General features: G+C 38.6%; 1 long non-coding RNA gene across 2 annotated transcripts; it reads right to left on the bottom strand.

Annotated features, from left to right (window-relative positions):
- Positions 1 to 5216: 5216 nt before the first annotated feature.
- LOC148055859 (uncharacterized) lies at positions 5217 to 19189 on the bottom strand. Of its 2 annotated transcripts, XR_015705019.1 has the most exons (5): positions 19119 to 19170; positions 18711 to 18799; positions 16371 to 16509; positions 12545 to 12682; positions 5217 to 5470 (listed from the first exon to the last, which is right to left on the bottom strand). It is a non-coding gene; the product is annotated as an uncharacterized LOC148055859 (long non-coding RNA). The 2 variants fall into 2 exon arrangements; XR_015705018.1 differs by having other exon boundaries at positions 18711 to 19189.
- Between the last annotated feature and the right edge of the window lie 52900 nt (positions 19190 to 72089).

Raw genomic sequence — 72089 nt, forward strand, 5'->3', positions numbered from 1 at the left:
GCTGCATAGTTATAAAAATCTATTAAAAAGGACAATGCCATTTTTGTATTGTTTGCTTTCTTTAACATATAATTGTTTTACTCTAATGCTAAATTCATAATTTTTTATTTTTATATTCCAAATGTTTTATAGGCATGAGTTAATATATTTTCTCTTCACCTTTTTAAGTAGGATGATTTTTAATACTCTGGTTATAACTGGATTCTTTCTTTAATGCAATTTGGTTTTCCCAATCTTTCCTTCTTTACAAAAACAATGAAGAGTATTTTTATGTTTTTTTCCTCCTCAAGAATGTATTAGTTTAAAATTTTCTAAATTAAACCAATTTTATAATAAAACATGTTCATAGAAAGGATTGAGTTCTAACCCTAGCCTTTGAAAAAGGCACACAGATGGAGGCAGGAAGTGGAAAATCCTATCATCTACTGGCACAGCCTAGCAAGATGCTATTTGTCTGTTCACTGCAGAAAGTGTAGAGAAGATTTGGGAAAAGATTAGCAGTCAAGAGTAACAGGATTCATCTTGAATAACTTCAGCCATCTATAATGTAAGTTTCCACTTCTCAGTGGTCACTTTAGATATCCTTTGTGGTTTAAAGAGGAAAGAAATGTGTCTTCTGGGCTAAGATTCAATTAATCTATTTTAAACATATACTTTTAGATAAGAAGAAGCCTTAAAGTACCTATTTCTTTTCATTGTCTCTGAAGAGCACCTAGAATGACTAATTCAGCTGTACATGTCCCCACTCTAAAAATCTACATGAGAGGATTTTCTTACTGATTCTTTTACACGTTGTTCCCTGACACCTCACCAATCTGTACACTGGATATCTGAGCTTATAGAGTGACTAAACTTGCTTAAATAGGAGCTCCTTAGAGAATCCAAGTACCCCGTTAGGATATGAATACGCCAGTAAATTTAGTGCTCAGAGACTATTTAGTGCACGTATTTAGGCTAAAAAAAAAAAAAAAAAAGGCTTCTCTCTATACTTGCAAACTGTTAAGTCTTCAAAATAAGACATTACATGCAAACTGCCACTGGCTCTCTGTCAGGATACAACGTTTCTGACCGTTATTCCTTGAACATGTCCACAGCACACATAGACTGGTTAAGAGTCATCTCTCATAATTGTAAATGTCTGCAATGCAGAAATGTGTTTCTTTTGATACAATTTCCATTAATGAACAGTAGGCAATTTTCAGGTACAATTCAATTGACTTATTTAAGACATGATATGGATCACAGTTTAGATGTGTCTGTTTCTTGCTATCGACTCTAAAAAGAGTTCCGATGAAAATCAGATGTAAGTATCTACACTGAAGATACAGCAGGGGGAAAATGCCTAAGAGTTTATGAAGTTCTTCCTAGTTACTCTGAGGGCACAGGGTAGAACTCAAAGCTAAAGATGACCAGTAGATTTTCTAATCCAAATATTTTTGTTTGTTGGTTATTGTCGAGGACTGTTATGGAACCAGAATTGTCTCGACATTGCTGTTCTACCGCCATCTTCTGGTTTCGACATCCAGCCCCTGACGAAACCACCACAGGATGCCCATGCAGAGGCCAGGACGCGAAAGGCGGAGGCCAGGACGTGAATGGCGGGGCCATGGACTGCACATACGCCTGCGCAGACACCACGGCGCGAAAAGCAGAAGCGCAAACTGCGTGTACGCAGACCCATTCTGCGCATGTGCATGGCCTTATAAAAGGTCCGCGTGCACCTTTTGAGGTGCTCTTCCCCTGCTCTCTTCTCTCTCTCTTCTCGTCCTACCCAGCACACCTCCTTGGAAGCTGCTCCTGCGGACACAGAGACTGGACCGACTGGACCTTTGATCGACGGGACAACGCCAGACTCGGAGTGGCGGTAGCTAGTTCCCCTACCTGGCTCGCTTCTCACGGCATTTGACCTTGTTTGCGTCTTAATCTCGTCCTTGGGATCGTATCGAAACCTCCCCTGACATTGGATCAGGACATTTATATAGAGCTTTGGAAGGCTATTCATTTCTTTTAAGTCTGTGGTTCAGCAAAAATAGAATATTCTGTGGAAATGGAAAAGACAGTTTGGTAATGGATGGAATTCCTGATCAATATGGGAAAAATTGTATGTAGCCTCTTTTCTGCTTTTATGCTCACCCTTTCAGTGCCCCTCCAGTTTCAGTGCATCTAAAACTGACGGTGGTACTTTTCCTCAAAAAGAAGGGAAGGAAGGTTATGGTGAGTCATCAGCTTTTGGAGATCTTCACCAGGAGGAATATGATGGTGATGGTTTCTTCCTCATCATCCTATGATCCTCTTGTGATAATCTTTCACATTTTACAGCATGCGCTACACCTTGATTTTTATTCACTGGTCTGCAGTTCCGTGTTATACTTGAATTTACATGATGTGTTTTATGTGTGTGTTGCCTGTTTGTTTTCCCTTTGTCCTTCATAAAATCAATTTTACCCAGCTCCCAAAGTTGTATTCCTTTAAAAAACAGTAATTGAGCATTGGTGATTAGTTTATAGCCCTGAAGCCTCTGTTTTCATCCTACTGCCATGGTTTGAAAGCCTCTGCAGTCATTCTGTGACCTCTCTACACTGCATCATTATCCTGGGGTCACTATTTGCACTACACAGAAAAGTACTGTTTCACTATCAATTAATTACAGAACTATATCAAAAGTAATATAACAATGTGTTGCACTATATAGTCATTCAAAGCTAACCAAAACTAAAATGAATTAGGCAAAAATCATCAGTCTGGTTGTTAGACAGTTGCTGTTACTACTAAAAAAGGTAAAAAGATCTCCAGGCTCTTTCACAAATTAGGCAAATCACAGCTGATAAGTCCTTCTGAGAACCTGCAGCTGAATACAGACCTGTGGCCTGCTACTAGTAATGGTAATCCAGATTTACCAGTCTGCAGAGATACAGCTTCTTATTGTTTTGTTTTATGTTGTTTTTCTTAGGAGACTGGAATACAATAGAAACCTCTCATTTTGTTTCTTTCTCCACCCTTCTCCCCCCTGGCCACAACATCAGTGCTGAAGTAATGTGACATATATTTTTCTGCTGTAGACAAGACAGATAGGACCTAAAAATTATTTATACATTTTATGCCTTTATTTCTGCTTTGCTTTTTTCACCTCTTTATATTATTTCCCTTTGGAAGCTTCAGCAGGTAGGACTGCTGAGGATCTCTTCTCTGTTTTGCTGCTATAAACCCACTCTTCACAATACAATACCCTACAATATTATTGTTATTACCCTACAGTTCTTCACCCTACAATATTATTGTACACTCTCTGAGTATACAAAGATGACTTTCAAAAGGGTGTTTGGAAGTCAGATACCTTGCTTCCTTCATCCTTACATACAGGGTCAATGATTTCAGGATATTTTCTTGTTGTGCTAGATTGAATACTGAAACCAGAAGCGGTTATAAGAGCTCAAAGTTTTTTATGCCTTTCCTAGTCCAGAAAAAAAAAAAAGCCTTGAAATAATTTTGTATATATACATTTGGGAAATAAAGCAAAAAAAGGAAGAAAAACTCTGGGACTTTGAAAGTGTTATCTGGGATTTAGGAATTGTTTTGGAAGTTAATGGAAACTTACAAAGTAAGCTGTTTTCCTTTGATTTTCTGACAGATTTAACCTTCTGAAACAGCTGCTGTGATTATTTAAAAATGTCTCCTCTAGTTTAGTATTCCAAACCAGACCAACATGTAGCACTGGATTAAACATAACACCATTCTGTGACTTTCAGGACCCAGAAACCAGCTAATACATACATAATGCCAGGCATAGTCCAAGTTGCGTTAGAAGTTTCAGCACCCTGATGAAAGTCAGTGGAGTGCAACTGCCAAAATTCAAGACACCACTGTGCAAATAACTTCTGTTTCACAACATATGCTTTCCTGGGTAAGAAGGGCCTGCTGAAGAGGCTGATCCTTTTGGCTTTCTTCATTTTAGATCACCTCTAGGCAATCTGGAGAGTAACAGGAAAAAAAGTAGTTTGCAAAAGTGCCACATAATCTGACTTTTGCTTTGGACCCTCATTATGCATCCTCACATGTCACTGAACTGCTGAAAGACAGTGATGAAAACACTGCATGAATTTCTTTTGCATTTCAGACATTGCACTAGTATACTCAAGGCTAAAATTTCCATGTCCACCTGAACTGGATTTACAGCTTTTCTGCACACAATGATATTGTAGCTCAATAAAACATAAAGCAAATAAAATAAAAGTTTAATCTTGATCTACTATTCATCCCAATAGTTCCATGGAAATCAACAGTGGTGCTTGTGTGAACAAAGCAAGGAAACAGCTCCTCATACATTAAAATTTTCTCCATGACTATCACTATTTAAGAATATTTTATCCACACTGAAGTTTTGATAAGTACAAGATATTTGTAGTGATTAGAGGTTTATGTATAAATTTCTTGGTAACATAAAGAAAAAGTTACATAAAGAAAAAGTTCATGATCTCAACTTCAAAGAAAAAATAGTCAATTAAATTTAGTCTATAATATTAATTTAGATGTGTCTTTAGGCAGACAGCCTAATTTTGTTGCCAGGAGCTGCTAAAATATTATATATCAAAAAACAGATATTTTACAATTTGACTTCTGTACTGCTCAAAGGTTATTCACAGGGAATCTTGTATGTTCAAATGTGCCACATAATCGGTATATATATGAAATAGACAAGTGTGTGCTTCTGTTAAGAGTGACAAACAATATTCCACTATTGCTGAAAGCACAGCTGAAAAATATTAATTTTACCCAAGAATTAGTGGATCTAATTTTTATGAGTACAGTTTACTTCAGTCAAGGACTAGATTAGTCTTGGTTTTATTTCTTGAACCAAGACAAGCATAAAACATTCTTTTCTGAATGGACATTTCTACAACTTGTAGCCATTGCTATAATATTTAAGAATAGAAATAAAATTATAATTTTATAATTGTGCATTTTTACATTTTTGATTTCCATGCAACTTAAAATAGGGCTACTTTTTCTACTACAATATTTCAAAGCTTGCTGCTTAGCACAAATAAATGGAATATAGACTTTATCTAGTTAGTGTGTGACATGTAGGTATTCAGACTTGAGCAAACATCCAGGAGACAAGAGAAGATTTGAGTGTTTGAAGAACACAGTTTATTGATCTTAAAAGTCCACTGAAACCTCAAAGAAAATAAAAACCTTAATTGTTTTGTGGTTTCTATGTTGAAAAGTCTGAACAACCAGTCTTTAGGAACACTCAGAAAGAAACCAAGACATATCTAGGTTTTCATTAAATATCAGGAGTTGGACTCGATGATCCTTGTGGGTCCCTTCCAACTCAGAACATTCTATGATTCTATGATCTTTTTCTTTCTGCAAAATCCTTTTGATATTTCCTTGTTCACTTGTGGTATCCCAGAATGTGCCATTCAGTTAGTGCTGCAGATACCGCAGGTTGCAATGAGACTTCTGTTCCCTGCAAAGACAAAATATCGGATATTATAAGTGAACCAAAAATATATGTATTTCACATATACTGCTAAAAGCTTCCTCCCATATTGAATAATGTTATCTAATTAACAGCTAGTTGAATTTGATCAGTGCATAAATCTCTGCTTAGTGCAGTTTTATTTCTCATTGGTTTGTCTTCTTTTGTGCTTGTTTAGCAATATTTTACAATGCATTGGCAAATTTTAATGCTTGTGAATTTCACTATATCTGAATGCTACATTTTCTGACCTTTTTATGTCCTAAAATAAGTGTGCATTCACAGTCCCTGTTTGCCAATAACAGACCTAAACTCCTACTTGTGTGTCAGTTTTCATTCAGAATCAACTATAGGGCTTTTTGTTTGGTTGGTTGTTTTTTTTTTCAAATTGCATTTTTTGTAGGAGAGGTTATTGTTTGTTTCTTGAGGATTGGGGATGTTTTTCATCAGGATTTTTTTGTCATTCTGTAGTTCTTAATAGCTCCCTAAAACACACTGCAAAGTGAAGGCAGAAATAACAATTCTTTTGTTTAGCAGAAAAAGTAAATTGAAGAATTTCCAAATCTTTCCTGACAATAAGCTACAGCAGTAACTCTTTTTGTCAGTTAGAATATACCAAAAAGGACAACTACATGCAAAAATTCTTTAAAGTGAATAAAAAACTCTGAGAATTCAGAAAAGTATTTCAATTACCTTACCTATGCTCATCACAGACACACAGACAGACAGACACACACACACACAATATGCAGATGTAAACCAGGAGACAATTAAATTACTTCACAATCTAACCCTAAAATTATTAGAAAAATAAAATAAACTATATTATATCTCTTGTTCCTTGTACTCTGTCTTGTCACAAACATATTTGACCTTGTCTTTTCTTAGCTTGCTAAAGTGTTTGCATTTTCCCTGAATTCTAATGTTACTGTAAAACTTCCATTTAGCATCATCTAAATGTTTATGTCTTCATTCTTGCACCTCTCTGTGATCTAACTTATTCAGTCTCTACTTTTAGTTGTAATATAGTCTCTTTTTTGTCTTGCAGAGTTGATTGCCATTTTATTCTTTTACTCATGTATTTTCTATTTTGCATTCCATTACTGATGAAAACAAGATTTTTCTGTTGTTTTTCCAGACACTTGCCTATGTCAAGGAGACATGCATGGAGCCCTTCAATTCCTTTTGCTCTTTGTAGCACAAGCAGATATGATTTCTATTTCTAGAAAAAAATGTTTACAAGTTCAAGCTATTTCAGGACAGCATTCCTAAGCAAGATGTAGAAGGGTTCTCGATGGAAGAATTCCACATAAACTACAAAATTCTTGAATCTCATGGTAGCCTCAGACTTGCCTTAAAAGATATTTTGAGCGCTATGTGCTCTTTCAATAGCTGGTGAAGAAAGATTCAGGTTCCAGCTGAAGCTGGAAGATTTTTAAGTCTAGTCAGTGATGGTCACCTAGGTTTTTTAAATACCAGGATATGCCATGCAAACATGATTTCTTTCTTTAAAGAGATTACAGCTATGTTAGATTGAAAAAACTGTGCAGGTCCAGTAAACATAAAGTTTTTTAAGATCTGCAATTTTATACTGCACGTAATGCAGATTAAAATGTGAAATACTGTACAGCATTGATAAATTTTACATTAACTATGCACATTTAATGGCAGATCTCATTAGAAAGATGTCAGGAAATTATGCAGCTACAGAGAGTATCATAATGAATATGCACAGCAAGACTCAATTTCAGCATTTCCAATCTTTTTAGTCTTTGATTTTGCAAACTATATAACACTCTTCTAACTAGGAGGAATTGAATAGCATGGTGAAGGGGAGACAAGGGCAAGACCAAGTTTGTACTCTGAATCCCTTCTTCAGTGGTACTATTTTTATGCTTCTTCCAAAACTGTGGCATTCAAAATATGAGTATATAAACATTCTTAGGAAGAGCTGGTTAGAACTTACCCAGTATAACAAAAAGTGCATCTATTCTGTAGTCATGTCTTTGCCAAAATACTAGGTTAAGTAGATATGCCAACTAGGATGGGAGCAACTGCTAAACCTGCTAGTATAAAATTCACATACATACAGAGACTAGCTAGTTAGCTTAAAACTATCTGAATACAAAGATTCAACTCTCAAGAAGCCAAATATGGAGGAGGCTGGTGAGGTATCCCGAGCTTCAGGACCTATGATCATCAAGAACTTGAAGCCCAAGGGTCTGGGAGACCTGTCTCTGCCCTGGGCTTAATTAAGGTGGGTTATGGAAGATTTCATGCTCTCTGCTATAAACTGTAGCCTGGGAAGTCTGAAACAGACTTACAAGATCTGGGAGATCATGACAGGCAGTATAGCTGAACTACCTTGTAAACCCCTTGTAACTGTCTGGGAAAAAGGGCTTTTTTATACATTTTAGCACAGGATGCACAATTTTAGCATCATCTAGTTCATTGTGACATCAAAAAAAATTTGTTTGGATTTAACTGAGAACGAAGTCAAATATTGAAAGAATTCTATTTCCATGAACATGAAATCCTTCTGTAAGCAGATTCTCTGGTTAAATCTCCTTTAAAATACTGCTTCGAGTTATTTTCCTTTTTAATATTAATAGTTGCATGTTTTGTGTAAGCAGTTACAGGATAAAATAAGTCTTCCTTCCTGATTAATTAATCCTATTTGAAAGCTTTAGTTTTGCAGAAGTTCTAGATGTCTGTTTCAGTTAGGAACTAGTAGTAATGTATTGTTAATTTGCATGACACTTTTGATATTTACTGTCTAAATAAATAGATAATCCCATTAATAACACAAAAGAATCATAGTTTGAAATATTTTATCAAGTGCTACTCTACAAAACATCACATTTAAAGTAAAAAAATAAAGAAGTTGATTTAAATGTAACTGCAAAAACTTAGTCCTTTTCCCCTTCTCCTATATGATAGTTTTATGCCACTAATTTGAGAGGAGTTAGTCTCAAATTACACCAGTATGTAAGAAGAACTAGGAGATGTGTGCAGAATATGACAGGAACCCCACATCCTGCAGGGGAAGCAGAGCAAGGCTTTTTGGTCTAGTAACAAGGAAATTAACACCTTTCCACAGTCTTCTCAGTCCACAAGGTACAAGTAGAGAAAATAAAACGAGGAATGACAGATGCCTAAAAGGAGCTTGGTTCAATCTATAAAAGACAATTCCAATGTCTAACACCCTACAAAATTACTTTTCATCTTAGGTTATTCAGTGATACACAGGGAGCAATCCATTGTGTGAAAAGTATTTTGTGTTATGGTGTGTCAATCTAGTAGCATAAATAGGATGATTTGCAAGGGAAAGAAAACCAAAACACAACCTCTCTCTGTGTTGCTGCCCCCTCTCACCCTGCTTTTTCTCCCTTCCTTTTCACTAGAAAGAAGGTTAGGTGGAGAATTTACCCTACTCAACGTCATGTTGAATCTTACAAAGCCTCTGAATTGTTTTCTGTTGTTAAAGAATTGGAAGAAAATAGCCTATCATTGCTTATACTCTGAGTGTTTCCTCCATAACTGAGGAACCAATTGAGAAGTAGATGAAGTGGAAGTAGCCTTTAAAGGTATCCAAAGAAAGATCTCATTTACCTAAGACCAGTTCTTAAGACATTGATATTCAATGTCAGGTGCTAAAAATGTATTTGAAAAGACTCTCTAAAAATCTATAAATAGATCAACTGGTCTGTATTTTTTCAGTGAACAGGATATATATATAGTTATTGCACAGTACACATAAAATATAATACACCAGCCTGCACATAATTTTGTATTTGTCATTCAAAGGCAGAAAGATTTTATTTTAAATGGAGGAAAATATCTTTGCACAGAATAAATAATCCACTGATCACAGTTTTCCTTTGTAATAAGTTCATAGTTCTCCTTTGTAATAAGTTCAGAATGTCAGTGTTCAAAACCTTTTTGCTGACAACAAACTCTCTTCTTTTTCTAAGGATAAAGTTGAATTTGGTTTGCATTCAGATTTCATGCTTAAGCTTTCAAAGGGTTAGTAGCTAAGACAAGAAAAAAACATGGGCTGCTGGATATTTTAATCTTCAAAGTATCCTTATGTCTTCCTATAATTCTGTCATAATTTCTACTGTAAATGCTATCTTTCAAGGTTTACTACATCAGCTATTTTCGAAACAAAGACTTGGCCTGAAGATTGTCAGTTCTGAAAGAACTAATTGGACACTAATTAAAAACAAAAAGCAAACAGTTTGTATGAGCATAACTATACTATCAAAGCATTTGAAACAGAAACAAAGTGCAGCGATAATCACTGTTTTGTCCAGAAATGTTATGGGCAATTGACCTCCTGGATATTTAAACTGACTTTTTTTTCTTTTTTTCTTTTCCCCTTTGTCAATGGTCCAGATCTTATGCAAGTGTATTTTTAATGGAAATCATAAATCATAATCATAATCATAAATCATATTTTCATGCCTTACAATTTAAATATATAGCAGTGTGGACAAAGGGGAAAAATAAATCTGGCCTCAGCTCCACAGCAAGCCGTATCAATATTAGCTTCCCTCTGTGTCTTTTGTAGTTTTACAGAGCTTACTTACAGGAAGCGTATTTGCACAATCAAGGGGACAATTGCAGATGCTTTATTTAGAGGATTATTTGGGTTTTATTACACTCTCACTCCCTCATTGGCTCATCACCTGGAGCAAATAGTGTCCTGGGGAGATAATGGGAGAGATGGAGACATTATTGTCCTATTCTAGTCTGCAAAGTGAGATCAGAACACGGGGCATAGCTGCCTATGCTCCATCTCAGAATGTCTGCTGTTGCTGGATAGCTGCTTCATGCACAACTCTTGGTCACAAATGAAGCGTAACAATTTATGATTTCAGCAAAGCAGATAAGACGTATTCTCAAATGCAAATAATTAATAACTGCATTGACATAATAAGTGATGCATAGACATCCAGAACCAGATTAATAACAATGTATTTCATGGTCTATGTCTGCAAGCACTTAATCTAGGATGTGATGGTAACTTTTTAGAGTTACATGTTAGCATGCAAATTGTTGCTCAGTACTGGTAACTATAGGACCAAGACTTCCTAAAAGCATAATTTAATCAAAAGAAATTCCTGCAACTTATCCACTACCTACTTACTATGATGCTGGCAACTAACAGAAATATTTTTTTTAGTTTATACTTCAGCCAACTGCTTTTTAAACTCCAGAAATTAATTTTCCATTTGTGCAAAAACATGTAAATCCAGCTATATCATCAAGAATGGGAACAGAGCATATGTGTATACATTCTGAAAATGGAGAAAATAAGTGAGTTTTGTATTTCCATTTACATATTGTTTTCACAGGAAGTGGGAGCCAATTTAAGTTATACTGAAGAGAAGTTACTTGTCTACATCTTTTAACGTACAGAAATGATAATTCCAATAAATTTTTTAAACAATCATTAAGGCATTTAAATACATTGCAAAAAAAAATTAAAAAAAAAATGAAAAAGTTTTAGGCACATATCCAAAAAAAGCTAACTAAGGAATAGAGCCACTCTAGACTTATTTTTTACAGAAAGTGATTTAAATTTAAAATCTGAATTGTTCTCTAGAGATACCTAACTCTCTTTTGTGAGCACAGGGAAGTGTAAATGAGCTACACTCTTAAATGAAGTACATCAACTGGTGGTCAATTAAGGCAGGATGAATGTAAATTAAGCTGCCTGGTTTATTTCTTTTTGCTTTCTTTTCACTGAACAGTCTGTCTGGGTTTCAAAAAGGACATTTTCTCTTTGATTCACTGAAGACTGTCATGATCTTGATTCACTGTGTACTCTCCAGCTCAAACAGTTCTCACATTACATTAGCTGTTCATTGTTGTACAAGGGTTTGAGTGAAAAGACAGGAGAAAGTGAAACTGTAGAGGACTTCCACCTGATGACCTTTCACTTCTTGAGGACTGATCCAAAATTGCAACATTACATATTGTTCTCTATTGCATGTTATTTTATAGATTTCAGCTGACTTTGCAAATTATTTTCTTTTTCTCTTCCTAGTGATCTTGCTAAATATGGTCTCACTATACCTGTCTTTCAAAATATTTATTGTTAGAACTAAATGGGTATTAAGTAGTTTTGATTCAATAATAACTTCTGAAATAGTCTACACTCCCAAAACTCTTTGACCAGGAGGAACAGCCAGCATTTAATTTTATATTTGAAACTGCTTGTCATTTACCTAGAGTAAACTCAATCACAGAGTTTACTATATAAATCCTTCTGCTTATAACAAGAATTCACTGAGACCATAGTATATTCATTTTGTACAACATCCAGACTGGTAAGCAGCAATGAAAATAAATAAATAAATAGATAGATAAGTAAGTAAATAAATAAATAAAAAAATAAGTTCAGTCAGAATTTCCTACTTCTTAGACAATAATTTGTCTGGGAATATATTTGACAGACTGAGTACCTTTTTATAATAAAGGTCTATGATTGATTGACCTTGGCCAGCTGCTCTCTCGGTCCCCCTCCTCAACAGGACAAAGGAGAGAAAAGACAATGAAAACATTTATGGGTCAAGACAGACAGGGAGATTGCTTAGCACTTACCACCACCAGCAAAACAGACTCAACTCAGGGAAAATTTATTTAATTCATAGCCAATTGAAATAGAGTAGGATGGTGAGGAACAAAGACCCTCCTTCTCCCTCCCAAAGCATCTTCTCCCCTACCCCAACCCGTCTTTTCCAAGGCTGAACTTCATACTTTCATTCCTGAGTCCTCTACCTTCCCTACCCGAGGGGGGATGGGGAATAGGGGTTGTGGTCAGTCCATAACATCTCCTCTCTGCTGTTCCTTCCTCCTCGCACTTTTGCCCTGTTCTAGCATGGGTCCTCTCCACGGGCTGCGGTCCTTCAGGATAAAGCTGCTCCAGCATGGGCTTTCCACAGGCTGCAGTTCCTTCAGGGCATATCCACCTGCTCCAGCGTGGGATTCTCAATTGGCTGTAATGTGGATATCTGCCCCAGCATGGTGTCTTCATGGGCAGCAGGGACATACCTGGTCTGTGGTCTTCTGCATGGGTTGCAGGGGAATCTCTGCTCCAGCACCTGAAGCAATGCCTCCTCCTCTTTATTCTCTGAGCTTGGTCTGCAGAACTTTCACATCATGTACAGTATCTTTTGGATAACCTGTTAACTAAACATCAGTTTAAATTTTACAAATAACTTGCTAGGAACCTTCTGCCCTCCCCTCTCTGCCAACAACCACAAAAACCCACACTGAACATTTTATCTGTATAATCATGTTGTATCTTTACTAACTGGGATAGAAAGTGGGGTCTTGAGAATCAACTTTACCTAAACGTAAGAATCCTAAAGTCCAAAAAAGGTACTTAAATATCACCCTGCAATTGGGATTGTTGTATATATAAAGGAGGTATTCATAGCATACTATTTTTGGGGAGTTCTTCTCCTTTCCTAAAGATGTTCCTAAATGTTTCCTATTAATTAAAAAGATTCATTTAGAGTTTGAAGTAAAGTACCTGTCTTGATTATCACTTCTCTTAAAAATGTTCTGCATGAACACTGAACGCAGTTTTGAACCTTTTGGGTATCCATAAAGAGCCGTGAATTGTAAAGCATCACTGCTTTTTAACAGGAGTTAGGTTGAGACTGATTGTAACCTAAAGGAACTTATGCTTCAAACTACAGTAAGACTGGTCCAAGAACTAGGTGCTAGCTTGACTAGGAAAATATAATCAGTAAGGGTTCAATACAGCCTACATACTTGTCACAGATGTTCTCTTCCATCAGAAAAAATGGTGATGTAATCACCATCTCATCTTGGGGCAAGGAAACCTCCCTTCCCAAACTTTCTTTGTTACCTTAATGATAAGTTAAGACTCCTTCAAAAGTATCCTGTGGATTTTAACCTTAGAAGTAAAATTTTTACTTTATTTGCTTGCTATGTTCAAGTTTGATATTGAATTATCTGAAGTCAGTTTGCTTAGACCACCAGTGTCCTCTGAGGTGTGCACTACACTTTTAGAAGAGCAGAAGATTAAATGAGGGTACCTCACTGTTTTGGTACATTTGTGGTCATTTTTCTTAAAACATACCACAGTACACCCCCGATTTCACTAATCATCCAGACTGATATTCTAGCCATACACCTAATTTTCTGCCACGGTCAGGGCTTATCTTGATAAGGCACTGGGACACTGGCACTAGTCCAGGGCAAGCAGCCAAGTAGACATCAGCAGCATGGCTCTGCAGTGAAAACACCATAGTTGCTATGAAGTCAAAGCGTATCAGGACAGTATGTGTGTGTTTGTGTGTGTATGTATATACTTATATATATATCTAGACAACTTTTTAATAAAACCCTCTACATTTAAAAAATCTTTTTAAATTACTGTCAGAATGCTCAAGTATTATAATCATATTGACTTTAAATTACTATTAACATTAAATAGGTAAATAAATGTCTGTGAGACTGAAATCTAATTCACCATAATAGACAAATGCAGAATCTCTTCTGTGTGAATTTTCGGCTTGTTTTACTGTCAGCAGTGAAAATCAACTTATTCAAACTTTTCTTTTAAACTGATGTAAACTTTGAGACAGTTTCATAGCTCGTTACATTTTGTGCTAATTTATAGAATGTAAAATGCAAACTAGTTTTCATACCTTTCTGTTTTCATATTCTTAACAAGGATCAGAATTATTATTGTCAGCAGACTGAGTAGATTTCATATATGTATCCCTATTAAGTGTTTCTTCAGAAAAGAGGATTAATCTCAAGTATGGCTTTGTTATTTATTTAGTTTTATTCAAAACGGATTCGCTGGAGCATTTTAATGAGAACAAAATGTTCAGGGAGCTACAAACACAAGCTGATGCACAAATATTTTAAAATTAGATGCAATTACTGTTAAGCACTTTTACTTGGCTTAGGTTTTTTCTATTATCCAAACAAGAAGTCAGAAAACACACTATTTATTTATAAATTCGTATGTATGGAAAACTTTCATCAGATGACCTGAAATAACTACTAGATAAATAACTGAAAAAAAGAAATTAAGTCTTGAAGAAAACATCTTTGCAAAGCAATAAAACATAAAAATAATTTAAATGTTTCTGATCAATATAAATCTTGCTTCCATTGTGTTTCTATTTTCATCAGGAAAATGAGGTTTAACTGAACTATATTCCCAATAAGCCAAAACCAGTTTCTAGCAACTGCACTGTTGTCCCTAACCAGTGTTAAATAACTCAAGCTAGGAGAGCAATGGACAGTGAAGTAGATGATTGAAAACTGTCAGAACTGCTAGGCTCAGACGGTTGTGATCAACAGCATCAAGTCCAGCTGGATGCCAGTCACCAATGATGTGTTGCAGGGACCAATACTATGTCCAGCATTGTTTAACATCTTCATTAATGACCTGGGTGACAGGACAAAGTGCACCCTCAGCAAGTTTGCAGGCACTAGAAAACTCAGTGTAGATATGCCAAATGGGTGTGTTGCCATTTAGAGGGACCTGGACAGGCTGGAGAAATGGGCCAACAGGAATCTCATGAAGTTCAACAACAGGAAATGCTAAGTCCTGCCCTTGGAGAAGAATAATATATATGTACGTATATTATTCACTCAAAGTCAGTCACAGAATTTCTTATATATAAAATCAGCTGGTTTATTTAATTCATGAACCAATCTGTTGAAATCATCTAATGAAACTACACAGCTGAAGAATGTGAGAAAGTGAGACTGCAGTCTTACAAAATCATAGGATGATTTGGGTTGGAAGGGACTTTAAAAGATCACTTAGTCCAACCCCCCTGCAGTAACATCTTCCACTAGATCAGGCTACTTAAAGCCTCACCCAGCCTAACCTTGAATATTTCCAATGATGGGACATCCATAACTTCTCTGAGCAACCTGTTCCAGTGTCTCACCACCCTTATCATAAAAAATTTCTTCCTTATGTCCAATCTAAAATGACCCTCTTTTAGTTTAAAATTGCTGCCCCTTGTCCTGTCACTACAGACCCTGATAAAAAGGTCTTTCTCCATCTTTCTTTTAAGCCCCCTTTAAATATCGAAAGACCACAACAAGGTCTTCCTAGAGCCTTCTCTTCTCCAGGGGGAACAAATTAAGTGTACTGTACATACTGTATATATTTATTGTTTCTAGTAATCACAGCAGCTTTTTAAGAGGAAATAATCTGCTTGAATTGAGTAAACAAACATGAATTCTAATAAAGAATAATTAAACAAAATTTCAAAAGCAGCAAAAATGTTAGCTACTGTCCATTGGGAAAAGCACTAAGCAAAGCATAAATAAAAGATTTAGTTGAATGGGCTTTTCAATCTGATTTTAATAATATGTTGAAAACAAAATAACATTGAAATAAAATGTGATACACATAGCTTAACAGAAGTTCTGTGCTTTTAATTAACACATAGGCAAACTTCATATCTATTTCAGCATTCTTTTTCAATAATAGTTCAGAAAGAACTGGATCTGGCCTGAGGACAATATGAATGAAACAGCAGAAATATATTAGGCATTTTAATGTCTGTGGGCTCTGGAAAAAAACAATTATGAGAACATGATCATGAAGATGACAAAGGCAGTGGAAGCTTGCTCTATATCAGAAAAAATCTGGATGTACTGCAACATATATAGGTGAATAACATACTCATGGGTAGATAGCCAAGCGATACTAATAATTTATTTAAGTCAGTGAAGCTTTATTCAATTATGTCAATTGAACCCTACAATTTCTGTTTACAGACTATTATCAGTCTTTGGGTGCATTTATTTTGAATTTTAATCACACTCTCTCTTTAAAACATATCCCCTATTTCCAGTTTCAGTTTACCTGTTTTCATGTCAAACCATCAGATCTTTCTTCACCACATGTTAAAAAGTCTTGTAGTTTTATGTTAGTGTATGTTCTCAAGGATACTTTGTAGATACAGTAAAACCATTGCAATTAAATGTGTTTCTTTTTTCAGTTTCTGCAATAGAAAACAAAAGAGAAAAAGAAAACTTGAAAGAGAGAAAGAAAATGTTGATTTACTTTAAGTAGCTATGTTGAGTGGAAAGTTTTATAATTTAAATCAAGATTTAAAAATCTGAATTATTGTAAAGATTGTAGATTGGGTTTGGTTGTGTTTTGTTCTGCTGTTACTATCACCTTGATTGATTTCAGAACAGCCTAATTCAAGACATACCTACTTATATCCTTGTGAGTTTGAAAGTCGCCCTTTCTAGAGACAGGACAAATTTCAGACAATTCAGTAGAGAATAATGGACCATTACTTCCTCATAAACTTGCTAATTACAAAAGGACTGAGATCTATAGCTACCATACATGATGTACTGTCAAAACGATGGATTTGACTTTGATATCACCTCATAGAAGACAGAAAATTTGTGCCCATACATTTAAATTACTTCCCAAGTGGCATATTGGTTTTAGTAAACAGTTAGCAGTTACTAGCCTTGGGGAAAACAATGAGCTATCCAGAGCTTAGTTTTTATATTTTACATCAATCAGCACAAACACACACCATGAACAGACACATCTGAAGCAATATGAGCTCATTATCTCTTATTATTCATATCAAGCATTTTTTGCACCTATATTTCTGTCTGTTACTGTATTTGCTTATCATCTTAAATTTATATACATTAAATCTATAAACATATGGAAAGTACCAATTTCACTGTTTGGTTTGAATATGAAAATGCCTTTGATCTCTTCCCATACCCTCTTCCCCAGGAAAGTCCTGTGCTGCTTACTATGAAACTATAAGTTACTTATTCATGTTTCAAACTAGATGTAGTTGAAGAACCAGCACCAACTTCTTGTTAAAAGCTGCATGCTTTCATATAATTACTATAAACTCCTATTTCCATTCTGTGAAATCCAGTTATTTTCACAGTTGTACCAGGACTGCACAATGCAATTATTTAAAAAAAAAAAGAAAGTCAGTATACGTGCTAAGGAAAATGGATATAAAGAAATGGAAATATGGAATATGTCACTGCAGAGACTTTATGACTCTTACTGTTATTGTTGTTTATGACTTTTATTGTTATTATGCATTGCAATGTCCTGTATGTTCTGGAACCAGAAAACTGGTCTGAGCTCTCCTCTCACTATAGAAGGGATGAGTGGTATCGCCTGTTGCCCTGGTAAGTCTGCCCCCAAGAGAGACCCTGGGCATCCTCCAGGTGCATTATACCATAGATCAAGATGCCCAGTAAACAAGGCCATCAAGACAGCAGCCACTTCTAAGCCACTGTCCTGCAACAGCAAACATGTTTTCTATCACCGTCACAATGATAAGGGTCTGGGTCATATGGTAAGGGTATGGATACAGGATTTTTGGAGCAGGTAAACAATAATATAGATGGAGCCAATATTGTCTAATATAGTCATGTAATGTTGCATTGTTAATGGTTACATTTTCAGTTTGTTGACAAGCCTATGTTATTAGAATAGACTACAGATTCCCTTGATGCTGTTATTCATTAACTTCAACAGTCTTTGCGTCAGAGTTTACTGGTCAAAAGCAAAGACTTTATCATTCTAAACATTCACACTAACCACAAATGGATAAGGAGCTTTGCTTTCCACTTGTATTCCACAATTTATTTTCTACAGATGCAAAATGCAAGCAGAAATGCAAAAACACATTATGATAATCTCTAGTAATTTACATACATGGTATGTATGGCAGAATTTTTTGATTGCTAATGCAGACTGTTAAAAAAACCATGGCTAGATATATCATCACCTGCAGGAATACAGATCACATTTTATATGTACTTGATCTCTGAAAGGAAGGAGACAGATCAAAGGACTTCTGAGAAATGCCAAGCAATCATAGTGAATTCTCCATCCTTCAAATATATAGTTTCTTAGAACTTTGATAAATGGATATCAAATATGCACGTTTGGGAAACAAATGTTTGTGAATTGCAGAGGTGGACAGATTCAACCAGGAAAGCTCAGAAGCACAAAACATGAACAGTCTGTGGAATAAAGAACTTGATATGCTTTTCCTTAATTAAAAACTAGACTTATCTTTTGTGGATACCATATTTTGTGAAAACATGTTCCTTTTTTGTTATTTTTAAATCTTTAAAAAAAATTAATTTGTCAAAAATTCACAAAATAGTAATAAACAATAAATTAACAAATACTTACGTAGTAAATAAATAAAAATAATTATTCAATGGACCTTCAACATAATGATCATCCAGTATTCATAATTAGAGGAAAATGAAACCTGAAATCTTTGAACAGAATAAATAATATATTGAACAGAATAAATAATTGTCACCAATAATCCTACTATTTCTTGCACAGATTCTCTTGAACTTTTCTCAAGGAACAGAAACAGGGAGTGGTGAAGGGAGGAGGCTTGCCCAAGAGAGTTGAAGGAGTGTTGTCATGGGTTAGTCCCACTAGACAGCTCAGCCCTACGCAGCTGCTTACTCACTTCCCCATGGGAGAGAATTGGAAGGGTGAAAGTAAGAAAATTTGTGGCTTGAGATAAAGGTAAAGCAAAAGCTGCGTGAGTAAGCAAAGCAAAATAAGGAATTTATTCACTACTTCCCATTAGCAGACAGGTGTTCAGCCATCTCCAGGAAAGCAGAGCTCCGTCACATCTGTTACTTGGGAAGACAAACTGCAAACATCCTCCCTTCCTCCTTTCCCCAGCTTTTATTACTGAACACAACATCACATGGTGTGGAATATCCCCTTGGTCAGCTGTCCTGGCTGTGTCCCCTCCCAGCTTCTTGTGCACCCCCAGCCTGCTTGCTGATGCTGCATGAGAAGCAGAAAAGGCCTTGACTCTGTGTAAGCACTGCTTAGCAACAGTTAAAACATCCCTGTGTTATTAACACTGTTTTCAGCACAAATCCAAACCAGCACCATGCGCAACCTACTACGAAGAAAATTAGCTCTATCCCAGCCAGAATCACTACAAGTGAAGGATACTTTCAGAGAAAGAGGTCATTTAGAAGATGATTTAGTGATGAACTATATTCAGTTATGGGGGCAGAATAAATGATCAGACTTCTTTTTCAGCATCTGCAACTAAAAAAAAATAGTGTTACAGAGAAAACAAGAAGAAAATAGACTTTTTTTATTTTTTCTTTTCCTTTCAGAAAGCATGGAGGGCTTTAAACTAGGAATGACTGAGGAGGAAGATGGCAACCAGCAGTGCTGTGAGGGAGTGATAGACAGGTTTGCTGCGCAAAGAGCATGGGGTGGTGTGAAGGGAAGGGATCACAAAGACAATAAAATGGGGCTTGGATGGGGTGTCAAGATTCGCAAATCCTCTCAGTGTGGATTAAGGTGGGCCAACACTCAAGGTCCGTACACAAACACCAGCTTTAATAGAAAGCTACTATAGAGACAAATATTGAGTACAAATATATTCGATACCCGCCAACCCCCTCACAGATATATTCACCCCAGCTATGCGGTTTTACAGAAAATCGGTAGGCCATGCAGTACTTGACTTCAATTTAACAACTTTAACAACTTAATTACCTTAGGAAAAGTGAAAGAGAGAGAGAGAGAGAAAAGAGAATCACCAGTCCTGGATCCAGCATTGGTCCTGCCAACAAGGGTATTCGGTGAGGGAAGAAGGAGAAGAGTGAGGCGAAGTGAAGGTTCTTACAGAGATGTTGATTCTGCGCAGGGTGCTCGGTGATAATAATTCCACAAATCACGCACGCACGAGCATGAGCACAAACATAAACACGAGTACCAGCACACACACGAGCACCAACACACACAACAAACTACAGCACATTTATCAGGCTACATGATTAGTATAAACCCGCCTAAATTTACACTTATTGGTTAGTGATTGACATTTCGTATACTATTGGTTTACTGTATTTAAATTAGCTATGTAAATTAGCTCGCATGCTCCTTTCAGGTGTGGGGGGCAAGTCTTTTCGGTCCTGAACTGAGTCGGTGGTCATGATCTCCCCTTGCCGCATTTACCTTTCACCTACTTTCTGCAGTTTTATCTTCTCTGGCCACTGTCCAGTCTTTGGTGCCAAGATGTTCCCTTTTGTTGGCTTGTTAGCTCTTCTTCAAGGTTAGAGCCGTTAGTTTTCCACAGTTTGTTATCTTTTAGCTCCCTCCCAAATTCCTTTCCCAAGGCACAAGTGGTTAGTAGTTTTGCTAACTGGAAAATTACATCAGCGACCAGTCAAACCAAGAGGAGTGATACCAGGATTGTCCCCCAGGCAGTAGGTGTGGGGGGGATAGCTGAGGCAAGGCCGCCCTGTCTCCACAGGACTCCCTCCCTCACCCTCACTCCAGGGTACTGTCCAGTCCTGTGTCCTAGCGACCATCGCTCTGCATTGTGGTTTTAGCACCAGGCTGTTTGAGACATCTTGTTGTTTTACACTAGCAGTTCTCTACAGTGGGGTCACCTCCCGCACCTGCACGTAGAGAAGGAGGTGCCTATAAGGCACCATTGTGGACAAATCCTCCAAACTCTCTCCGGGAACATGTTGGGGTGGCCCTCTTTAGTGCCTGTATATTAATGTACACAGTATAGGGAATAAACATAATGAGTCAGAGATCTGAGTGCAGTTGCAGGACTATGATCTTGTTGGGATCATGGAGATGTGGTGGGATGGTTCCCATGACTGGAGTGTTGCAACGGAGGGATACAGGCTCTTTAGGAAGGACAGGAAGGGAAGACGAGGAGGGGGAGTTGCCCTTTATGTGAGAGAGCAGCTGGAGTGCATGGAGCTCTGGTTGGGGATGGAAGAGGAGCTGGCAGAGAATTTATGGGTTAGAATTAAAGAGAGGACAGGCAAAAGTGACCTTATAGTGGGTGCCTGCTATAGGCCACCTGACCACGAAGAACATGTGGATGAGACCCTCTACAGGTAGATAGGAAAAGGCTCAGGTTTGCAGACCCTGGGCCTCATTGGCGGACTTCAACCACCCTGATATCTATTGGAGAGACAACACAGCAGGGCATAAACAATCCAGGAGGTTCCTGGAATGTACTGATGATAATTTCCCCCTCCAGGTGATAGAGGAGACAAAGGGGAGAGGTGCTATGCTGGACCTCATACTAATCAACAAGTAGGGGCTTGCTGGGGATTGTCAGGGATGAGTGGTTAGGTTGCTTAAAGAATTACCATCAAAGATACTAGCAAAAAGTGATTTTAAGAGAAATTTATAAAAGTGTGATTTATCAAAGTTCAATGACAAGGTTCACTCTATAACTTATTAAATTAATGGAATATATAAAGAAAAAAAATGAGGTAGAAGTGAATTAGAACGATTTATACAGAGATGGAAAATACAAGGGAGTGAAGGAGGTCCTCAAGTTGAGTCACAAAGTTCAGAATGGACCCTCTTGCTTTCTAAACTCCTTCTTAGAGAGGAGCCTAAGTGTGGCTGGATCCAGACTTCGCCTTAGATTTTATCAACAGTTTATGTCTAAGGATTATATATGTCTGGCAGCAGCTTAAGGTTTATTCATAGTTAAAGAGAGAATCACAGGAATTTAGCAGCAGTTAATCATTGGTTAATTTAGCATTTACAAAGTGGTTAAATAGGATCTGCTACAATATTTGAATTGATTCACACACACACAAAATATGCATATAAAGGTACCCGTGAAAAATTCACCTCGAGCTAAGTGAAATACTCACTTCAAATGATTGTCTCAATGGGGGAAGGTTGAGCCTCAAGGAGTGAGGGGTCTCCCGGAGTTCAGCCCAGGTTGTGTCGCCAGGACTCCAAACTTTGCAAACTTAAGAGTTCACAAACTCAAGAGTTTGCAAACTCTGAGAAGCATCCCACTCAGAGGGAGATACTGGGCAAAGCCTCCTGTGGTTCAGCTCAAAGGGTGCCCCTTGGTACCACTGTTTATAGGGTTGTGACATGATTGACTTTAGGTATCAGTAAATGGCCATCCTGGCCACCATCCGGGTCAGTAATTACTGAAGTTCTCAAAAATTCCAGCAATGCTGGTACCGATCCTCCCATTCCAATCCGCTTGAGTCATGATCCACAATGATATGTCCCAAGGCTGTCAGGGGATGACTGATTATTCCTGCTCTCGTTCCCCACCTTGGCCAGGCAACTGGAGTTCCTGATGCAGTCAGTGCTACTCCCACCTTAGCCATGCAAGAGTTCCTGGTACAGTCAAGGGTTGCTTAACTGCCAAACTCATTGCACAAAGGCCAAGTCTCGATGGGAATTACTGAGATTGTAAAGTGGTCTGGGGCGAGGAAGGGAAATGCAGCACCACAGGAATATGAAGGTCAAAGGCAGCCTTGGCTGCAGTGCCCAGGATCCTGAGGGCAGGAAAGAGGGTGAAAAGCAAGCCTACAACCCTGGACTTCAAGAGAGCAGACTTTGGCCTCTTTGAAGACCTGCTTGGAAAAGTCCTGTGAGATAAGGCCCTGAAGGGAAGAGGGGCCCAAAGAAGCTGGTTAATGTTAAAGGATAACCTCCTTTAAGCTCAAGAGCAGTCCAATCCAATGAACAGGAAGTCAGGCAAAAATGCCAGGAGGCCTGCATGGATGAACAAATAGCTCCTCACCAAACTCAAACACAAAAAGGAAGCATACAGAAGGTGCAAGCAAGGACAGGAAATATGTGAGGAATACAGAAACATTGTACAAGCATCCAGGGATGAGGTTAGGAAAGCTAAAGTCCAACTGGAATTGAATCTGGCCAGGGATGCCAAAGACAACAACCTCATAAAATTGGCCTCAGCCCATTGATCCAGCCCGTCCAGGTCCCTCTGCAGAGCCTTCCTACCCCCCAGCAGATCAACACTCCTGCCCAACTTGGTGTCTTCCTCAAACTTACTGAGGGCGCACTCCATCCCCTCATCCAGATCATTAATAAAGATATTAAACAGAACTGGCCCCAGTACTGAAGCCTGGGGAACACTGCTTGTGACCAGCCACCAACCAGATTTAACTCCATTCACCACCACTCTTTGGGCCTGGCCATCCAGACAGTTTTTTACCCAGCAAGGAGTACACCCATCCACACCGTGAGCAGCCAGTTTCTCCAGAAGAATGCTGTGGGAAACAGTGTCAAAGCTTTACTAAAGTCCAGGTAGACAACACCCACAGCCTTCCCCTCATCCACTAAGCGGGTCACCTTGTCATAGAAGGACGTCAGGTGAGTCAAGTAGGACCTGCCTTTCATAAACCCATGCTGACTGGGCCCAATCCCCCGGTTGTGTCATACATGCTGCATGATGGCACTCACGACGATCTGCTTCATAACCTTCCCTGGCACCGAGGTCAGACTGACAGGCCTGTAGTTCCCCACATCCTCCTTTTGGCCCTTCTTGTAGATGGGCGTCACATTTGCTAACTTCCAGTCAACTGGGACTTCCCCAGTTAGCCAGGACTGCTGATAGATGATGGAAAGTGGCTTGGTGAGCTCTTCCACCAGCTCCTTTAGTACCCTTGGGTGGATCCCATCTGACCCCACAGACCTGTGCGTGTCTAAGTGGTGTAGCAGGTCACTAACCATTTCCTCTTGGATTATGGGGACTTCATTCTGCTCCCTGTCCCTGTCTTTCAGTTTAGGCGACTGAGTACCTGGAGAACAACTGGCCTGACTATTAAAGACTGAGGCAAAGAAGGCATTAAGTACCTCAGCCTTTTCTTCATCCTTTGTCACTATGTTTCCCACTGCATCCAATAAAGGACAGAGATTCTTCTTAGGCCTCCTTTTGTTGCTAATATATTTGTAGAAACATTTTTTAGTGTCTTTTATGGCAGTACCCACATTAAGTTCTAGTTGGGCTTTGGCCCTTCTAATCTTCTCCCTGCACAACCTCACAACATCCTTGTAGTCCTCCTGAGTTGCCTGCCCCTTATTCCAAAGATCATAAACTCTCCTTTTTTTCCTGAGTTCCAGCCAAAGCTCTCTGTTCAGCCAGCCCAGTCTTCTCCCCTGCCGGCTCATCTTTCGGCACATGGGGACAGCCTGCTTCCGTGCCTGTAAGGTTTCCTTCTTGAAGGATGTCCAGCCTTCCTGGACTCCTTTGCCCTTCAGGACTGCCTCCCAAGGGACTCTGTCAACCAGGCTCCTAAACAGGCCAAAGTCTGCCCTCCGGAAGTCCAAGGTAGCAGTTCTGCTGACTCCCGTCCTTCTCCAAGAATCAAAAAGTCTATCATTTAATGATCCCTATGCCCAAGAAGGTTTCCAGTCATCACATCACCCACCAGGCCTTCTCTGTTCACAAACAAAAGGTCCAGTAGGATGCCTTCCCTAGTTAGCTCACTCACCAGCTGTGTCAGGAAGTTCTCTTCCACACACTCCAGGAACCTCCTAGACAGTTTCCGCTCTGCTGTATTGCATTTCCAGCAGACATCTGGTAAGATGAAGTCCCCCACAAGAACAAAGGCTAGTGATTGTGAGACTTCTCCCAGATGCTTATGGAATACTTATTCTGCCCCTTCATCCTGGTTAGGCAGTCTATAACAGAATCCCACCATGATATCTGCCTTGCTGGCCTTCCCCCTGATTCTTACCCATAAACACTCAACCCTATCGTCACCATTGTTAAGCTCTAGACAATCAAAATATTCTCTAATATTCAGGACTACCCCACTGCCTCTCCTTCCGTGCTTATCCCTTCTGAAGAGTTTATAGCCATCCATTGCAGCACTCCAGTTGTGTGAGTCATCCCACCATGTTTCCGTGATGGCAAGAGTGCAATAGTTTTCCTGCTGCACAATGGCTTCCAGCTCCTCCTGTTCAAATCTAGTTTAAAGCTCTTTCAATGAACCCTGCTATCTCCTGTGCTAGGATCGTTTTCCCCCTTTGAGACAGGTGTACACCATTTGTTGCCAGCAGGCCTGGTGTCGTGTAAACCGACCCGTGATCAAAAACCCCAAAATCTTACCTATGACACCAGGCTCAGAGCCAGGTATTGATCTGCTGGCTCTTCCTGTGTCTTCCCTCATCATTCACTGCAACTGGAAGGATAGAAGAGAATACTGCTTGTGCTCCTGATCCCTTAACCAGTCACCCCAAGTCCCTGAAGTCTCTCTTGATTGCCCTCGGACTTCTAGTTGCAACTTCATGGCTGCCTACCTGAAAAATCAATAATGGATAGTAATCTGAGGACCGTATGAGGGTAGGAAGCTTTCTTTCCACGTCTTTAACCTGGGCCCCAGGGAGGCAGCAGACTTCCCTAAGAAGTGGGTCTTCACAAAAGGGGCAGAATAACAATGAACATAATGTAACATAAATGTCACTGAAGGTTTACTAACTTTGTCAGAATACTGACGGACAATTTGAAGTGACTAATTTAACAGGACTATAGTTAATTTTATTTAAAACTTTTAAGAATACATATAGATTACAAATACAAGTTAAATCAATTTTTAAATAGCTCCTCCTTTCCATCTGTCTGAAATATTTTAATTTATTCTCTATGACACTACTGGCAACTGTAGATAAATGTATATATGTATATAAAGCTGTATAATTAACTCACATAGTGAAAGATTCTGGCTACCCTGTCACTGAATTTAATTATGAAAATTCTCCATTGTAAAAGTATTGTTTGAATTTTACTAAATTCTATCCATCAAAACCAACTTAGTTTTAAACGTCTAAGGAAACTACACCAGAATAGGTAGTAAATCAGATAAACGTACAAGTGGTATTCATAAGGAAAGATAAAATTCTCTAAGGTTCCAATAAAGGCACTGGAGTGTAGCACCTTTTCACAGTTATGCTGGAAAAATGACATATGAATCATTTATGTTATAAATGCATCCTGCAGAAAGGCTCTGCTACCTCCATTCCAAAAATCAATGAGGTCATGTTGGGTTTTTACAGTCCTGCATGTGCGGTCATGAATGAAACATTCAATTTTATGCTAATAAGATCTGTAAAATTGTTCATCCAATAATATATACCTTGCTTGTAGTTCCTACACAAAGCTCAAGAGTAACATTCAGCGTCTAGTTTTTTAATTTTGCAAATAGTTCTTATAAAAGATTTATTTATAGTAGGAGGTTTCTGGAAATATACTGGAATATATACTGGAAAAATACTGGAAAGATAATCACATTAAATTTTATTATTCAAAACAAGCTATGCTGAAATATTTTTAAATTATACTACATAAATATGATATATTATACACAACATAGAATGTATTATAGCCACACTCATGGCAAGGTTTTCTTTCTGCTGAAGTGAACCATTGATCTGTTTGATTGGCTTGTACAGTTCTAAATGTTCCCTTTATTTTTTTCAGATGTAGAAATAACTCAAGTTCAAGGCATGGGTTAGCTCTTTTCTTCCTTTCATAACTAGCTTTGTTTCTTAGTGGAATAAAAAGGGATTTTCTTTTAGAGAAGAGCTGACTGAGAAACAAATTTTCATAAAAGATTCAGTAAAAATAAAAAAAACTTCAAAATATTGTCAGCCATGTTCTCATTTTTTTCCTGACTGGTCATGCATGGAAGCCATTTAGAAGTATTCTGCTTGGACTCCAGTTTTCTCTCCAGAAAGGTACAACTCTTCCATAGGAAGTATCATATTTGAACACAGTCCTGGGTTACAGTTCATCTTCAGACTGAGGGATGTACTTTCAGGTGTCTTTACAGTAGGCATCCACATACAAGATCAAGGTCTAAGAACCTTTAATAATAAAGTAAGTTCTAGGACTCAATTGATGTCCTACATTTAAGTGTCTAGTACCATTTGAGATGATCTAGGTACCTAAAATGGCCATGTGAGCCTGGCAAACAAGAGCCTACAGGAGATGCTTGATCTTGTAGATGGACAGCTGTAGACCAGGCAGGATATGCTAAGGCATCAAGATGGCATTATATACCTTTTTCTTAGATTACAAAATTGAGCATTAATCACCACAATCAAGGACCCCCAGGGGTTATACACCTGATCAAAGATCAGTTGTCCACATATAGGCTTCTAGAGGCTTTTGGGACACTGTGCAGAGCCGACAGATATGACAGATGGGCTTTAGGGGAGACCCATGTCCTGATGCAGTGACAGTGGCAGGCCAGGCTGGAATACCCAAGAGGGTCTCAAGGAGCCCTAACATGAGTGTGGCGGCAGCTGTAGCCCTGTGACTCTGGGCTGACTGTAACTGGCTAATCAGGCTTTCCTTTAAGTCCTTGTCTCTGTAGTCAAGAGATTATTAGAGTCATGGCTTTGTTCTTTTTCCTTTGTTTGCGTTTTTTTTTGTTTATAAAACTTCTATTCCTCCTCTTTGCAGGGAAAATACATTTCAAGTGAAGTTTGGTCACTCTGACTTCCTTTTTAGACATTGCGGGGAGGCAGATAACCTATAGAAATTATACTGTGAACTGTATTCACAGGTTTGAACTTTAGCTAGCTACCTAAAAGCACAACAGATTATTCTTTGCCTCAACTTGGGTATTTTGAAGAATCTTCTGAATTTTTATGCTTACTTTCTCTCTTTTTCTTCTGCAAAGGTTTTATGGAATTTATAGAGTTGTATGATTAAGGAGAAATCAAGATAAAACTTCCAAAATCAGAGCTAAATGTTTAGGAAAGGAAATGGTGACCTGTCATAGGTCACCATTAATAATTAAATGAAGTCCAAATGAAGAATAATGTCCTTCTGCTATGAAATTTTGGAAGAGTAGGCTTAACTTTGGTTAGTATATATAATCTGCAAACAGAATAGATTCAGGGTTGGTTTTTTTTGTTGTTTTGGTTTGGTTTGTTTTATACTGGGATCCTTTTAGGCACATTACTCTGTGCAAAACAACAACTTCTGCACTTAGAGAGGACTATCTATAGTAAGGGATAAAAATTAAGAGAACTAACAAGTACAGACTCTCATTCCCTGTTCCCAAATGCAAAAAGAAAGCTTTATTTTCCTTAAGTGGCATCTAGCTGTTCTAACAAGTAAAACATATTTTGGAAGGATAAAGTGTTCCCTATGTTCTTCACCATTATCACTGTTTCCTTATTTGTACTTTAATAAACATTACTTCCAGAAGCACTATTGTGTCTTGCTCGCATCTTACAGGTTTACTTCACTGTAATTCATCGACTTCATGACACATTGCTAATTTATTTTGAGAGGAATATACAGACTATTAATTATCACTTTGAGCATGATACTCTATCAAAGTAACAAAGCAAAATGAAATTTCTCTCAAAGAATTGTTGTAAAGAGAACTGAAGTGTACTTTTTCAAATCTTGAATCTTTAACAAATGAGTGAAACTTTTCTTAAAGAATACTGGACAATTACTAACTTGCTTGAAATTACTTCCACTCTTTGGTGAGCTAACTCTGACTGTTGTCAGCAGAGGTCCAACAGTTGTGCTTTCTTTGTAATAATAAAGTCTCTAATAGGAAAATACTGGCAATTTGAAGGGTCTCTGGGATATATTGTACTTTTAAATTTTGTCTTATTTTGAGCAAATGTACCATTTAAAATGAAAGTAAAATTTGCATAGACAATGTCATTAACTAAAAAACAAAATCTAATAAAATGGGTACTTGCAAAGTATTCAAGGTGCCTTTCCACACAGTGGAAATGTCCTTGTGATGTGCTGAACCTATAGACACAACTTTCTCCTTGTGATTGGAGATTATTTGGGAAAAGAGGAGCAGCAGAGTGGATGACTTAGTTTTATGCCTTTTGTTTCAGTTTTTTATTGTGCAGTACACTATTGCAGCATTGCCTAATTGGTATAATATATCACAACTGTACCTTAAAAGTTTTCATGAAATATAAATGGCACATGGGTGCAAAGAAGGGAATTTATCTTTTTCTTTCTTTGGTTTGATAGAGGCAATTATGCTTCAAATTCCTTGCAAAAAAGGGACAAGTCCATTGATGATAGGAGAGCTAAAAGAATGAGAGAAGAGCCCCTGACACCAGATATAGGTATTGCTTTAGGTATACTCCAGTAAGAAAACTACAAAATCCAAACAAAAATTAACAATTATGAATGAAATAACTTATTGTTCCTGGGTGAATTATCCTCTCCATATTAAGACCAATATATAAAGAGCTCAAAGCAATTTCAGCAAAGGAAATTCTACAAAGAAAACTACTGTCTTATGAGTTTCATCAATTTTTTTTTTTACATTGCATTAAAGTTCTGTGGCTCACTTAGTTGAGAAAATTGAGATTTTATAGTGTAATTAAGCCCCATTCAAATACAACTTGTATGTATTTCATGATGGATTTAATTACTTCACATTGTCTCTCTTTTATATTTCTCTATCAAGGGAAATATTTCCTCTGATAGCAGTGTTACATATATTCTAAGATATATACCCATGACAAGGAGCTTAGCTGGAATCAGTCATTTGCTTGTCATACTCATTCATAATCAGTTTCTTATGTGTAAGGATTTCTGCTCGTACCTGACAGTGAAAAAGCAGACTAAAGTAACCTCAAAAACAACAAGAAGTACCAATGTTTCAAATACCTGTGTGCTTCTTTATGTTCAGCCTCACAATTTCTCTGGCCTCTTGCATGTTCTGCTTGTAGTTTGAAGTCCTGAAATACTCTAATTCCCCAAGGAATTTCCCAGGAATTGTCTAGGACAATAATTGGTGCAGACCACCATTGTATCTGGGGAAGCTCTTACATTTTATTAATACTCACTTTCAAGCATGGAAAGTGCTTCAACTTTCAACATATACAGGCATGTTTTAATTCATATATGGGAGCAACAAAGCCCCTTAGATAAAACTTAGATAAAGCACCTTTTAAAACAGATTTGTTTTGAAATGACGCAGTTGGAAGCGTCCAAAATAGAGTAAGGGAGCAGGCTAACCAGTTAAACAGTGTGGACAATCAGTGATCCAGTGCTCCTCTTCATCCCCTCTATCTATGATTTAGCATTGCAGAACAGCCTGGGTCTACCGGAAGAAGGTTCACTCATGTCTAGGTCTGACACAATCACATTGACCCATACAGATCATACACTATTCAAATTAACAAACAGCAGCAAAATTTGAAAACAGTTAGAAATACTTAACAGTACATTCTGACATAACATTCAGTATTATTACCGGAAGCAGCGGTTATTTGCTGATTATAGAGAACTCTGGAATTGTTTCATGCTTTTGTTTCCCTCTGAAAAAATATGTATTTCTCATTATTTTTTTCCATTAAATAAAAACTAGCTTTATTGTTGTTTTCTCAGCCTCTTTTTTTATTCTAAATCATAACAACACAATGTAGAAATTAATTTCTGTCATGATTCTCTCTGATCCAAAAAGTGATACTTTTAAAAATGTAATAAAAATGAGGAAAAGACTTACAAATTGCTTCTAAGTTCATAATCCTTAAAGGTTTAAAGTAATACTTATAATATCTCTGTATCTTTGAGATACATCTCTGGTAGTCCTCATCTAGAAATATCAGTATTAATAATATCATAAATAAGGAGACTGACATTAAACTACGTATGTTGGTAAAAATCATTAGCTCATCTTAAAAAAAAAAAAACATATTGGACTCTCAATTATCTTGAAAATGTAGGTATACCATGTAGATGAGATTGGAATTTAATTACTGCAACAGTACTTATTTTCAAGGTATAGGAACCACCAAATATTATACATATCTTCATACAGAAAATTCTGTTATATACCATGACTCATAACATTAGTTCACAACATTAATGCTTAGGTATATATTTCTACTGTCAGTAATAGCCATAGAGCATTATGAATCAATGATGTACTACAAAAAGAAAAAATCCCAACTCTGGAAAGCTTGCAGTGTCAGAGGTTTGAATTTTAATAGAGACTCTGCAACAAAGGCATTTTCTCCTGACAGAGATAAAATTAGTATCAAGGTGCCAAGGTGCTTACAGTGTCCATAATAAAAATTAATTTCCAATCATTGGTCTTTTTCTAATCTTCCATTTTTCTAGATGAAATGACAGTTTTGCATTCTCATCATGTTTGAACTCTTTTTAAAACTCAAAGCAAAAAAAAAAAAAATCCTTAAATAAAAATAAAATAAGAAAAGCCAAATAAAAGATTTTTTAATTGTTGGAGTTGGTAATATTTAGGCTTTCAAAGACTTCTTTCAAATTGTACTGTGTAAGAACTAAACAATACAATAATTCTTGCATGTTGAGGGACTCCAGGAAGTCGTTTCGCAGAAGTGAAAGGAAAATTGGGAAATGGGTAAGACTTCTTTCTGCATTATATTTATTAGGAAAGAACAATGTAGCTGGAAGAATAAGTAGCACTGTGTAGCAAAAGGATGTGGCATTCTTTATATGAAAAGATTTTCAAGGTTGTCCTGTCCCACAGCTAGACAGCACTTCCAGGTGCTTCCTTCAGGATGGTCTCATACATCCCCTTACTCTCAGTTAAGTCTTTTCAAAGCTTAACCTATGTAACACTACTGAAAGTATGGGGATTTTTGCTTGGTTTTTTACAATGATTTCTCTACTTCAGTAAAGGATAGCTATAGCCCGTGTTAATTTATCTAAGAAAGGAGAAGGAAATCAAAGGAGACAGAAGTAATAAGAACTAAAGACTTTGTCCAGGTCCTTCTTGATAGGGTTAAAATATACTGAAGATAGTGAGAAATCCAGTTTACACCACTATCATAATTTATTCCTGAGAAAGTAAATACAATCACTGAAACCAAGAAAGACTACCAAAGAGAAAGTACATGAAAACGATACTTCCTTTTCTTTAGATGTTGGGGTCAAGCAGCAGAAATTCTACCAGTTTTATATAGAACCCAACACAAGTGCCTCGGTTTTTGCTTTGTTGACTTTAAACACACTCCAGACAAATGGTCGTTGATACCAAATGCTTCTGACAGCTGCACAAGGGTGTGAGTGTTCCCTGGTCCAGTTTCTTCAATTATGCAGACACCTTTCACTGAGGTCTGATCTACAGCATTGAGAGAAGTAGCTGAAAGCTTTTGATGTTACTGAGGGACCAAGAGAGGAAACTGCAGCCTTTTTTGATTTTACTTTCTGACAAATTTATGTATCAACTTCCCAATTCTTTCTCCTCTGCTGTCTATAGTACAAATTCTGTTTCATCTCACTTCTGGTGACAAGATTGCTTACCTTGCCCAATTTTGTCATGTGCCATGTGTCTACTTTGTGTTAAACCTGATAATTTTGCACACACAAAACCTAATTCAGCTTCATCTCTACAGTCAGACCTAGACATTTTCTAGAGAATCATGTTTTCTTTGAAAACTAGTATAGTTTTTCCTCTGACACTCCCTCCACAGTTAGCCCTATTGGCTCCCATTTTCATGTTCTGTAAATCACATCAATCTTTGATTCTTTCTCTATAATTGAACTATGTCCACTGTAGCTCTTAGTTATTGATGTAATATGCCTCATGCACATTAAAATCCACTCTAAATACACATTTTGTTCTGCACGAAATTTTGCTCAGACTCATTACAAGTTATTTTATCCCTCGATCACTGGAAATGGGTGGAGAGAGACAGTTAAATAATCCCTTCTTGTGTGTATTCAACTGGAATGGGCTAATTGGTGTGTCTATATGCTAGTGCTAGATAGAGCCCAATACAAGGGGATCTATTCTGAACATCACAGTGTGACACTCAGTCTTTGCCCCAGGTGGGTTAAAATACATGTGTTCTAAATACAGAGTTCAGCTTTGACAGCCTCTGAACTAATTCAATTAAAATTCAAGTTAGAGTATGTTGTTTTCATTTTTTTTTTTGTTGCAGATATATGGGAGAAGTAAGTCTCCCACTTGCCTTTTTTGGGCAATTTTTGTTTATCTTTGTTTATCTTTCTCTTTTAAATGGGATTTTTTACACAGAGTTTGATTTGTGAGTCTGTGTGACTTCAATATCACAATTGCTTTTATGCCATATAGTAACTTTATATTCTGCTTTTCAGATACAAAACTTCAGAGTGATAACACTTTTATATTGAATGGTGGGAGATGAAAAAAAATGTTACGTGCAATTATGTACTGAAAGAGATATTTTAACAGCTGTTCAGGTTGTTATTACTGGAGTTGAGTTTGTTAGCTGTTCAAAAAATTTCTTTGTTTTGCTGTCTGACACACAGGTTCACTTTTGAGGATGCGTAACCAAGCAGAAGCATAGAACTAGTGAAAAATATTTCTTCCCCAAACCAATTAGGATCATCTTCACACTGACATATTTTTAGCTTGGTTTCCTAAGGAAATAGGACATTCTGGTACACTATGTTTAACTGTGTGCCTGTCAGTCACTCATCTGATACCTTCCAGCCCACTGACAAATTGTAACTAATATTGAAGGCTTGAAAGATACAAAATTCCACCAAGTTTCAAGAAAAACTGCCTTGAAAGTGGACAGTTGTCCTTTAAGCTCCCTCAGTGACAGAAAAGCTGACATATGATCATGACAGTTATCTTTCTTTTAGAGTGCCTAGAGCACAGTACTGGAAATAAGTCAGCACATATATAATTTGGATACAGCTGCCACATTGCTCTGTACAATCCAGTAATTAGGGGACAAGGAAGGGAAATTAGCATTTTGGTGAGTAATGCTGTATTGAAAAAAAACTCGAAATATTATCCGATTTTGCTTTCTGTGTTTCTGTAAGGCTATGCACCAGAGAGGTTTCGAGGGAAATAACATACAACTCCATAGGCAGACAGGACTTGTAGTTTGCCTCTTGGAAGAATTTGTTGCTCCTTTTGAAACATTGTTCCAAAACTTCACCCCATTGTGTGAGGAAACTTTCCATTTGTGAATTTATTTGTGTAAGAGACTGGAATGTCAGACCATTGTCTCAAAGCTTGCTTGTGTATGCTTGCCTGATAAGACACAGCAGGCGGAATTGCAAAAGCCTCGAAACCTGGGGACACTGCAGCCTGTGGGGAAACTTATGCAAACTTACTGAAGCAGCAGACCATGCTTTTGCTTATCAGGCACCATCAAAGCAAGATAACAACCACCATCTGGGCTGAGCCAGCTGCCCACCAAGAATATACATTGTTACCTGCATGGTCACGCATAGGCGAGACCTAGGTGAGACCTAAAGCGTGTGAACAATGCATGGGACATATACGCGTGTACCAGACTGTGGACACGTGCAGTGTATAAAAGACTGTGGAAACAAACCACGGTGTGTGCCCACCACCGAAGAACTGAAGACTGAGGACCAACGGGACACCGCTGGATCCATGGTGGTGGCTATCCTTTGCTTATCTTTCTGAATGCTTGCTTAGTTTCCTCGAATATTTCCTGTCTTTCCTATTGCTCCATTCTTCTGCTTTTATCCAATAAAAGCAGCCTGAGAGGTGGCATTTGACCTCGTTTGTGTCTTAATCTCACTCTTGGGATCATTACAAACATTCCCCCAGCCCAAAATCAGACTGGGACTTTACAATTTGTGGCCGCTGTACAGCCATCTTGACTTAGATCAACATTTTCTTTTTATCTAAGCAGTTCTTTAAAGCTGGTTACTTATCACAGTCTTTGGATTCTTATCTACATAACTTGTTGTTTCAAGTGTTCTTATACTTCTATTCATTTCTGCCATACAGTTTATCATCCCAAAAACGCTTCTTGCTTAAGTACCTAGAAAGTACCTGTATAACTTGTAAGTATATAGGATGTAAAACTGTGCTGTTATTAAGAAACTTCCCACAAAACCTGGCTGAAACCAGTTGTCATGTAGAGTTCATCCCTCTATGCCTTTAATCACTTAAAGAAACCTTTCAGATTCCTTGACTCTGAGAGACTATTGAGCATTATATTTTAGCAGAGTTGAATGAAGAAAACATTGATAAGTGGAAGAACAGAGCACTTAAAAACCCCACCAAAAATGGAAATATACAGGAGACACAAATTTTTAAAAAAATATTTCTTCTCAGTCTACAAATTACTGTTTTCAAGAAAAAAAACCACCACACCAGCCCCTAAAAACAAAACAAAACACACCAAAATCTAGTAAGATGGAATCACAGTTTCCTATAATACTTATTTCTTAAATGTTTGATGCTCCTAAGAAGTTTAGGTTAGGTGGTGTCAGGTACAGGCAATAAATTATGAAGTTATTACCCCCAAAACAGTAAAAATAACCTGCAGATTATTTAGGAAACAAAAAAATCCAAGAGAGACCAGTGATCTTTTTAGTGTCTACAAACAAATACTCTGTATTAAACACACAGAGTGGGCTGAAGCACGTTTGCTCAATGCATACTGTCCTCAGCATGCTTTAGCTGGGGAGGACACTCTTGCCAGATGTACAGTAGGGTTGAGTTCTGTAAGGTGGCACGTGGCCTATGATCAGGAGTTCCTCAGAGACTGGAAAGAGCTGGAGGATGTAGACTTGGACAGGTCATGGCCAAGAAACAAAGCTATAAGTGAAAAGGGTCTGGCCAGGCAAGACAGAGACCTGCATAAGGGGGAACAAGGGGCCGCGTGGAGCTGTATCATTTTCTTCTAGCCATTGATAACTGTCACTATGGCTATCAATGAAGGGTGACCAAAAGGAGTCTGTTTGGCTTCTGTCAGGTATGGGAGCTTTTATTCCCACTGCATTTCTTGACCAACATTTTGTCTCTTTCAGCCTTATCGCCAGGCCCTGTCACCTTTCTTTTGCTGTATTCTCTGCTTCTGGTGTCTACATGGAAACACACCTTCTCCTTCCTCTCTTCCCTCCTCTCTTCACAGGACATTTCCCTGGGGAACATACCAAGAGAGTTTGAGAAGGGTGGGAATAGCCATGTCAGATACGACTGGAGAGGTGCCTTCCATACACATACAGGATATAATGCAGCAACCAGTCAGATTTAAGGTGTTCAAATAAGTTACTAAAAAAGTAACCTGAGAAGCTTTAAGATATCCAAGGACAAAACAGCATAATCTAGTATAAGAAAGTTTTACAGCAGACCCATGCTTTTCTGGATTGGCAGCTGAAGGCAAGGTAGAATACTGTAGTAAAACTTATACAGTCTTAGATGCCTATCTGTGGGCAGCCAAACTGATCCAACAATTCTTTATTGAAGCTGAGATTCAGGGCTTAGTTACCCTGAGACTCTATGTTTATTTCATACAGTTCTTAAGAAACAAGCTAAAAACAGAAGGAAATAGTTGTATGTGATATAAGCAATTATAAAAATGAAAAAGTCAATCAATACATTGATGGAAAAAGTAATTCAATACATTAATTGAAAAAGTCAGGAGTGAAGTAAAGGAATCCATGCAAGTTTAGTTTAGTCCCTTTGTGTGTAGCCATTATCGTTCATCCTTTAATTGTACAATGTTGTACCATTTTTCTATAAATTTAACCCATTGGGCAATACAGAGGATTTCCTCTAATAACCAATAGTTTGCTATCTTATTTTCTCATTATTGCTAAGTACGTAGTGAAAAGCCTGCTTTAGTGCATCTGGTTCAAACCATGCATGTGAAGACAAAATTAATGTTTTTCCTAGTGGATTTTTATTGGTTGAATACTTTAGTCTCCTGGAAGTTTCATCATATTAATTTGTGTTTTCATCCGTGACTCATTCACAGCTGGAACTGTTAGATCTCCTCCACAGACCTCTAACATCTGAGCTGAGAGAGGCAGGACTAATAGGGAGTAGTTCTCTTGCACTAGCAGGAGGAAGGACACACTTAGATTTGTTCTGACAACAGAGGATTTGCAAGAATCACAGATCTTTTGTTCCATTCCCCAAAATGCAAGGAATATAACCTATATTAGCACAGGTAGTTCTTTCTGTTTCCTCAAATTTTAAGTAATTCCACTCTATCCCTTCTAACTTTCTTATTGTCTTTTTTTTCCTACTCCAAACTTCTTGCACGTAAATATGTTTTTTTAACTAGTCCCAGTAGTCTGTTATAAACACTTACATTTTGATGGTGTGTATCACCTTCTGAAAGCCTTCTTTATTGACTTTCAACAGTCATTTGAGAAATTTATGGCAGAATTCAATTGTTAGTACACTGACACATGGATCCTTCATGATGTGTTAGATGCTGTATGATACCACACCTGATCTCCAGCTACCACTTCAGAAAAGCATAGGTCTCCCAGAGCAATGCTGTGTAGGAGGACAGGAGTGTGCAAGGGTGATGTATCTCCCTGCCTTGTGTGGATGGATGCCTTGGATACTCTACATGCATATACCTAGGTGTTGGAAGCTAGAGTCCTGCATTCACTTTAGAAAAAATTGTTTAAAAAGACTGTGTAAAACTTAAGTGCAATAGATGTCTAAAGTAGGTGGGCTGGTTCCCACACTGAAAGAAAAGCCACTGGAATACAGAAATTTGGTCAAGGTTAGTATTATACTTGTTATTTTTTGCAGTCATCTCCAGATTGTCAACGACAGCATGAAAAGTTAGGAAAATAGCTGTTCTGTTCCAAATGGGCAGAAGGCCACATTACAGTTTTATTCCAAACAATGGTTACTGAAGGCTAGATAATACTCATCTATCTTACTTTGAACAGATGTGAAGGGGCAGATATCTGGCCCATAATTAGAAACATTTAATTATACAAAGCCACACGGGAAAAGTCAAACAACTTTATTAGAGAACTGAACACTAGAAAAGAAAATTACATAATGACATATTAAATAATGAGAGGTGTAATTGGCTGTATGGCTGCTTTTGTTCTTTATAAGATGGAGTGGGCAGATTTTAGATTATTTTATATTTAGTAGTAGCAAAGCTATTGATAGAGAAAGTCTATAAAGGCCTAGGATAGCTAAAGATAATTTTAGAAGTGTTCTTTAATTTTCACTGCAGCTGTTCACAAAATTCTAAGCATTTTACATAAAAACTTTTTTTTCTTAAGATATACACATATACATCCCCACACACACACATGTATATACACACGTGCACGTATACTTTACCCACCTGCTCTCTATACCATGCAGCTGGTGAGTGTTAACCTTTTTTTTTTAATGTTCTATTCATAGCTTAGAAAATGACAGAAATTTTTTCTGAACCTAAAGTTCCTCTTCAGTGTACTCCAAAGAATGAAGGTCAGGTCGAGAGTTTTGGGTAAGTGTATGTTACAAGCTGAAGAGCTTTTTCCCTTAATGGCTAGGTGACTAACATGCAATATACTGCATTACACAGGGAAATGGGCCTTGGAGTAGAGATCAAAATTCAGAAATCAACCTTGCTGGATAGGCGCTGTGACCACTAGAGCCAAGAAATTGTTGTTTTCTTTCTTCCAACTGACATAGCTTCCACAACAGGAGGAGAATGCCCTGCCATAAAAAGCAGCCTGCAGTCAGAGATTAGTGCCTGCTTTAGCACAGCAGGAGCTGTGATTGAGCCTTGCAGTCAGAGAAGAAATCAAAACTTTAGCCTAAATTCTGGACAATTCTTTCAGAGGAAAAAAGCCCAAAACCCATCATTGCCTGCCTTCAGATAAAGGGTCTCTCACATACATCACAAATGGCTGCAATTCTGCACATAAGCTCATGGCATAACTAGGGACAGGATTTAAGACTTCAGTCAGAGCTCACTATTTCTTATTTCCATATGTCCAGTGCACTGTTTGACTTGGACACTACTCAAACCTGTTACCTTTTTGCACTTGCTAATAGTAAAACTCTGTAAGCCTGACTGTGGACTCCAGGTTCCATGCTGCACTATCTAAAGTTCAGTTACACCTATCTGTATCCCATAAAGGAGCAGGTTTCCCAGAAGTTAAGTATACCAAATTCTCACTTTAAAGAAAGTTGCCCCTGAAGTGGAATCCAGAAGCACATGCAGTTTCTGAGTCTTTTCTACAGTGCATGTAGGATTGGTTCATTAGAGCAATGACTCAAAAACCTGAGTTGCTGACACAGAAAACAGCCTAGAGTCATCAGAAAACACTAAACACAAAGATGTGTAAAAGAATAAACTCAAAACTGTAAGCAATAGTTTCCATTCACCTGGGATGCAGAGAGGAAATCCTCTCTTAAGGATAATCCACGAATAGTCACATCTCAAAGGTGTGAAAAAGGACCACTAGACTTGTAAATAAATGTTAGGAGTGTACTCAGAGGAGATTCCTGTCCGATTTGGATGTCCTAGAAGCTAAAACACTGGTAAAAAGCCTTCCTTAGGTCTATTCAAATTCACATTAACCTATCTCCCAGTATTTTGTCATCTACTTGAGGTCACCCACTGTGCAGGAAAAATGCAAGCCCATAAGCAATTGTGTGAGTAGGTGACCTTGTATTGTGTGTGTTCTGGAGATATTAAGTTTCTGGCTGTACACTGACTTTTATGCTGACCATGAAGCTTCTCTGGGCAGAGGCAGTGACAGAACTGCAATGGCTCAATGAATGTTCAAGTTAAGCAAAAATTTTATCTGTTATGGAGCTGCTGAACAAAATCTCTTTTTTCCTTTAAGATAAAAATTTGGGACTTCAGAACATCAGCTCCGCTTAATATTTGCTCAAAGTGCACTAGCCTTTATCTGATCCATCCCCGCTTTAATTTCTGCTCCCCCTCCCCCACCTTCCTGACAATGGGAATTATGACATATTTAGTATTTTGGATGTAAAGGTCATTTATAAAGATATGCACCCAAGCTTTTCTCAGAAGGTCAAATGAAGGTATTCAGAAACATTCTGTCAAAATGTCAGGGAAGTCTAATGTATGTCTAAATGTGTCTCAATTTAGGCATCCAAGAATGACCACAATATCAGTCAGTTTTGAAACTTTTGATGTAGGAATATAGTTTCCAACATTATTTTTCAGAAACTTAGTACTTCATACTTCTGGTTAGATTGCAGCTGCATTGGTTTGAAAGTACAAAAATCATTAACAATTAGTCCACTCAAAGATTTAACTATTAATAATATTAAATGATTACAGCTTCCATATGCTTATAACAAATAGCCAGATTCCTTTGCAAGTGTGAGAAAAGCACTCCATTTTATGGTTTATTATTTAGATAGCATCTGGTCCAGATCTTCAGCAAACCTTCACCAGTTTTATATGTGCAACCAGATCTACTCCTGATTTACATCATTTATTGGTGAAAATAGAATCACTTCAAATGAGTTCAATTACTAGAAGCTGTATCGGCTTCATCACTCTTTCTGTAACCTGAAACAACCATTCATGTCGCAGCATAATTATTAACTACACAGAGAGGCACTTTTTCCTCCATATTCCCCTTCAGCTCTGCTAGATCTAGACAAATTGCCATAATAAAAACCACTAGTGAGTGAGGAAATATAGCAGAGGAAGGGAGAGAAAGAGAAAGAAAGGGTAGCTCCTCTGCTCCCCTATGAGATTAATCAGATCCTCTAAACAGATTTTAAATGCCTGTGACAAGTTTTTCATTCTCAGAGTAATAAAATTCTATCATGCAACTAGCAGAAAACATCACTCACATTTCTGACAAAAAGGCAGCTAGAATAAAAACCAAACATGAGATACTTACAGTCAACTCATATGCTGTTTCCATAATCTAGTCCAATGAATAAGCAATATGAACTTTAATAGGAGAAATACAAATTCCCATATGAAGCTTATGTGGGAAAAAATAATAAAATTACCATAACTTAACATCTAAAGTGGGTGTCCAAAAATGAAAACTATCTTCCCTTCAAATACAGACGAAAAGAGAGGGAAGAAGAGGAAAAGATAAACAAAGGACAAACTACATTGAAATCATCTGTCTGATGGCTCTTTTTACAACCTTGTTGTGAGCAGATTCAGCTTAATGAACACATTCTTTGTGAACTCATTCTAATTGCAGTGTACCCAGGGAGCAGACATCCTGTTACTTAAAATGTTGCTGCAGTTGTGATGATGAACTGCCTATACATTATTCTAGTAAATTTGCTTTATGCTGTTTTACTGCAGTTGAATTTGTTTGTTCTGCTATTGTTAGGGGGATTTTGCAGGCTTTCCATTAGAAAACCTTTTTTCAGTCATTTATATGGGAGATACTGAAGGGTGAAACATACAAACTACAATTGACTAACACACCAGTTCCTTCACTGTTAAATGAGATTCTTGAAATTATTTGATAAAAGCCAGTATCTGCGACAAATTAATTTATGGTGAGAAATACTCCACATTTGCAGATCTGTTTAATTTTGTAGGTTGTTTACCCCCTTAAATTTCTCCACTCTGTTTTATGGTGAGTTTGAACTATGAAATTTGGAGCCAGAGTCTCAGCTGCTGTAAATTGACTTAGTTCTATTGAAGTCTATTGAATGTATTGATTGACCTCAGGTGGATTTTTTATAGTTCTTTAAATTGTATGTATAAAAGATATTTGGACAGTGTTTTTAGTCAAGGAGCTAGTTATTTATCACAACATTCCTACTATTCCTGTTACTAAGGGCTACTATTCTATTCCAGACAAACTACTATACCCCCACTCCAACTAGATCTGCTAAAGGCTCTGCTGAAGATTTGTTTATTTCTGTGGAGTACACATCAGTAGAAGTCTTTTTAAAATATGTAAGGCAAAACCAGCAGGATTAACCTAACTATATTTTATCTCGCCTTGTGCATTATTGGGATAAGTAGTCTCATTAGAATTCTTCCAGCCCTATCTTTCTGTGATTCTTTGTGCCATGGTAATACAGAAAAGTCATTGCCTCTTAAACATGATTGCACCAATTGTAGCCTTCACTTTCACTTGCATTTAAACACCTCCACAATGACACTACAGTGCCCAATTCTCCATATCACAGACTCACCACTTCACACTTGTAGGTGTCCCCTCAGTATCTGGTCAAATGAGTCTGAAACCATCTGTGATGGTATGGCAACATATTCCATATTTCTGTGGAGTTGTCTGCTGCAGTCAGCAAGGAGTCCTCAGCTGATTAGGAAATTTTAAAAAAGCAAGTTTCCGTTTCTTTCATTCTTGGGGTTCTGGGGTGGGTTTTTTTTTGTTTTATCCTCATCCTTTTAACCCAGACACTTTCCTTATAGCAAGGAGGATCAAGAGATATTCCAACCCTAAGATGTTCAAAGGGACTAAGGAAAGAGTAAGTTGGGATCAGTTTGTTACTGGGATCAAACCTGAGTTATTACTTTCATTATTCTTTCTTTAATATTGGTAAGAAATCAGCAGCTGTATCTGGAGACCTGAAGCTAAAGACAATCCAGGGAATTACAGACTGATCAGCCCCACATGAATCCCTGTGAAGATGATGGAGCAAATAATCCTGAGAAAGTTTCCAAACACATTAAGAACAAGACAATAATTGGGAGTAGTCAGCATGGATTGATAAAGGGGAAACCATACCTGACCAAACTGATGGCTTTCTACAACAGAATGACTTGCTCAGTGGATGAGGGCCTGTGGTAGGTTAACCCCTGTAGGCATCTAAGCACCACACAGCCCCTCTTTCACATGCACGCCCCTGCCCTGCAGTGGAATGGGGGATAGAATTGGAAGGACAAAACAGGGAAAACTCATGAATCAAAAAAAAAACCAAAACAAAGCTCAATAAGTGATGCAAAAGCCATTGCTCACCACCAGCAGTCCAATGCCCAGACAGTCCTTGAGCAACAGCAATTTTGGAAAAACTCCTTTCCCACCCCCCGCCTTCCCAGTTTTATTGCTAAGCATGACGTCTTACGGTATGAAATATTTCTTTGGTCAGTTGGAGTTAGCTGTCCCGGCTGTGTCCTCTCCTGTCATGGTTTAACGCCAGCCAGCAACTAGGCACCACACAGCTGCTCGCTCACTCCCCCACTGGTGGGATGGGGAAGAGAATCGGAAGGGTAAAACGGGAAAACTCATGGGTTGAGATAAGAACAGTTTAATAACTGAATAAAAATAGAACAGTAGTAATAGTAATAATAACAATAATAAAAACAAATAATAATAATACAATAGTAATACAAAGCAAGTGATACACTGTAGAATTGTTCACCATCCACCGACCAATGCCCAGCTTGTCTCCGAGCAGCAATCACTGCCCCCTGGACAACTCCCCCAGCTCATATACTGAGCATGATGTCATGTGGTATGGAATAGCCCTTTGGCCCGTCTGGGTCAGCTGTCCTCGCTGTGCTCTCTCCCAGCTTCTTGTGCACCTGGCAGAGCATGGGAAGTTTGACCGGTGCTTGAAAAGTCCTTGACCAGTGTGAGCACTACTTAGCAACTACTTAGCAACAACTTAGCACTACTTAGCACTACTTAGGAAGAACCAAAGCACCAGTGTGTTATCGACATTGTTCTCATCCTAAACCCAAAACACAGCACCATACCGGCTACCAAGAAGAAAATTAACTCTATCCCAACTGAAACCAGGACACGTCCCAACTTCTTGTGCACCCCCAGCCTATTCGCTAGAGGGGCAGAATGAGAAATGGGGAAGGCCTTGACACTGTGCAAGAACCGTTCAGCAACAGCTGAAGCATCATTATGCTTTGGTTCCAAATCCAAAACATAGCACCATGTGGGCTGTTGTGAAGAAATTGTACTTGATTCCAGCCAAAATCAGTATGCGGGCGGGGTGAATCACTTGTTTTTCTCAACTTGAGCAAGGCGTTTGACACTGTCTTACATAAAATTCTCATAGACAAATTAATAAAGTATGGGTTAGACAAACAGACAGTGAGGTGGACTGAAAACTGTCTGAACTGGGGTCAGAGAGTAGTGATCAGCAGCATGAACTCTGGCTGGAGGCCAGTCACTAGTGATGTGTCCCAGGGACCAATAATGTGTTCAGCACTGTTTAACATCTTCATTAATGGCCTAGATGACAGGACACCAAAGTGCACTGTCAGCAAGTTTGCAGGCACTACAAAACTCGGAGTAGTGACTGATACACCAAACAAGCAGGTTGCCATTCAGCGGGATCTGGACAGACTGGAGAAATGGGCCAACAGGAATCTCATGAAGTTCAACAATGGGAAATACCCAGTCCTGTCCTTGAAGAAGAATAACCCCATGAACCAGTACAGGCTGGGGACAAACTGGATGGGAAGCAACTTTGTAGAGAAGGCACTGGGCTCCAGGTAGACACCAAGATGCTCATGAGGCACCAATGTGTCCCTGCAGAAAAGAATTCCAACAGCCTTCTGGGCTGCATTATGAAGAGCATTGCCAGCAGGCTGAGGGAGGTGATCCTTTCTCTCTACTGAACACTGTTGGGACACATCTGGAATGTGGGGTCCAGTTCTGGCCTCACCAGTAGAAGGGAGACATGGACATACTATGGTGGGTCCAGGGAAGGGCCACAAAGATGGTTAAGAGCTTGGAACATCTTTTATATGAGGTGAAGCTGAGAGAGCTGGGACTGTTCAGCCTGGAGAAGGCTTGGGGTGGGAGAGAGGGTGATGGATATTATGTGTTTAAATATCTGATGGGGAGGGTGCTACAAAGATGATGGAGCAAAACTCTTCTCCGTGGTGTTCAATCACAGCACAAGAGGCAATGGGCACAAACAGAAACACAGAAAATACCACCCAAATATGAGAAACACTGTTTTCAGTGACTGAGCATTGGCATAGGTTGACCAGACAGCTTATGGAGTCTCCATCCTCGGAGATATTCAAGACCCAACTGCACATGAGTTGACCCTACTCTGAGCGGTAAGGTTATGTTAGACAATCTCCAGAGATTGCTTCTGACCACTATGTTTCTATGAAATAAAGTAGGTGTAATTTTGCCATTGTTACATAAAAGCTTTTTTTCCTTATGGTTATTACTATCCCAAACTCTTAAAAAATAATGTTTCTTTTTCCTTATAATTCTGGGAATTAGTCAGATCTTTCTTCCTTCCTTCCTTCCTTCCTGCCTGCCTGCCTTCCTTCTTTCCTTCTTTCTTTCTTTCTTTCTTTCTTTCTTTCTTTCTTTCTTTCTTTCTTTTGGTATTTCAATAAGCATATTTTATAAATATCAATCTGCTGTGTGTATTAACCTGATAGAATATATTACATTCTACCTGATATATTTAAATTTACATGCACCAAAATTTAGAAAAAATAGTCACCATTGTTGCCCTTCTCTCAAAAGAATCCCTCCAACCCTAAAACCATTAGGCACTGTATTTTTCATATAAGAGACATAGTGAAATATATGAACTCCTTTTCATTTAACTGTAACAACTGGGCCATCTTATGTTGCCAAATAATTTTTTTAAGATAAAATGAGTGTGCTAGATGTCCAAAGGTATTACAAGAATGCACAAGCTAGTTTATCAATTTCATTGATGATTATTTTATTCACCAAAATTATTAAAGAGCTGGCAAAAAATTAGACAAATTTCAGTCATATCACAAAAAAAAAATATGACATCCAACAGCTACAGTATCAATAAAATGAAGGCAATGTAAGAAAGCCTGGAGACAGGTATATTAACCTGCTCTTTGATGCAGTTTGGCCCTATCCAACAGGCAAGATACTTGTTTTTCAAAGGTAATTGTATTAAAGCTCTAGAAATAATTCATCTCTGGAAGAGATTGTTTCACATTCTGCATGAACCTTCAATTTGCATCAGAGGATGGAAAATCACTCCAAGCATCCACTTAATTTGATGATGGAATTTTAACAAGAGCTTCCCAGGTTTCCCCTCGGGCACATCATTGCTGCAGTTCTTTTTATGTTGAAGGACATTGGGAAGATGCCTGCTGCTGAAGTATGGTGCAGTATACTACAAGAGGACACTTCATTTGTAGCACAGCAAGATGGAATTTCCCAGGGGCCGTTCAGGGGATGTATCATATAGAATAAATACATGCACACATACAAGCACTGCAGCAAACTGTTTGCTCTCCTTTTATGCCTAGATGAATAAAACTATCAACTTAATGTTCAATTTCTGCATTTAATTTATTATGCCTAATAGGTAGTTATTTAAAGCAAAAATTGGTGAGTTTTGCAATGTCTTCTGGGCTTGAAATACTACAGGTGCACGTAAGCCCTCTTGATATGCATGTTGAAAAATGACTAAATTTAAAAGGGAAAAAAAAAAGAATTTTTTTTCTATTAACTGGAAATCATTAATATTTATTTTAAATATTAATGTTGAAACAAGCATTTTCCAAAATACACCTACAGCATGTGCATATTGTAAAGACTGGTGCTGTAATTATCCTGTTTAGTGAACAGTATAAAGCTAAATACTGTGTAAAGATACAGATAGCAAATTAGTCAACTCTCCTCCTGCTGGGCAAGTTCAAGCTTGCACCAACCGTTTGTTAAATGGTTCTAAAATTATACCCATGAATCGGCAACATTTGTTGTTTTTTGATTCTCTACAGATCCTGTTGTGTTTCCTCTGCAAAGGCCACATTTTCCTAAGGTATAGGTTAATTGAAAAAAAAAATCAATTTCTGCTTGAGTCTCCTTTAATAGAAGACTTGATTCTAATTGTCCTTATTGCAGTGTCAAACACAGGCAATCTCAATTAAACAAGCAAACAAAAAAATTGGACTGACATAAAAAATGAGATCAGTATGATGGTTGAATAATCTGATTTAATTTTTTTTCCCCCATTTCCTTGAAAATCATTTCTAATGTTTGTATTATGGCTTCTCAAAAGGAGGTTTTAAACATCTTAACATGCACAGGGCTGGTCATTCATGTTCATGAAAAAATGAAGTCAGTCTTGAAGTGGTGCAGATAATTTCTATTGGAGTAGCTGGGAGAAACCAAAGCTTGTTGAATGGAAGGAGATGGACAGATGCACACACACATGATCTCTGTGTATGTACCAAGCTAGTCAGGGCAGAGCTACTGATCAGTCAGGAAGATATAACATGTGTTAGCTGCACTAATATATTGCCCATCTACAAACAGCTCAGACAGCTCAGAATGAAGTTGTAGACAGGTGGTCTTGATTCTGCCTGCATTTATTCATGTAGACATGCTCTAAGACAGTCAGACTTGTTTAGGTCCAAGAAATGAAGGCAAAGCTGGGAAAGGATGCTCAGGCCCTATTGCCCTTGCCTATTTTCCCATACTTTTTCTTCAAAGTTAAAAAAAAAATAAAAAATATCTTCTCAGTTGTATGGGTGAAAAAGAAGAAAAAAAAGATAAAAGAATACAAGGTACATTTTTATAGGGTACAGAGAAGAAAAGTGGATGTGTCCAGTTTTCCTTGTTCATATTTCATTGAGTTTCAGGATTCCCAGGCGTTACTTGTCTCTCCAGAAAGCACAAAAATTACTTTGAAAATCCCTGGAAAACTCTGAGAGGTGAAAACAAGAACAAGGGTAAACAAATGACAACATTCAGTCTCAGCCTCAGTCAGCGAGGCACGTGGCAGCAGCAACGGTATGTCCTGCACCTGGGCGCTAGATTGGGGTGGAAAAGGGGGTTTCCTGTGCCAGGGAACCCTATAAAGAGCCTGGTGGGGCCCTCGCACCAAAGAAAAACCATCTGCTCTCGAGAGCGAGGCAGAGGGGTCTTGGGCGTTGCTGGGGCAACCGCAGGAGTTTTAAACGGGCCCCTAGGGAGCACGAGGAACCAGGAACGTGGTGACCAGGATGGGTAAACAGGGCGTGGCACGTCAGAAAGGACGTGGCATGGCAGTTTGCGTGGCAGTTCGAGCAGGCAGCTGGAGAGCTCTCCTTGTGGTCTTCGCCCTCCCAGAAGAGACTTAGCCGTGGTCTCCACTCGGACAAGAGCCATCACCAGAAGGGATGTTGTGACACAGACAGAGCTCCCACTAAAAAATGCAGCCACCCAGATCGCTGGCTGCAGGGAGTGCCAGAGCCTTGCTCTGGTGATGGAGGGCTGCCGAGACAACACCTGTGTGAGGTGGAGGATCTGCTCAGCATGGTGGCAGAGCTGAAAGAAAAAGTAGCAAGACTGAGAAGTATCAGGGAGTGCGAGAGGGAGATAGACTGGTGGAGCCACTCCCTACCATCCCTGAGACGAGCATGCCAGATGGAAGCATCAAGAGAAGGAGAGGCTCCCCTGCCCTCGTGCTGCCAGGCGGAGGGAGGGGACCCAAGAGACGGAGGAGGATGAATGCAGATCACTGCTCAGCGCAGCAGGCAAATCCTCTCCCAGCCTACCTCGCCCCTCCAGGTGCCCTTACACAATTGGTATGAGGCTCTGGAACTCGAGGGTCAGGACGATGAAGATGCGGACAGTGATCCATCCAAGGGGCTGACTAGGGGGAACCAATCAGCCCCACGTGTTACAACAGCCACTGGTAAGAAAAAAAGAAAGGCAATTGTCATAGGTGACTCCCTTCTGAGGGGAACAGAGGACCCAATATGCCAACTGGACCCATCCCATAGGGAAGTCTGCTGCATCCCTGGGGCAAGGATAAGAGACATTACCAAGGAAGCTCCCTAGGCTGGTAAAATCGTCCGATTATTATCCACTATTGGTTGTTCAGGTTGGCAGTGATGAGGTAGCTGATAGAGGCACAAAGGTAATCAAAAGGGACTTTAGAGAACTGGGGCGATTACTTGAAGGATCAGGAACGCAGGTAGTGTTTTCCTCCATCCCATCAGTAGCCGGGAGGCATACGGAAAGGAACAGGAAGACCCATCTCATTAACACATGGCTCAGAGGCTGGTGCCAGCGGTGGAATTTTGGGTTTTTCAATCATGCGGCAGTTTACATGGCACCAGGCCTGCTGGAGACAGATGGGGTTCACCTGTCCCAAACGGGGAAAAGGATTCTGGCTCAGGAGTTAGCAGGCCTCATTGAGAAAGCTTTAAACTAGATGCGAAGGGGGAAGGGGATAAAATCCGGCTTGCTAGGGATGAGCCTAGGGGTGGCATGCCTGTGGTGGAGACTTATAGCCCAACTGAAGTGCATTTACACCAATGCATGCAGCATGGGCAATAAGCAGGAGGAGCTTGAAGCCATTGCGCGGCAGAAAAACTATGATGTGGTCGCCATCACGGAAACATGGCGGGATGACTCACATAGCTGGAGTGCTGCAATGGATGGCTACAAGCTCTTTCGAAGGGACAGGCTAGGAAGGAGAGGTGGAGGGGTAGCCTTGTACGTTAGAGAGTGCTTTGACTGTCTAGAACTCAACGAAGGTAATGATAAGGTTGAGTGTTTATGGGTAAAGATCAGGGGGAAGGCTAATAAGGCAGATATCCTGGTGGGAGTCTGTTATAGACCACCCAACCAGGACGAGGAAACAGATGAAGTATTCCATAAGCATCTGGGAGAAGTCTCACAATCTCTAGCCCTTGTTCTCGTGGGAGACTTCAACTTACCAGATATCTGCTGGAAATACAACACAGCAGAGAGGAAGCAGTCTCAGAGGTTCCTGAAGTGTGTGGAGGATAACTTCCTGATGCAGCTGGTAAGCGAGCCAACCAGGGGAGGTGCCCCGCTGAACCTGCTGCTTACGAACAGGGAGGGCCTGGTGGGTGATGTGGTGGTCGGAGGCTGCCTTGGGCTCAGCGACCATGAAATGGTCGAGTTTTCAGTTCTTGGAGAAGTAAGGAAGGGGGTCAGCAAAAACGCTACCCTGAACTTTAGAAGGGCAGACTTTGGATTGTTCAGGATTCTGGTTAACAGAGTCCCTTGGGAGGCAGTCCTGAAGGGCAAAGGAGTCCAGGAAGGCTGGATGTTATTCAAGAAGAAAGTCTCAAAGGCACAGGAGCAGGCTGTCCCCATGTGCCATAAGATGAGCCGGCAGGGGAGAAGACTGGGCTGGCTGAACAGAGAGCTTTGGCTGGAACTCAGGAAAAAAAGGAGAGTTTATGACCTTTGGAAGAAGGGGCAGGTGACACAGGAGAACTACAAGGATGTTGTGATGTTATGCATGGAGAAGATTAGAAAGGCGAAGGCCCAACTAGAACTTAAACTGGCCACCGCCGTTAAAGGTAACAAAAAATGTTTTTACAAATATGTCAGCGACAAAAGGAGGGCCAGGGAGAATCTCCCTCCTTTGTTGGATGCGGAGGGAAACTTTGCCATGAAGGACGAGAAGGCTGAGGTACTTAATGCCTTCTTTGCCTCAGTCTTTAATAGTCAGACTGGTCATCCTCGGGGTTTTCAGGCCCCTGAGCTGGGAGATGGAGATAGGATGCAGAATGAAGCCCCAGTTGTTGAAGAGGTGGCAGTCACGGACCTGCTCCTCCACCTGGATACTCACAAGTCCATTGGGCCAGACGGGATCCAGCCAAGGATACTGAGGGAGCTGGCAGAGGAGCTTGCCTAGTGACCTTATTGCTCTCTACAACTACCTGAAAGGAGGTTGTAGCGAGGTGGGATCGGTCTCTTCTCCCTAGTAACAAGCGATAGGACGAGAGGAAATGGCCTCAAGCTGCGCCAGGGGAAGTTTAGGTTGAATATCAGGAAAATCTTCTTCACCGAAAGGGTAGTCAGGCATTGGACCAGGCTGTCCAGGGAAGTGGTTGGGTCTCCATCCCTGGAGGTATTTAAAAGACATGTAGACGTGGTGCTTGAGGACATGGTTTATTGGTGGACTTGGCAGTGGTAGATTAACGGTTGGACTCAATGATCTTAAGGGTCTTTTCCAACCTTAACGGTTCTATGATTCTATGATTAGGGGGGATAAGAAGGAAGGGAAGATTTTTTGAAAAAACAGACAATATCTCAACTGAGAGCACACCAATTTCAACTGATCCTATAAGTAAAGACTAAAGCCCTGCTACTTTTGTGAGATACTTAATTTCATTCACAAAAAGGCTATAGTATAAGAACAAAATTTTTGTAGCTAGCAGCTATGTAAAGAAAAGTCAACAATACATAATGTTTACAGGCAGGACTTCTTTGAATAGGACATACAATCTAAGTTCTCATTTTATTGCCTTATTTTTTAAAGTAAAATCGTGATCCTTTGTTACATTGGATTTAATCTGTTACAGAGTGATTGGCTTCACAGAGTCATTCAAGATTAATATTGGTCTACCTGTCTCTACATAATTATATTGCTTTTATGATGCTTACATGGGATCACCACAGAAGCTGTTACCATTCTTAATTGTTTCATGGCTAAAGAAGGGTGGTTTGGGTTTTGGGTTTTTTTTTACATTTTTGAGACTAGAGACTTGATCTGCAGTACATTTACTGTAAGGTGGGGTCTGAAACTAATTATAATGTGCTGGCTGAAACAGAAACTGCAGAAAGGCAATTCCTCATGTACCGCTCTAGCAAATATTAGTGTGTGTTATGTATAAGCACAGTGTGAGTTTCTGGCATTTTTGTGAGGATAAAAAGATATTTTTTTATCTGAAGCTCTTAGAGAGTCACAAGAGAAATGTCAATGGATCAAAAGCTTCATACTATTTGTCTGGTTGTTCAACTGGCAAAAACAAACAGTTGAGACAGCAACTTAGCCATTTGCACATATTACTATAAGCATCGGTATGGTAGTACACTGTACAGTGTTGCAGGAGTTAAAAGAGAGAATGAGATACATGTGTCTTGTTTAAGATTCTAGATACCATCTCCATTTCTGCCATTCATTTCTATTCATACATACAAGCCATAGAATAACAGGAAAAATATGAAAGATAAGATCAAATTCAGCCACCTGGATTCTAGTGGCCTCAGGTATGTGCCCTCATCTATGTAAATGTTTGTTATTTTTTAATGTAATCTATCTGACAGACTGGATAGGCATTTTAAAAGCTGAGGATTCAAATAATTTTGCTCTGTGGCTTGCTATCCTTCTTACTTGGGAATCTAAGAGAGTCCAAAAGTATTGGCAAGGGTGTCACCCTTTCCCTCAAAAAAAAGAGGAACAAAACAACAAAACAAAAAAACCCACCAAACCAAGCCAACAGCCTAATGAAAAAAAAAGTTTACATCACATTCACGCAGTTATATGTAATAGACCAACACTATTATTGTTAATGATATAAAATATTTTCAGTGGAGACTGAGTGTAATCCAAATCACAACCTAGACTCACCAATTATTCAAAGATTTTGGGTTGATTAGCAAGTAAGTTATCTACTCTCTAAGATTATCTATTTCCACTCTTCAGTTCCTCTGTTGACAGGGTCTTTATTTGCTGCAGTGACTATATTGCCATTTTTAATCATACAGCTAACAAATACTTTTTGATGGGCTAGCTGTAGAAGTTCAGATCCCTTATAAGAATAAAGATAGGATTGCTGTTACACCCAATATTTGCATTTTCTAGAACTGGGACAGGGCTAGTCTAAAACAAGGAGTTAAAGACCTTTCCTTGTTTGGAAATTATTTTGCGCAGTTACTGCTGCTCTTTTTTAGGCCATGAGACTACATTCATAAGACTTCATAAATAAGTTGGGGGAACTGTATCCCACTATAGTTACTCTGAAGTTTAGAGATACAGCTAACTCTAGATGTTTCTGAAAAGCTCTGAAGGTTATAGAAGGCAAAAGAAACTCAGGTGTTCATATTGTCAAACACAGTTTTTGAAATGTTCTTCAATATTTTAAGTAAGTTGGAGAAATTTATATTGAATAGTTGTCAGTTTGATCATTTGATCCCTACATCTAGGATCAAAGTACTGAACCCAATCAGGTTTTCTACCCCCTGAACGAAAGTCACTTCAAATATCTATTAGACACTTCAAAGGAAAGTTAACATGAAAAATGTGAAGATACGAATGTGTAAATCTGTCTGCAGTAGGTTAAATCCACTCAGTTGGGTTTCTATTATCTCCTTCAGAAGAATACTTCCCAGCCCCCAGCCCCTAGCTGAATAGTCAGTTTTCAAAGTCAATGCCATTCATGCAGAAAATATAGTATGGATTAAACTGGAAACCCCTCATACAGACAGTGTAATTAATGACTTGGCTTTATTAATACAGGCAGTCGACAGACTGTGAACCAAACTACTTAAGCCCAACAACAATGGGTGAACTTCAAAGACTTTTGTAGTTAAATTACCATAGGGTTCCAAAAATTCAGTGCTCATCTAAGCATTTTATAAATTATCCAGGTTTCCAGGTTATGCAAGAAAACCGTTATAGCGTAATGAAAGTAGGCTGTATGATAGTTATGACACATTCTTTTCTGGTCAGGCTGCTAACATAAGGAGAAAATTTGGGCATTATCACTACTGTAGATAACCAGGGTTAGGAAATGTAGAAGCAATTAAAACTGAAAGTCAGGACTTTGTGCCTTGAATTGCTATTATTTATTCATTCTATTACAGTGACTCAGAAGCAGAAATTGGAATCCTGGCTATAGTGCATTAAGTAATGTACAAGCATTTAGAGAGATATTCGCTAAGTCAAAATGTTAATCTCATGATTTGTATGAGGCAATAACAACCATTAACAGAGGCCCCAACTGAGATTAGAGATTTGTTGGTGTTGGGTGCTGTGGCAAAAGCCTCAAACAAAACCCAGAAAAAGCAAGAGATGGGCATATGCTCACATCCTGAAAACACTTATTCTAACTGTTCAAATTAGTTTTATGGTAGTCATCAATCATAATGGATCAGAAATGCCAGGGTGCATTTTGCTTAGTCACACTTAATGCTACAACAGCCAGAATTAAAATTTGCTCTTACATTGCTATAGTAGATGTGTATGCAATTGAGTCTACAAAGAATAAGCTTATTCTGGAAATAGCCTCAGGCTTACTGACTTGCAAAAAGATGAAGTCAGAACTTTCAAATAAATTTGATTTATTTCCCCCTTCCCCCTCAAGATGCTGTTGAGCCTGTAAGCAGTCTGTGCAATTATGCCAAAATGGGAGTGACATTAACTAATCTTTGGCAAGGCTGCATCCATTTTGGGGAGATATATTCATACAGTTGACATTAGACCACATTTAAACATCTAAGTGGGTACAAAGAAAAATGCTTACAGTAAAATGCCATACGGTTAATGGAAAGAGGAAGGCATTTGCAAGGGCTGCAGTTTCAGCCATGTGAATAACCTTTTCCCTTTCAGTGGCAAGGCAAATAACAAAGCCAAGGAAACCAGACTTATTTGGTCCAATTACTGGAAAACCATCTATTAAGCAAGACTTACTGTTTACCAAATGTGATAGCTGTACTTATGCAGTACAATAATGAAACAGGTTTGAAATATTAATGATCAGTCTATTAAAAATACATAAACTTTGCACATATAGCGTTTTAATCAGAGTCTCAGATTCAGACACAGCCCTAATTGAATAGTTTCACTCTGAGACTTTTTCCAGATGTTATTCACAAATATTGAAGGGAGACATCCTACTCCCTCTAAATATTGATTGTTTCTTTAATGCCTTTGTTTTGGGAGGGCAGGAGTTGTGTGAGTGTAAACCTTTAAAAATATTGATGGTGACTTAAATACAGCATTGATTTAGCAACATTAAAGGTTTACTTTTTTGACTGCCTTTTATAACACTTTTCAAGTTCTCAGTAGACACGTAGCATTTAAAAATCTAAACCTCTTCTTCTCCTTTGCTATACACAAAATTGTTATTTAAGCCATAAATTTAAAAGAAAAATTAGAAAATTTTATTGCCGGTATGGAAAATGGAAAAAGATCTCACCCTTGCACTACTGACCTCCATAACTGATAACTGGAGCCTTGTTTGGTTTATCAGTGAAGCTGAGGGGCAAGAATACCATGGGGTCAGTGTCATGGGATCTTAAAGATCTAATAACTGTTATATACTTTCCATATTTCATGACAATACAGGTGGGCGAGCTTTTATTTAGCTGGTCACAGAAAAGATAGATAGTCTTCTGAAAACTTGTTAGTCTTGCATCTCATTTCTATTTCTTATCTTGCCCTCTTTTAAATTCAGCCTTCTGAACTGAGAAGGTTTCAAAATAGGATGGTGACTCCATGTAGGAATAGCAGGATGTGAAGTAACCATATAGGATCCTGCACATCTAAGGGAAGGTTCTGTGAGACTGTATTATGTCATAATGTGATTGTGATGTTGAAAGTTGACATTTTTTCATTGCAGAAACAGTTGATATGCCTCCCTGATTAAGTCAGAATTGAAAATAGGATTAAGGGAGAACATTCTCCGCAGAGGTAAGACTACAGTTTGTCTGTTGCCATAAAAGATCAAATTCCTTGTCCTCATATGCTTTAACCGATTCCATCTCTCTTAAAGTAACGATAAATATGCAGTAAGACTTCTAAGCTTCCTTTGTTATTAGGTTAGTATGTCTGTGAAGACTTTACAAGAGAAGAAAACCTGACAATATCAAGTTTTCAGCATAATCTGAGAGGAAGCCAGTTCCCAGTTATTGTACCTATTTTTCAGAATGGGGTCACAAGAAGACTAACCTTTATAGAAATATGTATGAGACATGGTGGTTCAAAAAAGCAATGGATGCTGTTCTTGTATTAGCCTCCTGCCTGATACCTAAAGAAACATCAAGGGAAGTTGATAGATGCCACTGGGGACAATTTTGTGCTACTTTTTCTTCAAAATAAAACATAGGGAAAGCATGTGGATAGTGTAGTACTCTACATGTCTCTAAGATGAAGACTGTTTCTTCAGGTTTAGTCATATTTGATCTAATGAATTTTTTTATGTCTCATTTCCTTCACAGGTGGACAAGATCCACTAGTAAGGCAAGCCAAAGATTTTGACTGGAAGAAAGACAGGGATGCTGTTAAGTCCCGGTCTGATTGTCAGGCTCGGGGAAGGTTCGTAATGATCCCAAGGGCAAAATTAAGACACAAACGGGATCATATGCCACCAATCAGACGTTTTATTGGGTAAATATAAAAGAGTAAAATGATAGGAAAGGCAGGAAATATTAGAAGAAAATTAAGCAAGCATTCAGAGAGATAAGCAAAGGATAGTCACCACCATGGATCCAGCGGCGTCCTGTTGGTCCTGTCTTTAGTTTTTCGGTGGTGGATGGCCACATTCAGGTTTCGTTGTGCCGTCTTTTATCTGGTGTTGGAGAGGGAGTTTGCCCTCTCCTTTCCGTTTGGTTACCCAGGGCAACATCACATACCCAACACATGCACATCTAATATATTGCTCGTGGGGCAAGCGGCCTGACCGGATACCAGTTGGTGTCCTATTCTTGGTGGTACCTGATAAGCCAAAGAATGGCCTGCTGCTTCAGCAAGTTTGCAAAAGTTTCCTTGCCAGATGGTGGTACTTGATAAGCCAAAGAGTGGTCTGCCGTCGGGTCTTGTCAGACAAAAGAGTGGTGTACTGTCCGGTCTTATCAGATAAACACACACAAGCAAGCTTTGAGACAATTGTTCTTAACACTTCAGTCTCTTACAGATGCATTTCATGAATTGTGTCTGATTCTAAAAATCAACTGACAGTTAAAATTTTGCCAACTTCAGTAGCAATTTAAAGAAGAAAAACATCAAGACTGTGTTCAGATAATCATGAAAATTTAAGTAAATATGTAAAATATTTTGCAATATTTGTGTTTCATAAATCAGTGTTCAGTTTGGTAATGTCAGCAAAACAATATTCTGATCTAAACTAAATTAAATTGGCGCAAAATGGGGAACCTTCTTTGCATTAGGAACCAGAAATAAAGTTCATTGTTCTTTTTTTTTTAAACTAAGTGTTTTTTTTCTTCCTTTATACAGATATTTCCCATTTAAAATATAAGAAAGCACCTTATATTTTGATAACTGGAATTACTGAATTCTTCCATGCTAGATGTAAATATTTTTTTCCTTTCAATACCAAAAGTGGTTATTTTACTGTTCTTCCAACAATAAAGAGCAAAAATGCCACTACTTAGCTTCGTCATAATTTAAGGAAGTCTAAAGACTAATAGATAGTAACTATGCAGTTGAGAGATATCCAAATTTTGTTCTTTAAAATAGGAAATGAATCTCCAGTTGCTAAAGAGCTGCTTTATGAATAATATTCTTGTTGAATTGGGTGCAGTGAAGCAAGAAGTTTGAATGTCTATATATCAAAGACTGGTTTGGCTATTTATATTATTAATGTTACCCACAAACTGCATTCCTAACAAGTGGTTACATGAGTTAAGACGAATATTACTTGCAATAAATTCAAAAAGGCTGTTACTGCTGAAATGAAATTCATGGACTATATTTCCAACTCCTCTATCTGTTAACGTACTATTCATTTCATTGCAAAAGAGATTACATTTTAAAAAGGTTTTGAGGTTGATTTTAAGAAAGAAGAATCATTCACTATTCTTCATGTTTATGAAATACTCAAGAGGTAAATACAGTGTTACCAGTAGCATGGACTTTTAAAATATTTCTGTGTGAGAGGGTGCCCGAGTCTTATTTAGATTGAATCTAAGGTGTATTTTCTATTGTTCTGATACCCCTTGATATCTTTTTTAGGTCAAGGTGCTTACCAAATGAATGCTATTACTCAGCTTTTCTTTTGTTACATTACATTTTACACGTGAATAAATATGAGAACAACTGAACCTTTACTCAGGCATTTCTGTCCTCAAAAAAGGCAATTGATCTGCAAAATCTATGTCTTGCTTTTTTTTTTCCCCTTGTTTTTTCTACTTGAATGGCTAGTTTTCTCTGAATTCTTACTCTAAAATATATAGATCTTTTCATCTCCCCTTTCTTGTCTTAGTCAACATTCAAGCAACAGTGTATTTTCTGTGCTTTAGCTACATTTATAGACACATGCATAGGCTACTTAAAATAGTATTTTGAACCTTAAACAGAAGACTTAAGAGATGGTCAATCGGCCATAGACTAGTAGGGAGTTTTTTTGGATTACTGTGAGATTACTTTATACTTTAGAATGGTAGATGATGACATTAAGTTACCCCATGGGTATGAAAAGAAATAGAAATTAGGGGAAAATACATCTGGGAGAGGACTACAAGAAAGAATCTCTCACTAACCATGAGAAAGCAGGGATGACAGGAGCCTGTCTCAAGCACCTGGACACACGTGTACACAGACTGGGAAGAAAAGAGAAGATCTCACTGCAGATTTCCATTTCAGAAAGAAAGATACCAAGCCAGATTCTTCTCAGAGGTACACAGGAAAAGGACAAGAGACAACGGTCATAGTTGCGACAAGGAAAATTGTTATATGCATGTAAATAAAACAAAAGAAAAAAATCTCTAAGCACAGGTTACCCAGAGATTTTCAGAACTGAACAAGGCATGGCTTTGAACAACCTTGACTAACTTCAATGTAACCATGCTCCAAACAGGAGGTCTCTTCCAATATTAGTTTTTCTATGAGTCTTGGTAGATGATAAATAAATTTTCTCTTGGTGATGCTTGTGTTTATGTTGTTTAGTTTATGGCTAGTATTAGAGCATGGAACAGTTCACTGTTTCTAGGAGGAGTATAATTTTGTAACTGTTTCTTAAGACAGTCTGAAATGTCTAATCTATAAATATTTTATGTATTATCTATCTAATAGTTTAGCTATAAGGATATCTAAAAAGGGGACATTTAGGCTACATGAATGATATACTCACAGATACAATGTAAAACTTATACTAATAGGACAATTTCCTTTGATAGTGAATGCCAACATCACTAAAATTATGCACAACTAATGCTGGGCTTTAACCATATTGACCTCTGACAATACAGTGCTTCAGTTTGCTTAAAAAATAATTGCTGTGGGATTCCTTAAGTCTTTATCTTTAGATAACCATAAATCCTTTTTTCTGGGTTGCTCAGTAACTTTTTGTCCTCAGCTAGCTTTTGTATTTGTATAGAAGGTCAAATCTTTTTAGCTATAACTTCTCTCACATTTTGTTTCCTCTAACCCAGCCTTAATTGCTCTTTGTAAATGTCCAGTAAGGGTTCAGAGAACAGTTAATAGACATTATGCATTTAGCATAATTTCCCTGTATTTATTTGAGAAGTTCTGCAAAGACAGATTTTTCCGGTTATAATTTTTTTTAATTAGCATTCATATTTAGGAAAAATATTTGAACATTATGAAAAAAAAAAAGTTCCTTGTTGATAATTGACTGATTTTCCTGTCATAGTTTCTTTTTCATGAAATAAGTTAAAACCACACCATCACTTAGTTATCCCACATTGTGCAACAGGGTACTCCAATATAGGAATTCATTTTGTGTATGTTTTGTTTCTAAAGTGGCTTAATAATCGTGGAATTAATAATTCACCCAAGAATTATTTTCACAAGTTGGTTCATAAATGTATATTAAAATGATGTCTGAAGGACAATGGCTGTGAACCCTCTTTCAACAGGTCTTATCTTTTTCTCTTTTTTAGGAAAAAGGAATACAGATTAATTTTAATATAAAATAGAGCATATACATGGTAATTTCATTAAAATCCAATCCTGTGTCAACTGTAAAGTGAGGGAAGCAATTAAAAACAAAAACACAATAGAAGAAAATGAGATGCTAGGAGAGAAATTAAATATCAATTAAGAACTATGGCAATGGGTTGTGTATTAAAAAAAAAAAAGTTTATGAAGTGGAAACCAGAGTTGGCAGAATTAAATATAAGATTTTTTTTGGAATATTTTAGGAGTAAAAATATCTTAATGCCCCCAAACAGAACAAGACCATTACTAGATGGACACTAAAATTTTACTGAAAAGAAGGAAAGAAAGAAAGAAATGAAGTTGAAGAGGAAGTTGGAGAACAAGAGAAAGGGGAAAGCAAGGCAAGGCAAGGCCAGGCAAGGAAAAGCAGGAAGAAACAATTCTATAAGTATTTTTCTTCGGTACTTGGAAATAAACTGGATGTATTCATGTCATATCAAGTCATTCTGAAATTTATAATAATTGAGAAAGATGTTAGGGATAATCCAACAAAAATAATGAAACCATATAGAATAAGAATGTTACTAATGCAGTCTACAGGAATCAATAGAAAACTTCATTTTTAGAAGATTCACTGGTAATTTTCAAGTGTTGATGTCCTTGCTGATAAAATATGCTCACCTAAATATTTCCAGGTAGGTAAAAGGCATGACAGCATCATCAGTCATACGCCACAAACAATGGAAAAATATTACTAAGAGAAATACTGGTATTTGCTTTTCCTACAACTTTCAAAAGAGTAATTACTATTTTCAGAAGTAAAGCTTTGGCTGAATACAACACAGCTGCAGCCCTATGGCCCCTGTATCAAAATTTACCTTGCTGTAGTTGAAACTAGACAATAAAGTTTTCCTTCCAGTGATAAATTTATGATATTAGAAAATGTTCTGTGAAACTAAAAAATTATTAATCTATTACCCATATGACACCAGACAAAGCTGATGTTAGCAGATTTACAAATCACCAGAGGAGGTATCAACAATGGTATAATACTACAGAATACTAAATATGGTAGCTTTTTACTGATGCAGTATTTTGTGGCCTGCTTTCTCAGTTACTTCTATTTTACGTTGTGTAAAAATCTATTACAGATTGCCTTTGTGTAAGGTGTCCTGGTTTCAGCTGGGATAGAGTTAATTTTTTTCTTAGTAGCTAGCATAGTGTTGTGTTTTGGATTTAGGATGAGAATAATGTGATAACACACTGATGTTTTAGTTGTTGTTAAGTATTGCTTACACTAAGTCAAGGGTTTTTCAGCTTCCCATGCTCTGCCAGGCGCACAAGAAGCTGGAAGGGAGCACAGCCAGGACAGCTGACCCAGACTGGCCAAAGGGCTACTCCATACCATATGATGTCATGCTCAGTACATAAACTGGGGGGAGTTGGCTGAGGGAGCCAGGGACCACTGCTCAAGGATGGGCTGGGCGTCAGTCGGCGGGTGATGAGCGATTGCATCACTTGTTTTTCGTACGGTTTTTTTGGTCTCTCTCTCTCTCTTGTTGCTTTCCTTTTCTTTACAATTTATTATTATTATTATTATTATTATTATTATTATTATTATTATTATTGTTGTTGTTGTTGTTGTTGTTGTTGTTGTTGTTGTTGTTGTTGTTGTTGTTGTTGTTGTTGTTGTTATTTTATTTTATTTCAGTTATTAAACTGTTCTTATCTCAGCCCATGAATTTTCTTACTTTTGCTCTTCAGATTCTCTCCCCCGTCCCACCAAGGGGGAAGTGAGTGAGCGGCTGGATGGTGCTGGGATGCTGACTGGGGTTAAACCATGACAAAGGTTTTCACCAGCCTTTTATGCTTTTGTACTTTTAGATTAGATTATTGCGATGGAAGGTGAGAGCACCAGCAGATGCTAGGTTGACAGGTCAGCAAGGAACATTAACACAAAAATTGATTAAGCCAGGAAGAGAAAACATCACACTTTGATAAGCACACAGGCTATTCCTGCTAGTTCATTAGGAACTCAGAGCATGTCACAAATGCAATTTGTGCCTCATATCCCCACTGAACTTTACAACGTGTCACAACAGCCCATGCAGGATCACTTTCCAGAATTTAGGTAGAAAGCATATGCTCTGAGTGAAAAGGAGTGAAGTAATGCCTCTCTTAATGTCTGATGAAAATTGTGCAGAGCACTGCATAGATGAAAGACACATGGTCTGTGACCACTGTGAAGCTCCTATGAATTTTAATAACTGCCATTGGTGCTCTGAAGTATATGACACTTTAACTGCTAATTTGTCAGCTATTTTTCAGAAGAAAAACTTATAGCTGATACTTGCAGAAAGTGTAGACTTTAAATTTAAGTTGTTCATAAAAATAGCATTATGGAGAAAACACATTCACATCCAGAACTACCCATCTTTTTATCAGCTCCAGTTTTAGGAGTTATTGGGCTGTCATTTGGGGGCGAATAGCTTGTTTTGCAAGTTAAATTGTGTCGCCTGGCAAAAATTAATGAGTAGCATAAAAGGAAGTCTAAATCTGAACACTGGGAGGGCAGAGGGGAGGACAAAGTAGGTAGGAGTCTTCTTCATACAGAATCAGTTCCTTAAGCATCTAGAAAGACTGCATAATGATGCCTGTATGTATCTGTACAGAAAAGGCCCTAGGAAGTGTCTCAATATACTCTAAATTTCAAAAGAGGCAATAATAGACTGAGTTTTACTTTAGCCTTTAGAAAGATACCTATTGCATTGAAACAAACATTTCATATGCTTCACAATGAACATCTAAGGCAAAGCAAAAAAAAAACTTCATACTTTTCTGTGATATTTAGAGAATACTAAGCAGAATTATATATTCTATAGAATATCTGGAGACTTACAGTATTCTCACATTGGGGCAAATCAAACCAAGCTGTGAATTCAGAATTGCACTATTGTAAAACTATTGCTGTTAAAAGCAGCATCAGGCCTTTGGTCCAGAGGATAAATCACTTCCATAAGTGATACATTTGTTTTTTTCAGAAGGAATAAGTTGATTACTTCATAAATTTGAAGCAGTGCAAACTGAAAACCTTATTTCCCAAGCCACTGTATGTCTGTCAGTTAGGATTTCCAAAATGCCCATCACTTTATTATCTGTACACTGGGGAACCCAAAGACCAAGATCTAAGAAGCAGACATAATTTTCAGTGATAAATTTAGGATTCTGCTGGTGTTTGAAATTTCTTTACCTTCTTCTGGTCCCCAAAGTGAGGTAGCAATTGTTAAAAGCATAGAGATTTATGAACTAAACATCAAATCCACAAGAAACTTAGCATCTGCACTTAAGAGCAAAATCCACATACTAACTTTTTGGGTGCCTGAGGAGCCATTGCTGCCTTATGTGTTACTTCTAAAGTTTCTTGAAGACCTGCAGCTGTGTGTGCCCAAGAACTGAAAAGGCTGACATTAATCTGCAAGTACATCTGTACTGGGTGCAGGTGTCCAGGTGTTCCCAATGGGGGGGGCTGCAGGGGTGCCTTCTGTGAGGATTGGCCAGGGACTGCTCTGTGCCGGACACAGCCATTTCCAGGTGGCTTCAATAGACCCACCACATGACACGGCTGAGACCCTCAGCCAAGATAGTGGCATTTCTGGGAAAATGTAGTTAAGAAAAGGGAAAATGCCACACAGCACTGAGAAATGAAGAAGAAAGTGTGAGAAACAGCAAGCTCAGAGAAGGAGGAGGAGCAGGTGCTCCAAGCACAGCAAAGATTCCCCTGCAACCTATGGAAGAGACCATAAGGGAGCAAGTATTTCCCTGCAGCCCATGGAGAGGACCAGACCAGAACAGATACCCACACTGCATCCCGCAGAGGAGCCCACATCAGAGCAGTTGGAGATTTCCTGAAGGAGTTGCAGCCCATGGAGAGCTCATGCTGGAACAGGTTTATTCGGAAAGACTGCAGCCCATGGAAAGACTCACACTGGAGCATTTCTTGAAGGACTGTAGCCCATGTAGAGGACCCACACTGGAACAGAGAAAAAGTGTAAAGAAGAACAAGCAACAGAGATGAACCGTTATGAACTGACTGCAATCCCCAGTTCCCCATCCTCCTTGTGCTCCTCAGTAGGGAGGGGGGAAGAGGTAAAGGAGTGAAGAATGAAGGGGTCTAACTGAGCCTGAAAAAAGTGTGTGGGGCGGAAAGGTGGTGTTTCAATTTTTGTCTTTGTTTATCACTATCCAAGTCTATTTTAACTGGCAATAAATTAAATTCATTTTCCCCAAGTCAAGTCTGTTTTGTCCCTGATGGTAATGAGTAAATTATCTCCCTGTATTTATCTCAACCCTAAAGCTTTTCCATCTCATTTTCTCCCTCTTGTCCTGTTGAAGAGTGGGAGTGAGAGAGCAGCTGTATGGATGTCTGGCAGCCAGCTAAGGTCAACCCACGACAACAGCCATTCAAGATCTTGTGCTCCTTTACCACTTTCCTTAAGAAACTAGATATAACAGACATGTAAAGAGTATGCCAACACACACTAATGTTGAGTTCAGTATGATACACAGCAGTCATAAACATACATACTCATAGACTGTTAACTAATTTTTGCACAAAGCTTATAGCTAACTGACATTGCTCGTCCAGAAAGTGGGAATTTTGGGTTGAAAACGTTTCTCAAACTGACAGGATAAAACCAGAATACTGCTAACAAGGGTAATATCCTATAACAAGGGACTTAAAGGGGGAAGAAGACAGAAGAGAAGGAGGGGAAAGAAAGTGCTCTATAATAGGGAATGCTAGGTTTCTTCTCCTGGCATTTTTTCTGTGTTTTATGCAAAGGTTATTGAAAGAAGATATGTAAGGAATACATAAAATCCCCAAGTGTTTAGTGAAAGAGACAATTAACTTGCATTTACATTTGTCTTCTCCTCAATATTTTTTTCTTCTGCTGCAAGTGATGAATGTTATCCTGCCCTTAAGAGTCTTGAGAGCTTGAGAGTTAAGTTAAAATCTAGTTGATAACAAGGGTATATCTCTCAGCCTTGTATGTGGTTTATTTGGAGTGGAGTTCTTTTTCTGTTGTAACAAATGATAGGATTAATTTCCTTATGGTATCAGCATATATTGCATCAAAAAGAGAACCTTTTCCCTGCAATGTAAACTGCTGTTCCAAATTTATCTTATAGTTTGTATTCATACTCCACATTATCTTGATTTTATCTTTCAGTTAAACACCAAATCTAAAGTCTCATCTCCCACCATTGTGTTAGAAATGTTTGCTCTGGCAGCAACAACAGGCTACAGGGTGTTTTATAGGAAGACATTATCTTGCCTTAGAGATTTTTCAAACTAATATGGACAAAAGCAGGTTTCATCTGATCAGGAAGCTGTGCAACTGTATCCCTTAGCTCAGGTATTCACACTGCGCTGCCTAATGGTAATAGCTGGAAAACCTAGCCAAAACCTTTAAGAAACTCACACCTAAAATAAGAAACAAGGTATAGAAGAAGGAAGATAGGAGTCAGCTGCCTCAGCTTAGTTATCTGGCACAGATAGCTGCAAATGAATAGTGCTCAAAAACATGATCAATGGTAGCAAAATGTTAAAAGAACAAGAAAGTTGAGTATGTACCTTTCCAAAGTTCTGCAATCCTAACTTGAATTTTTTCAGTATCTCTTATATATTAGTACTACTCAAAAGACAGTTAAAAATAAATAATCAAAAAATTGTCCTTTCTAATGGAGTAACAAGTTTTACTTAAGTGTTCCTTTTCCAATAAAAAAGAAAAGAATTTTCAGTTCATCCCCCAGTCTGTACTGATATTGGTGATTACCCGAACCCAGATGCAGGACCTTGCACTTGGCCTTGTTGAACTTCATGAGGTTTGCATGGGCCCACCCCTCAAGCCAATCACTTGGTATCATCTGCAGACTTGCTGAGGTTGCACTCAATCCCACTGTCTATGTTGCTGATGAAGATAATAAAAGTACTGGTCACAGTATAGACCCTTGAGGGACACCACTCATTATTGGTTTCTGCTTTGACACTGAGCCTTTGACTATAACTCTATGGACGCAGACATCCAGCCAATTGCTTATCCATATAACAGTCCCTCTGTCAAAGCCGTATCTCTCCTATTTAGAGGTAAGAATGTTGTGGGGGACCATATCAAAGGCCTTAAAGAATGGAATGGCAAGCAATGAAATCATCACAGTTAAACTTAGAAACCATAAAATGATAGCAAATGGAGCTGAGCAGGCAAATGCTCTCTCTGTGATACTAAAGGATGGTTTAATACTTTATTTTCAAACACATCAGAAATCCTTTCTAAATTGATGAAGTCTTCCAAAATCAACCTGGCTTTACCTTTCTTTCCCATTCTAATATAAGGATTAAAACTGGTTCCAAGTGATCTCAGTTGAATACCTACATCATCCAAGACTCCATGCCATGGAAGACATGATGCAATTTTGGTGATGCAAAGGCAGTTATGACAGTTTTATGTTGGAATTAGCTTTAATTAAAACAGTTTGTGTTTAAAAAACAACCTACTAAAACTAATGCAAAGTCTTGTCCTACTTAAGAAAATTATTTATAAAATGAAGATCAAAGTAGCAAGAGAAAAGTAAAAAGGTTGTCTATAGGAAGATGATTTTTATTTGTTTAATTATACTTTGCCATTGATTTCACTGGTAATCTGCCAGTCCATTGCCACAGAAATAAGAGCACTTAAAAATACATCTTGTGTATTTTAAGCCAAAATGGTCCATACTACTAAACATTTTCCCTGTAAGCTAATGTCAAGTAAAGATACAAATATGATTAAAATTACAATGTCTGAATTATATAATGGATAAGTTAAAAACCACTTTTTGAGCTCCATCAAGAAAGAATTTCAAGGGGAAAATTAACATGTTCCAAGAAATAAAAACGTCTTCCCCACACCCCTCCCTTCTTCCCTGGCTTGACTTTACTCCTGAATTCTCTACCTCCTCCCCCCGAGTGGTGCAGGGTGTCAGGGAATGGAGGTTGCGATCAGTTCATCACACGTTGTCTCTGCCACTCCTTCCTCCTCAGGGGGAGGACTCCTCACACTCTTCCTCTGCTCCAGTGTGGGGTCCCTCCCTGGGAGACAGTCCTCCATGAACTTCTCCAACATGGTTCCTTCCCATGGGCTGCAGTTCTTCATGGACTGCTCCAGCATGGGCCCCTTCCATGGGGTGCAGTCCTTCAGGAACAGACTGCTCCAGTGTGGGTGCCCCACGGGGTCACAAGTCCTGCCAGCAAACCTGCTCCAGTGTGGGCTCCTCGGTCCACAGGTCCTGCCAGGAGCCTGCTCCAGCACAGGCTTCCCATGGAGTCACAGCCTCCTTCAGGCATCCACCTGCTCCAGCGTGGGGTCCTCCATGGGCTGAAGGTGGATATCTGCTCCACTGTGGACCTCCATGGGCTGCAGGGGGACAGCCTGCTTCAGCATGGTCTTCACCATGGGCTGCAGGGGAATCTCTGCTCTGGTCCCTGGAGCACCTCCTCCCCCTCCTTCTTCACTGACCTTGGTGTCTGCGGAGTTGTTTCTCTCACTCCTCCTCTCACTGCAATTGCTGTTGCACAGAATCTTTTCCCCCTTCTTAAATACGTTATCCCAGAGGCATTACCACCATTGCTGATTGGCTCGGCCTTGGCCAGCGGTGGGTCTGTCTTGCAGCCAGCTGGCATTGGCTCTATCAGACATAGGGGAAGCTTCTAGCAGCTTCTCACAGAATCCACCCTTATAGCGACCCCACTACCAAAACCTTGCCACATAAACCCAATACAAAATAAAATAAAAAATAGATAACCAATTGCACTGGGTGAATCTTCATTGCTCCAACCCCTTAATAAATGAGTGAAAGTTCTTCAAAATAAAAACTTATTTACTTCTATGTCGATTAGACTTTCAAAAACAAAGAGTAAAACATTTCATTCTTAAATTTTGCATCTGTTTGCTCCATTCACATTCTAGGTAGGAGTATTTTATCAATAGTTATAAGCTTTTCAGACTCTTGTCACTTTTGTTTCCAAAAGGAAACTGACTGAAGTCTTTGCTGTTGTATGAAATGTTACCCAAATTTAGACAGTTTATACATTTTTGAAGGATCATGATATGAGAGGGGAAAAAAAAGAAAAAAAAAAAAGAAAAAGAAAGAAAAAAAAAAGAGAAAGATTTGATGAGTTCATTTCCCAAGGAGTTGGTTCAGATAGCATATCTTCACACATCAACTAGATTAAGTTACCTTCCTTAGAATATATCTCACTGTCCAAGGAAGTGTTGTACAACTGTCTTGAAACAGAACTGGCTTGCGAATATGGAATTATGTTTGGACTAGTTGTTATTGAAACTAGCACATCAAATAGTAGGTCAATTGTGTAGGCACGGTACTGCTTTATGTAATACAGACATGCCCTTGGACTATTTGCAGTAATTATAGATGCCAAGAGCATCCCAGTGAAATAGCTGTAAGAATGCAGTTCAGTCATACGTAGAAAAACTGTAAATTTCACAGACAACTCTTTAAATGAAACTTAAAGCAAAACCAAAATATCCTACGCCCCACTGGGTCACTTACAGCTCATAAATATGTTGCTTCAACAGAGCAGAAACTGGTTCCTGTTCACAGCAACAGTTAGCACTTTTTTGGTAAAATGAGCTTCATTGTCCTGCTTTTTCTAAAACCCCAGCTCTGAGGACAGCTTTTCACCATCTTCACAATGATTTCTCATGTGCTGAGGAGAAGAAATATCTCTCTTTTCCCACCATCCCAAGTTTTCATATGCAGAACCAGCAAATGCAAAGTTTCACTCTCTAAAACTCAGACCTCTAGAGGACATCTAGTTTAAACTCCTGCTCAAAGTACATAGAATTAAAGCACATTGTTTAGGACCTTTTCTAGTCAAATTCGGAGTATCTCCAAGGATGGATATTCCACAGTCTCTCTAGGCAACCCAGGCCAGTGTTTGATCACTGTTATAGCAAAAAACACATTTTTTTAAATACTGAGAATTTCCCATACATCCCACCTGTGTCTGTTGTTTCTCGTTCTTCTGCTGTAGACTCTGAGAAAAGTTTAAGTCTCTTCTTCACACACTTTATTAGGTTTTTGAAGGCTATAATAAGATCCCCCCTTAGCTTTCTCTTCTTGAGGCTGAACAAATAAAGTTTCTTCAACTTCTTGTACAACATGTGCTCCAGCTCCTGATCTTGGCCTCCTACTGTACTCCCTCCAGTATGCCAATGTCTCTCCTGAGATGGGGAGCCCAAAGGCAGACTCATCACTCCAGATGCAATCTCACAAGTGCTAGAAGGGAATAGTGACAACCCTTGACCTGCTAGATGCATTCTTGCTAATGTTGCCCATCATGTGGTTGGCCTTCTTTACAGCAAGGGCACGTTCCTGACTCATTCAACTTGTTGTTGAGCCTAGGTCTTTCACAGACAAGCAGATTTCCAACCAGTTGCCAGCCTGCACTGTCACCTGGGGTTCTTCCTACTCTAGTGCAGGACTTTGCATTTATGTTTGGTGATCTTCAGGACTTTTCTATTTGTTTATTTATCCAGCTTGTTCAGGTCACCCTGGGTAGCAGCCCTCTACTCCAGTGTATGAGCAGCTCCTCCCAGGTTGGTATCTTCTGCAAACTCATTGAGGGTGCACACTGTCTCTTCAGTGAAGCTGTTAACAAAGCTGCTGAATGGTACTGATCTTGCTATAGAACACTGAGAGATACCACTAGAGGCTGACCACCAGTTGTACTTTGCACTGCTGATCCTCTGAATTCAGTTTTCTACCCACTTTATAATTCACTTATGTCCCATACCCAGCCCATAATGTCTTGTATGACAGAGCATACCATTTAAAAGTGAACTGTTTTGCAAGCAAGCAGCCTGTTGATGCACAGGATACTATGATATCCACAAACAAAAATAAGTGGTCTCAAAATGCAGTATCTTCATAGAATCATAGAATGCTTTGGGATGGAAGGGACCGTTAAAGGTCATCTACTCCAATCCCCCTGCAATAGGCAGGGACATCTAGATCAAGTTGCTCACAGCCCCATCTAGCCTGTCCTTGAATGTTTCCAAGGATGGGGCATCTACCACCTCTCTGGGCAACCCATTCCAGTGTTTCACCACCCTCACTGTGAAAAATTTTTTCCTTGCGTTCAGTCTAAATCTACCTTCCTTTAGTTTAAAACCATTACCCCTTGTCCTGTTACAGCAGGCCTTGCTAAAAAGACTATCCCCATCTTTCTTGTAGGCCCCCTTTAGGCATTGAAAGGCTGCAATAAGGCCTCCCTGCAGCCTTCTCTTCTCCAGGCTGAACAACCCCAACTCTTTCAGCCTTTCTTCATAGGAGAGGTGTTCCAGTCCTCTGATCATTTTTGTGGCCCTTCTCTGGACCCACTCCAACAGGTCCATGTCCTTCCTGTGTTGAGGACCCCAGAGCTGGACTCAGTACTGCAGGTGGGGTCTCAGCAGAGCAGAGTAGAGGAGCAGAACCACCTCCCTCCACCTGCTGGCCACACTTCTTTTGATGCAACCCAGGATAGCATTGGCTTTCTGAGCTGCAAGCACACATTGCCAGCTCATGTCCAGCTTTTCATTCACCAGTACCCCCAAGTCCTTCTCCTCAGGGCTGCTCTCAATCCCTTTATCCCCCAGCCTGTATTGATACCAGGGATTGCCCTGACCCAGGTGCAGGACTTTACACTTGTCCTTGTTGAACTTCATGAGGTTCACACAGGCCCACTTCTCAAGCTTGTCCAGGTCCCTCTGGGTGGCATGCCATCCATCAGGCATGTCAACTACACCACTCAGCTTAGTCTCATCTGCAAACTTGCTGAGGGTGCACTTGATCCCGCTGTCTATGTCACTGATGAAGGTGTTAAACAGCACTGGCCCCAGTATGGACCCCTGAGGGACACCATTTGTCACTCATCTCCATCTGGACATCGAGCTGTTGACCACTACCGTCTGGATGCAACCATCCAGCCAGTTTGTTATCCACTGAACAGTCCACCCATCAATTTCATATCCTTCCAATTTAGAGGGAAGGATATTGTGGGGGACCGTGTCAAAGGCCTTACAGAAGTCCAGATAGATGACATCCATAGCTCTTTCCTTGTCCACTGATGCCATCACTCCATCATAGAAGGTCATTAGGTTGGTCAGGCAGGACTTGCCCTTGGTGAAGACTGGCTGTCTTGAATCACCTCTCTGTCCTCCATGTGCCTTAGCATAGCTTCTAGGAGGATCTGTTCTATGATCTTCCCAGGCACAGAGGTGAGGCTGACAGGTGACATCTTGTCCCTTTAAGTCTTGTTTCAATCATCTAATGAGTCACAGCAGTTTCAATATACTTTTACACTGAATTATGCTGTTTAAAGTGAAGACACTATTTTGTAAATGATGGATGAGTACGCTGGCAGACAGCTGGAGGAAGGTATTTTCAGCTACCTGCCTCTTGAATGGCAGTTAATACAAAGAACTGTATATGAGGACTGTCAGTTAGATCACATGACAGTCTTGCAGGCCAGTAAGTATAAGATCACTGTCTTGTATGAATCTGTTTAATAAAAGGTGATTATATTTCTCGCTGAAGGACTAATAAAGCTTCAAATCTTTTATGTTTAATAAAATAACTGTTTAATTTAATACTTCTGATACTGGAATCTTTGTAAATAAATCCTGTTTTCTTTACAGTGGAGTGATTTTTTTAAATATCAATATTTTGTAATGAAAAGTAGCGTTGAGGTTAATTCCTTAATTCAGAGTGCAACATTAAAATCACCTCTATATAGTCAGTGCTGTGTTTCCTCCCACTCCACTTTTTGTATCTCCAGGTTTCTCTTTTCCTCTGTATTTTCCTTCATTGCTGAATACTCAAGGTGGCTTGTCAGATTCACATTACTTGTCTCCTACTTATCTAATCTTTAAAAGTATTGATATTGCCTGAACTGCAGATCATTATTTATATTGTTAATTTTCAGACACCATTATCCTGTTACATCATTTTGCCATTAGCTCCAAAGTTATAATACTAATGAGAAGTGAATTAACATTCTAAACACCTGTTTCCCAAGACAGTATGAAACCTGCAATGGAGAGGAAGGTGCTTCTAAATATCTCCATATTAACAAGGTACCAGCAGAACTCACATGAGCCTTCTGAATTTGTGCTTAAACAGAAAGCTGTTAAGCCCACATTTACCTGATTACACTCTGAATGAATAAGGTGGAATAGACTTTGATTCCATTGGTTATTTTTATTCATATAAACTTAACAAAGTGCACTTTAACCTCCTGACCTTCTTCACAGTTCCAACCAGTTTCAAGCTGTGAACATGAATTGAAGAGAGGTACTAGTGAAATTTTGACTTTTTTAAGAGATCCGGGCTCCAGACATTCTGCCAGTGTAAAACAAAATTAAAAAAATTAAAGTACAAAAATGACAATGTCCTCCCACAAAGTGTTAATATCATG

Source organism: Nipponia nippon, unplaced genomic scaffold (genome assembly GCF_047370975.1).
Source record: "Nipponia nippon isolate SJK-2023a ecotype South Korea unplaced genomic scaffold, ASM4737097v1 scaffold_2, whole genome shotgun sequence".
Taxonomy (NCBI): Eukaryota; Metazoa; Chordata; class Aves; order Pelecaniformes; family Threskiornithidae; genus Nipponia; species Nipponia nippon.